General features: G+C 35.2%; 2 protein-coding genes across 11 annotated transcripts in view; one reads left to right on the forward strand and one right to left on the reverse strand.

Moving 5' to 3' along the window:
• The window catches only part of LOC129239635 (E3 ubiquitin-protein ligase ariadne-1), an 11,193-nt gene extending 8,230 nt beyond the window's left edge, over positions 1-2,963 (forward strand). For all 8 annotated transcript variants that reach the window (XM_054875291.1, XM_054875292.1, XM_054875297.1 and 5 more), the window contains 4 exons: positions 76-722; positions 786-909; positions 980-1,206; positions 1,825-2,963. In XM_054875291.1, the coding sequence (XP_054731266.1) occupies positions 76-722; positions 786-909; positions 980-1,206; positions 1,825-1,906 (1,080 nt within the window). In that variant the 3' untranslated portion in view covers positions 1,907-2,963. The remainder of the gene's footprint in view (positions 1-75; positions 723-785; positions 910-979; positions 1,207-1,824) is intronic.
• Positions 2,964-10,576: 7,613 nt separating this feature from the next.
• On the reverse strand, positions 10,577-52,021 carry LOC129237420 (synaptic vesicle glycoprotein 2B). Of its 3 annotated transcripts, none has more exons than XM_054872166.1 (4): positions 51,003-52,021; positions 15,062-15,345; positions 13,489-14,158; positions 10,577-12,157 (listed from the first exon to the last, which is right to left on the reverse strand). In XM_054872166.1, exons 2-4 carry the CDS (start codon positions 15,096-15,098, stop codon positions 11,011-11,013), a joined length of 1,854 nt encoding a protein of 617 aa, XP_054728141.1. In that variant the 5' UTR covers positions 15,099-15,345; positions 51,003-52,021; the 3' UTR covers positions 10,577-11,010. The 3 variants fall into 3 exon arrangements, with proteins under 3 accessions (XP_054728141.1, XP_054728139.1, XP_054728140.1); XM_054872164.1 differs by lacking the exon at positions 51,003-52,021 and adding an exon at positions 33,803-33,987; XM_054872165.1 differs by lacking the exon at positions 51,003-52,021 and adding an exon at positions 23,948-24,540.
• Positions 52,022-67,861: the final 15,840 nt, after the last annotated feature.

The raw sequence follows: 67,861 nt of genomic DNA on the forward strand, positions 1-67,861 counted from the left end.
ATTTTTTTTCTCACTCCTTTTCAGTTCGTCACTTTTTGCTTAATTCATTAATCACTTCTCCTATGTACGTTATAGAGTATGACCGGTCTGGAGTGTGGCCATCGCTTTTGTTTGGCCTGTTGGCGTGAGTATTTAACCACAAAGATCGTCACCGAAGGTCTCGGTCAATCCATCTCGTGCGCCGCGCATGGCTGTGATATTTTAGTTGACGACGTTACTGTCACCAAACTAGTGGATCCGCGTGTCAAAGTGAAATACCAACAATTAATCACAAACAGTTTTGTCGAATGCAATCAACTATTGCGCTGGTGTCCGTCCGTTGACTGTACGTACGCAATCAAAGTATCGTATGGCGATTCGCGTCCGGTAGGTTGCAAATGTGGGCATGTCTTTTGTTTTGCATGCGGCGAGAATTGGCACGATCCAGTCAAGTGTTGTTGGCTGAAAAAGTGGATTAAGAAATGCGACGATGACTCGGAGACATCTAATTGGATTGCGGCTAACACCAAAGAATGTCCCAAGTGCAATGTGACGATCGAAAAGGATGGCGGCTGCAATCACATGGTGTGCAAGAATCAAAACTGCAAACACGATTTCTGTTGGGTATGCTTGGGGTCATGGGAGCCACACGGTTCGTCGTGGTACAATTGCAATCGCTACGATGAGGACGAAGCAAAGGCGGCGCGTGATGCACAGGAGAAGCTGCGCTCCTCCTTGGCAAGGTAAGTGGAGAGATTTAAAATAGGAAGTTTTAAAGAAATTTGTAAATGTTTTTATTTTTCCAGGTACTTGCATTACTACAATCGTTATATGAATCACATGCAATCGTTGAAATTTGAAAATAAACTATATGCGGCAGTCAAGCATAAAATGGAAGAGATGCAACAACACAACATGTCTTGGATCGAAGTGAGCGGGAAAATATTCCAAAAAAAACTTTGGTTGCTAAATTTAAATTTTCTTTGAATTCGTTTGCTAGGTGCAATTCTTGAAAAAGGCTGTAGATATACTCTGTCAGTGCCGCCAAACACTCATGTACACATACGTGTTTGCCTACTATCTGAAGAAGAATAATCAGTCAATGATCTTTGAAGATAATCAAAAGGATTTGGAATCAGCAACAGAGAAACTATCTGAGTACTTGGAACGTGATATAACGTCAGAGAATTTGGCTGATATTAAACAAAAAGTACAGGATAAATATAGGTGAGTGGAGAGCAACAAGCCAATGTTTAAGGTACCTTAAATCCGTACATTTGAACTTAAAACCATAGTTGAAAAGTAAAAAAACGTCAAAAAAACTTCAAGTTTTCTACGTCTATCTGGCCTTTTCGGACTACATTGAATACGCAATTGAACGCTCGGTGCATTTTCTCGGAGCTTTTAGTTTTTTCTAAAAACAAAGGGCACAGGGCGCTTGTGATCAATTGGAATTTTAAGAAATTTCAAAGAGAAAATTAAGCAATTTAAAGTGGAATTATTATCATTAAATTTTTGATAATAGCGAAGTTAGAACTTATTTGAAAGATTTTTTCGATCACGAGAAGGTTTTGTTCTCAACTTATTCTCAAAAAAAAAAAATTATTTATTTATTTCAAGAATTTTATGCTTTCCCTGTGTTTATGCCTTCTCCGGGGCAGAAAAGTTTAAATAAATGCAATTTTGCTTCCACAAATTATGTTTCAAAATTTTAAACCGATGTACATAATATTTATATTGTATTAAAAATTTATCAAATTTTCTTTTTCTATGAAATCGTCGTATATACGATTTTTTGTATACTTCTTGATTATATCCATCTATTTTCCACTCTTTATCTCATAGGTATTGCGAGAAGCGTCGGAAGGTGCTTTTGGATCATGTACATGAAGGCTACGAGAAGGACTGGTGGGAGTATACAGAATGACGCGAATCCTGGATGGATGATTAAACAGCACCAACAACAAATTATTTTCATTAAATAAGCAACAGAAAACAGAGCAGGGAAGGAGAGAAAGCAGCAAGCGGAAAACGATCAGTTAAGAAATCAGTCTGTGTTTGTCAAATAAAAATACAAGCAAAATCAACAATAACAAACGAACCAAAAATATGTAAAAAAAAGCGCAATCAAATTAAGCAGAGTAAGGTCAGATGTGGAACTAAACGGGGAGGAGAAGTGGAGATGAAGCGCAGAGGGCGAAAGGTATCGAGGCGTGGCAAACACCAGTCAGAGAAAGAAGTGGGGCAAGCAACGAAGACTAAGTTGCAAATTTATTATAAAATTTCCTCAAATAAAGAAGAGAAAATAAACAAAATACAACAAATAGCAACATTACAAGAACACAACAAAAGCAATTGCATATACTATATATATGTAGATATATATAAATATCCATATGTGAATTACAAACAGGCAGCTGCAGCGCAAGGGGCGATTCGTTGGCCAAAGGTTTGAAACCCACTTAAATGAGTCTACATTCAGCTGGACACAAATGCGTCAGAGAGCGCGTTGCCTTTTCTGGCAGTTCTGGCAGTTTAGGCCTTTTTATAGTATGCGCAGCAAAGCTTTGTCAACTTTAGTAATCCTTTGAAATGCCTGCGCAGCCAATAAGTGGTTGTGCCGAGTTACTCTAGTCTCCAGCGCATACACCCAAACACATACTTACACGTTTGCGGGAACATGCCTGAACTCTACTCTGTTCTACTCCGCTCTGCTCCACTTCACCCTAATCTACTTGGCCGAATGACACACACACATACATAGGCGCGCGCCCGCCCTTGGTTTGTTTTTTTTGGTATTTCCAAGCATTTTTGATTGCCAATTAATTCGTCATTGCTTGCTGTTTTCATCGTATCTCTACTTGATTAGTTTTTATTAAGCAAATTAGCGTTAGAGTGGCGTTTTAAATGAAACAACACTTATGTAGTTATGTAAAGCAAAGGAAAACAAAAAGAGAAATAAATAAAAAGCGACAAAAACTCAATGCATAGGGCATGCATTAATTTGAGCGAGTAGGTAACGTATCAACGCAGAAGATATTTAATGCGCGAAACATGCTAATTTTATGCAAAAGCCTTGAATTTGCTCCCGCAAAGGTTTCGTATTACGTATCACTCGGTCGCGTTGCGTTCGTTGCATTGAATAGAAGATTTATGTTATATAAAGTGTTTAGAAAATGGAAGCAAATAAATTTGTAATAGGTTTGTGTTTTTTTTCAATGAAAATTAACGCAAACAAATGTTAAGTTTTTTCATAATTGTCATTATTTTTACGTTGATTTTTTTTCGTAGTGTATAAAATTGAAACCGAGCCCAAAATCGCTAACTCTCTGGAAAACGAACACAATAACAGCGACAACATCGTATCATAACAAAATTAAACAAATTTACTACGCAAATTTTAGGCGCTGATTGAGCCAGAAGGAATACAAAAACAAACACAAAAAAAAAAATTCGAAACATATTTGGAATCTTCTATAGAAAATTTGCATGTAACTAAATATTAGCTGTGTAAAATTGTGAAAAATTGGCACACAGGCAGGAGAAATTGAATTAAATGCAATTATAAAAATAAATTAAAAAAAACAAGTAAAACAGAGTAGAGTCCACAATTAGAAAGTAAAATTAGCAGCTATAAAAATTTGTTTAAATTATAAAAGAATAAAAAAACAATACTATGTATAACAAATTTAAGATGATAAAAATATTTTAGCAAGCAAAAAAAAAAATATTAAAATCAAAAAGTAAATAGTTTAAAAAAACAGCGAAACAAACTATAAAATATAAAGGCATACACACATACACACATGCATATATATAAACAGCTAACACCAACACAAACAAAAAGTAAATAAAATATAATTGAAAAAAAGCTATCAACAACACCAACAACTTAAAACAACAAGCGCTAGATTATAAAAAATAAATAAAATTAAAAGCAAAAAATTTAAAAATGCAAACTCATTAAAACATTTCATATTTTAAATTAACTGTGCAAATTAGTTGCCAGAAAGAGAGTGAAGATAATTTACATATTTTGGTTTGACTAAAACAATGTATAATACAATAAAAAATATAAGTAATATAGAATTTGCGAAGAAAAAACTTAAATTTTTCATTTCACTGAAATTGGCACTTTATGCAAATTTTTAATGAGAAAAATCAGTAGAATTTTCGAAGAAAAATCACTGATTTTTAATTTCACTGAAATTTTAAATTTATGCAAATTTTTAACGCGAAGCAAATTATAAATATAAAATTATTAAAAATTTTCATACTTTAACTTGATTGTGCAAATTAGTTGCCAGAAAGAGAGCGAAAATGTATTAATTTATAATAAAAAAATCTGTAGAATTTTCGAAAAAAAAACTCTCAAGCTTTTCATTTCACTGAAATTGGCAATTTATGCAAATTTTCAATGAAAAAAAAATCAGTAAAATTTTCGAAGCAAAAACCCTTTTAAATTTTTAATTTCACTGAAATTGGAAATTTTTAATGAAAAAAGTCAGTTCATTACCTTTTAATTTTGAAATAGTAACTACAAATGTTCGCGAATTTATGGCGACTAATAATCCTTAGAGTTTTGGCTGTTACAAAATGCTTTTTAATTTTGTTCAAATGAAAAATTTTGTTTAAACGAAAAATATACTACATAGAAATTTAAAGCACCTAATAAACCCGAGAAAGATTGCGTGACGGCACGTAATCAAATATGTTTTCCATTTTCGTTATTCTTATACCAAACAATACTCTTGCCTTGGAGTCTCTGAACTGAAAAAACTCGATTTGATCTTACTCAAAATTGTAATAAAAAATCAATATAAACAGCAGGAGTAACTTTATATTTTAGTCTTCTAACCGAATCGGCATACGAAACAAGGCTATTCTACTTGAAATTTAATTTAAAATATGCAAGTCTCGAAAATTTTGTGATATAAAATATTAAGAAGGATTTGAAAATGAAAGAAAAGTATAAAAACATTGTAAAAATTAGTTTTAAAGTTATATTTTTGCCTATTTGCTTTTGCGAAGAAAAATTTTTTTTGACTTAGTTTATATTTTTTATTTTTTTATTTATTTGCTAAATAAAAATATATAAAATTTCGTTTTCCTCGCGTTAGATGCTTTGGATTTCTTTATAAAAAACTCAATACGTCACAGAAAAAAATTCAAGTGGAAAAATTACCGAGTTTGTTTGCTTTTAAAACTAAACCACTTTTCGTTTCTTTTCATTAAAAACAAAAACTAAATTAGCCACACAAAAGTTATCGCTTTCAATTTCCAAATTTTTATTGTAAAATAAGTTCAGTTCTCCTTGTATGTATTTGTAGTGTGTGTTAGCTGACTGCTTGCTTGCTTTCATAAACTCACCTCCAACGCAAGGAATCAGCGCTGCTGCTTGGCTCTTTGAAAGACATAAAATTAGTGAAAATATTGTTTATAATATAATATTTAAAAAACTATGTTTATAAAAGCACAGCCCATCCAGTTGTGTCTACAAGGCATTGTCCATTGCCTCTTCCTCATACACGGCCCTGCAAAAATTACCCACAAAACATGCTAGTTAACCCCATTATTTTCACTGTATTGCATAACAAGTATCATAACAGCAAAAAATCGCAAATTTTATTATAAGTAACATAAAAAATAATATAAACGTTTAAATTTGAAATTTTTTGAAAAAAACAAATTAAATAATAATGGTCTTCGATGCTTTAAACATTGTGTAAATAGTTATTAAAAATTATTGATTAAAGCAGCAAAAACATCAAAGTGAGTAAAGTCGAACAAATGAACAGAGAAATAAAAATTGCAAAAAAAATAATAAAATGTAAAAAATAACATATCCCCTGTGTTTGTTGTTTGCTAGAATTGTGGTAGGGAAGGGTAAAAAGGGAGAAGTATTTTCTATGGAAAACTAATGGACGGACAAGTAGCGCACTCCCTCATAACGACATACCACCCTGATCAAAAAGTTCGCGGAACAAGCGCCAGGTGGCGCTGTTGTTGCTGTAGCAACATAGACATTCCCCATATGTGTATTCTCCGTTGCTGGAGTGATAGTCCTTGGCGGGTTAAATTCGGGTCGTTTCGGTAACGTAGAATCGACTGCCGTGAAACGCTCCCGGTGGCGCTCCTTTGGTTAGGTTGTCACATTTTATCGTCATTGCTTGACATTTGCAAAAGTTACGCTGTCCTGAGTAAATCTACTTCTGCTCGTGTTTTCAATATTTTAGTTTTAAAAATGGATTTGAATTTGGATTTGTAATAACGAGTTTGTATTAAGGGATTATATACAGTTAGAATTTTGAAAAATTGATTTTTTTTAATCTTTTTTCTTAATGTAAATGCATACATTTAAGAATACACACAGAAAATTTAATATCGTTCCGGTGAATATTTTCGAAGTTATACGCAAATTCGAAAAGGCGTTTCAGAGTGTTTCAAAGTACAAGGCAGACTTTAAATGGGTTTTTCTCAAAATGGTGTTTTCACAGTCGGTGACTAACATTACTCGAAAACGGCTGAACCAATAGTCTAAAAATTTTAACACGAGCTTCTTAATTATATTTTTTAGTAATTAATCTCACCGATAAATATTGTTTTTTTTTGTTATAAACAATTTAAAGCCAAAATTTTGGTAAAAAATCGATTTTTTTTACTTTAACGAAATCTGGTTTTGTTGTATTTTTTTAGAGGAGCTAACGGAGATCAGCTGTAGATCCTTTCCAAATAAATATTTTTACTAATACTAGGTCTTAAAATACAGCTAAAAGCAAACATAATATGTGTAAAAATTTTTAGATCAATAAATTTAACAGTTTTCTGGAAAATTCGCTTTATTTCGGTATTTCGGCCTTCTAACTGTATATAACCCCTTAAATATTGCGTCAAAAATGGACTGAATGGTGCGAAAACCTTAGAAATATTAGAAATAAGGAAAACAGATGACAGCCGTTTACGAGTGTCATGAACGCTTCAGAAGAGATCGTGGGTCCATCGAGGACGACGAATGTAGTGACAGGCCGTCGCCGTCGACATCGAAAACTGATGAAAACACCAATAAAGGGAAAGAAAAGTCGATAAATAACCGCAAATTAGCCATCAGAGAGCTGGAAAGGCAGAGGACTTGAACATTGCGTATGAATCCATTCAGGACTTTATAGGTAATGATTTGTGTGTGCGCCGTGTAGCTGCAAAGTTGATCCCAAATGGCCAGAATTTCATGCAAAAAAGGGACCACGTTGATATCACTAAAGGCATGATTTCCAAGGCTGAATCCGAACCAACATTCATCAAACGCATCATTACTGGAGACGAGACGTACGGTTATGAGTACGACACGCAAACCAGATATCAGGCGCGGGAGTGGAAAGCTCCGAATGAACTAAGACCAAGTCGTCAGTTAAGAAAGAACGCCATGCTCACGGTTTTTATGGATTACAACGGTATTGTACACGGCGAATTTTTGCCAGAAGGGTTATTGATTTCCTTGTCCTGCTGTTGTAGTCTTTCGCGCAGATGACTTCGCACTCTCTTTCTTTTAAGCATATTTGTTTCTGTTCGAGGGTCGTTTGAGAAATCCGTGCAAAAATATAAGCTACTTAATTGTTTGGTGTAAACCCTTTTTATTCTTCGACATAGTCTCCTTTTAAGCTTATACACTTCGTCCAATGCTGTTCTAGTTTGCTGATCCCTGCCGAATAATGGGATTAATCCAAGTCTGAAAAACATCCATCCGTTTTGAATAAAAAATTTTTTCGCCAGCTATTTCTTAAAATTGGGAGACAAATAGTAGTCCGAGGGAGTCAAGTCTGGGGGATGTGAAATTAGTTGGAACCCTATTTCCATTAATTTTGCGACCACAACTGTTGAGGCGTGTGTTGTAGTGGTGAGAAAGGAAAATCACTCGACTTTCTCTACTCAAACGAATACCAAACAGAGATGCTACTGGTATCTGCATGAGTTGGTAATTTAGCACCGTAGCATTTTAGGTTTGGTTCATCCCACAGCGCCAATTCTGCTTACCAAAAGTTGCCCACTGAGCACATTATATCATAAGATCAATCTTCATATCAAGAAAGGTGAGGCTCTTTCCCATTTAAAGTTAGAGAAAAGGTGAAAATCGCTTCGACCCTAAGGCCTTTATTCATTCGCTTTACTATTATAGATAAACCTACTAAGGTAGGTAGGTAGGTGAAATGGTTGAAGTACCAGTCTGGCACTCCTCAAGTAGCACTGAAGCGCCGTTTTGATACATTTATGAGACATCCAACAGGCAGATATCTACAGCCAACCAGAGCGGTTGATATAATGGAGAAGATTAATTGGATTTAGGTTGGCGCACTGCCCCAGACTGTTGAAGAAAAGAGCACCCAGTGACCGTAGTCGTCTAGCTGCCAAACCCGGACATTTACCGAGAAACTGCTCAACAGTCTCTTTCTCTGAAAGTTTCCCACAGCTTCTACAATGGGGGTTAAATGGTAACCCTAGCTTTTCCGCGTGTGTGCCGATCATCCAGTGACCGGTAAATACAGCTGCGAGTTAGGAAATTGAATGGCGAGGAATCAAAAGGACTTTCTGAGTCCTTCGTATATTGTACTGGGGCCAAAGGGTTTTCGAAATACCACATTAAGAAATGGAGCTTCATCTTTTCTGCGCTTCCCTGAGAAATAATTTGTGCAGTTCCCCCTTAACAACTGACAGGGGATGCTGATGACCGGGTAGGAGGCCTCTGAGGCCTTCCTGGCAAGCTTATCAGCAATTTCATTTCCCTCTATGTTCCTATGTCCTGGAACCCATATCAGAGAAATGTTACTTGCACACCCAAGAGATTTGATTTTCTCCTTACAGGAGCTTACTAATTTCGTTCTGCACCATGACGTCGTCAGAGCCTTGATCTCGGATTGACTATCGGAGAAAATGTTAATATCTCCCTCGCTCTAGGGTTCCCTAAGCATTTTGCATGGCTGCAGGATTGCAAAGACTTCTGCTTGAAAAACACTAGCAGTGTTCGGCAGTTTAAAGGAGATAGATAAAATGGCTGATTTAGAGAAAACCCCTGCTCCGACTCCCGATTCCATCTGGGAACCGTCAGTGAAGGCAGAGGTGCAAGCTTCTTTGCAGATTTTCCCCTCGGTCCAATCCTGCCTATTTGGAAAGATAACATTATTTTACATAATTTGTAAGTGCACCTGATACCCTTAAGGAAACTTCGGAGGGAACAAGCTACTAGATTCTTCGATTGGTCCTTCGCCCCTATGCTCAATTCCGACAATCTATTTGTACGTCAGAACTGTTTCGGTCTTCCAACAGGGTTTCCCCTGACTTCAGCCTGATCAAGTATAGTTAGAGATGCTGCTAACTAAACATAACCTCAAAAGGCGCCAGTAGTGTTATCTCTCTCACTTAAGAGTATTTGATGCCGTTGCACATCATTTTACGTGAACAATTCATTATTTCCGCAATTCTCGTTAGTTTTTGTACTTTTTCGTAAGGGTCTCAAATAATGTTTTTCTGTTTAAGTGAGCGGTGCTTAAACTTTCACCAATTGCTCCATTTTATTGATTACAAAAAACAAGTCAAAAATTAAATATAAAAATTTCGAAACATGGGTAGCAATTAGAAGTGTTTGAAAAACTATTACAAGTTTTTTTGAACAGGGTTGCCATATAATTTTTCAGCAAGCAATGCAAGTTGGGTCTGGTGGTGAATGAGGACAAAACGAAGTACCTCCTGTCTTTCAACAAACAGTCGGTGCACTCGCGTATCGGCACCCAAGTCAGTCAGTCACTGTTGACAGTTATAATTTCGAGGTTGTAAAGGACTTCGTTTATTTAGGAACCAGCATTAACACCGATAACAATGTCAGCCTTGAAATCCAACGTAGAATCTCTCTTGCCAACAAGTGCTATTTTGGACTAAGTAGGCAAATGAGTAGTAAAGTACTCTCCCTACGAACAAAACTAAGACTCTACAAGACTCTCATCATGCCCGTCCGCGCGTATGGCGCAGAAGCTTAGACGATGACAACATCCAATGAAGCGACACTTGGAGTGTTCGAGAGATAGATTCTGCGTAAGATTTTTGGACCTTTGCACGTTGGCAACGGCGAATATCGCAGACGATGGAACGTAAGCTGTATGAGCTTTACGACGACATAGACATAGCGCAGCGAATAAAGATCCAACGGCTACGTTGGCTGGGTCATGTCGTCCGAATGGATATAACCGCTCCGGCTTTGAAAGTATTCGCTGCGGCACTAGCTGGTGGTAGCAGAGGAGAGGAAGGTGTGTCCAATTGCCGCCGGTTAGCACGAGAAAGAAACGACTGGCGCGCTTTGTTAAACTCGTCCAAAATCGCGTAAGCGGTTATCGCGCCAATTAAGAAGAAGAAGAATGCATGTTCGATTGTAACACTTTCATAAATCTCTAAAATTCTGCGAACAGCATTGCCACATATTCAAGATTTTCATTTGGAGATCAATAAATTTTCAATAGAAAAGAAACACATTGGAATTTCGACTTCATTGACTGCGGACGCTCTTCTTCTGTGTCCTCTTTTATGCAATTTCTTGTAAGTAAACACGCAAACCCACTTCTCGTTTTTTCTTACTTTCAACTTTTATTTAAAATATGAAATTAAATTTGTATGATCGTTTTCTTGAAACTTTTAGTTTACTTTTGGTAATTACGTGTATATATGTATGTAAATTCTATTACTGTTTACTTTATATTAATCGGTAGTTACATATATTATATATATTACATGGCTAGAAAATTTACAACAAATTCCTAAGCGATATTACATTAGTACTTAGATCTGTGTGTATATGTTTTGCTTTGTTTTTGTGTTTGCGTTTGTATGTGTACATGCATTTATTCCCCACTCAATTAAATCCATTCTTGAAATTCGTTTGTTCCGAGTATTTTTCCCAAACTCGTTCATTTCTGCTCCACTCCGCCTTCTTCCTTCTTCCCTCTTCCCTCTTCCTTCATCCTCTTCGCTCCGCTCTCAATACCCACTCCCTTCTTAATTTAATTCCTTGCGTGTTGTGTTGGGCAACATCAAACACATGAGACCACCACCTATCAACAGGATGGCCACAATGAAAGTCGGTGCCGGGCAATACTGATCTAAAAGTGTGGCGATCACAATGTTACCAATGATGCCACCCATACGCGCCGCCACCATGGATATGGCCACACCGGTGGCGCGCAAATGGGTCGGGAAAACTTCGGTGATGAGACAGTCCAAAGCTGCATTTGCAGCCGAGATGGCACCGCTAAACACAGCCGTCACGATCAGGTTCTGTGTAGAGTTGAAAACGAAGTACATGGCTGCCGAGCAGACGCCGGCCGTCATGGTGCCAAATATGAGGAAGAATTTGCGACCCAACAAGTCCATACCCAAAATGGCGATCAAATTAGCTGGCAGCGCCGACGCCAATGAAATCAACGACTCTTGGAAGACGTTCTGCGGTATGTTCGACGAGCAGACAGCATTCTCCGCCTGACCCTTGCCCACTACATATGCGGTAACTGTACAGACGCCGGCACGCTCATTTGGAAAATCTTTGCTGTACTCATCAAAACGATTGAATAGCTCAGGGAACCACATCATCAGACCATAGTAACCAATGTGGAAGGTAAAGTTGATGGTGATGGAGACAAGTGTGAATTTGAGTATTGGCGAAGTGAACAACTGTTTGCTGTGGTCGGCCATACTCGACATCATTTTGCTGTATTTGCCCTTGACACCTGCCTGATTCTCCTTGATCTCAGCCAACAATTTCTCATCGATGTCCAATTCGACAACAGGATATTGCTCTGCTGGCTTCTTTGTGTTTGTGACGAAGATACCGCGGAAGATGGCCATGGCCCTTTCCTGTTTGCCCTTGGTCAGCAGGAATTTTGGCGACTCGGGTAGATAAAAGAGCAGGAAGGCGACCACGAATGATGGCAAAGCGCATACCATCAGGAAGACACGCCAGGTTTTGTATGTAATTAGATCCGTTTGGAAGCCAATGCCACTGGGAATGATGAGCCACGCCAGGCCGGCAACAAAGAGATTGCCGAAGGTCCAAAAGGCTGCCATGAAACTCAACATGGAGCCACGTTTCGCTTTCGGCTGGAATTCGGCGAAGTACGACCAAATTACCGGACCGCTACCACCGAGACTGGAAGAGAAAGATGACATGCCGATTAATAAGGGAAGAAAAATCGACAAAAATATAAACGAAGACGAACAGTAAAAAAATGTAAACAGTTAAAAAGTTAGGAAGTAAGTTATGACTGGCTGCACATTTTTTTCATTTAAAAAAAGAAATTTCAAGCTATGGCTGCTCAAGAAATTCCCAGTAAATGTCACAAAACTTAAGGCGGAAGAGTCACTTGAGTTTGCGGACTGCATTCATTTTCACTCCAAATGCAGACTTGTATCTAAATTATTACTATTTTTATAAAAATGCTGCTTCTAATTAGTATTTTACATAAAATAGCAAATTATTTTTACTGAAAATTACGTTTAATTACTGAAAGGCTGAAGAAAAATATTTTTTTAAAATTAAGTCTCTTAAAACATTTCATACGCAGACAACAGGGCGTATGAGTGACTTTTGATTTTACTCACTGCATATATGTAAATAAAATGCACTGCGCTTTTCCGCCATAAATTTGCATAAGCCCACGGATGGGTATTAATATTGTCTGTATGTGCGTATGTATGTTAATAAACACACTTTTTCAAGCACTGTAGCGGTTTTTGTTTTGTTGTTCGCGCACAACGTTCATAATTAAAACGTCGATTTGATGATGATTTCAAAATTTTGTTTACGATTTATTTCTCATTGAGCGCTTTTTGTGTAAATAAACAAAAGGCAGGCAGCCAGGCAGCCAGGCAGGCATTGCAAATGTTTGCAATTTTCGAATATTACAAATTTGTTGATGAACTTAAAAAATGTGAGAACGTATGTAGCTATATGGGCAGCGCAAATATATGCGCTGTTGTAGCAAATTAGCACCTCGCAAGCCCGGCGTGAACTCAAAATATTTCTCTTCTCTATATAATTTGTGGAAATGTATGTACAAATGTGTGTACAAGCGAATATACTTATACTATGCATATATGTGTGTGTGTGTGCGAGTGAGGCATGCAATACAAAAGAAAGTGTTGTGCCGGCACATTTTGCTCGGCAGCATACTTTCGGCTGGTCGCTGCTAGGGGAACCGCGCCCGCACACATTAACGCCCTCAGCTACACGCCGCTCTGAACAACAAAGCTACGAGTAATTTAATTAACACCAAGCCGTGTCTTATTTACAAGTCCGGCTCTTACAGCAGCGCTCTCGCTTCGTCAATGCCAGTGATTCATTTTAGTGTTAGCGTGTTGTGGCGTAACTAATGATGGTTGATTGATTTCTTTTTGCACTTGTTTTTCAACATTTTACTAATACTATAACATTTGCATGTACCTACATATACGTTTGTGTGTGTGTGTGTGAATACTTACGCCGCACCGTTGAGAAAGCGAAACAACATAAACCATTCGTAGGTTTGCGAAAATGACGATGCAACAATACAAAATCCATTCATGAAGGAGATCACAATGAGCACCTTCTTACGTCCCACCGCATCGGCGATGCTGCCCCAGAAATAGGCACCCACCATCATGCCAATGAAAATGATCGAGTTGAGCCAACCTTTGGAGCTTGTGTTCAAATCTAAATCACATTGTGCCGACGGTAGGATGAACGACATTGAAATGACATCCATTTCCTCGCTGGTGCTCACCAGACCACAAATGGCCAGTAGGATATAATGGAATTTGCCATAGCCGCATAATTCGATGGCCTGCTCAAAATTAGCACGTACACCAGTTGAGCGACGACCATCGGCGCCTGAGCCTCCGCCATTGCTGCCACTGCCGCCAGCAGAGCCTTGTAATGCGACTCCGTTGTTAGTGACTTCAATGACGGCCGCACTGCCCTTTTCTACGTCATGCTTATCACCGCCAGCGCTGCTAATGTCCGTCTCGTAACCCTTGTTGACTGCTGCGAATTGATATTCGGGATCCTTGCCACCACTGCCCAATGAATAGGGCTGTAGAATGGAGCGATTGTCGATAGAGTTGTTTCTGCTGCTATTGTAGTTTGGTTGGATGCCAGCCTCTACATTATAGGCTGTGAGAAAGAGAGCGAGAGGAAAATAGAGAAAGAAATAATTAATTGAGTTTATGGCAAATCAGTAAATTATTATTGCTTTTTAATTAATGAAAAATGTAGCATTCGAAATTCTTATGCTTATAAATTATTTTAATATTTATAAACAGTTGCTGATAATTATTCATAATAAATATTCGCTTTCCTTTATTTAATGAAAATTTTTGTGAAATTAAATTTTGCAAAAAATGCAATTTTATTAGTTTTATTACTATTCAAATATCCTTTCAAAGCGCTTAGTAAGCATTTATGAGCATTTGAATTGCCTTCAATGTGATTCATAAACTGCTTTTCACAACATTTACGTCAAGAAATGCTAATTGTTGCTAAAAAGTTTATGAATCATACAAATTCCCATTTTAAATACTTAGTTTTTAATACGGAGTGAATATTTACTACTACTTACTACGGACAGCTAACCTTGATGTCAATTCAATTACAATAGATGGCTTTGATTAACGTATGGAAATCATCGCACGCCAGAAATCGTTGGGCGCGAAACACATACATATGAAAATGCTTATGTAAATGGCCTAATATTGATAATTTTCATTAACTTTAAAAACCGTCATTAATCTCCTCAAATATGGAAAGTTTTAAATTATAAAAAATGTGATATTTTTAGAAAATAATAATAATAAGGCCGCCGGTATTACCAAATATTTTTAAAACAGACTTATCAGTATAAGCAATTCATAAAAATTTGTCGTACAAGTCAACCGAATTCGCAAGCAAGCGAAATTTCTTAAGTTTGTTGATTAATATTTGAAAAACCGCAGATAAGTACAAAATGGAAGTATTCACGTGCTTAATGAATTATGCACTATAAACATATACATTTTTCTATTGTATTTGCATACTTACAATCACTTTTATTCTTAACCGAATCACCTTCTACCATTCTATGAGTTCGATTTTTTGTTGGCTTTTCTCTCGCTTGAATCGAGACGAATAAAATTAAATGAAGGAAATTGAAGAAGTGAAATTAATCACTCAAAAAAGTTGTTGGGTTTTTGTTTGCGGTGTTTTGTAGTCTTGCCGGCTTGCGATGCTGCAAAACCACTATTTATTTACGAGGTGTAAAAAGTAGTTAGTAAAATTTCCGTATAAGAGAAATTTTAAACAGTTGATTGAATGATTTTAACGATCTGCAATGAAAATAAAAGAAATGTGTTAATAAATAATTTTATGAAAGAAAATTGAAAAATTAATTAAAATTAAATATGACGTTTTATTACTTTAATTAATTTGCGAAAATTCCAAGATTTTTCAAAATTAGTTTATGAATAATTGATGGCTATAATATAAAATAAAAACATTTTTTACATAAATAATAAATTTTTTGAATGAACAAATTATATAAAATTAAATTACATAAATAATTTTTTATAAACTTGTTTTGTTAACACTATCGAACAGCGAATATCTAATTTTCGGGTGACTGTACATTCCTGGGTACTGTGCGGGCCTGCAAGTGTAGCATATGCGGCATTTCTTTCTGGCATCGAAATAATTACGACAATGCCGCACTGAAATCAAAAATCTATGCTTTTGCGTAAAATTGAAATGAACAATGAGCTCAAAGTAAACGGAGTTTCGCGGCTTTTATGGCAAACGAAATCTGCAGTATCGTCACCAACGAATGGCGGACGAATAACCAGATGTAATAAAGTTCGCACTACATTTTCGATTATGATGCAATTAAATCAGAAATAGTTGAAAAAATCTGAGAACAAATAATAGGCGAAGAGCCACTGAGGGTGTGCGAGTTTACTAAGTTCTTGAGTCCACTCACAGGGTCCATGTATCTATTCGTAACTGTGAACTAAACTTTGACGCACCAAAGCTTAGAGAAGATTGAAGAATGGCTAAAAATGTAGGCTTCTTGAAAGAAATAAAGAGCGAGATAGCCCTAGATACGTTAGCGCTAACCTATCATGTTCTGCGAATTTGGCCTGCTGTGACTACTCTTTTTACTTAAACTTGATCTGCTGTAGTTACTTCAGTGAATTTTAAGAAGCTCGATAAATTGTATTGAATATGTGAAGAGCGTTACTAAATTGTAAGACCATTAGATTAAGGAGCACTTCCCTAGTGCAACTTTAACTGTAGGCATCTTAGAATTTACAATGAAAGAACCAACTTAAGTGCTTTAAATTACAAGGAATACTTTAAATTAAAAGGAATATTGTTGAAAGGGAATTATTGGGTGATAACTTAAATTCTACTTGAAAAAAATTAAGTTTTTTGTCTAGACCGATAACTCTTTAGCAAGTATTTACTTCGAAAATTGCTCAACTCCGACTCTACTGATAAATAAGTAGTTACCTCGCATACCTTCCTTTGGAAAATCGCACTAAAATGAGAATATCTCTCTTATTTAAAAATATATGCATTAGTATAGAGAGCAGAGAAATTGATTTATTTTAAATAATCGCTATTCAATCGCTTGAGCACCAGACGGACGCGTTATCAGCGAAGTTCAACCACACCTATCAGCGCGAAAGTATATATGAGTATTAATGTATGCATACTTATATTTTAATTGAGGCCTCTACAGATGCTAAGTGTTGTTCTTTATAAACAAACATACATACATAAAATATAAAAGAGGAGGATCGCACTTTGACCTTAAGATCTTTTGTGCCCATATAAGTATAAACAGGCGCGCTCGGCTACAGATTTTTATATGTAATTGTGCGACAACAATTGTCTCTGGATTAGTGAATTGACGACTATCAGTTATCAGTTCACGAATTTTAAAATAAATAAACAGTAATATTAACTGTAAGCTCGAAAATAGTTCTTGAACTAGTTACAGGTTTTCCTGCCGGTCACCGCAACTTAAGGAAGGAATGCATTCTACATTCTCACCTCTACAGACTAACGATAGGGCAGGAGAACAGATAAGATAAGGAGCTCTTACGAGGCTTATGCTTTGGCTCCCAGAGACCACGTGCTGGAGAGCAACTCATCAAAGGTCTTAAATAAATAGAATTAAAATAATATACTTTTGAAATAAGAAAATTCAATGCATAAAACTAAAGCACCATGTTTTAAGACAATCACAACCTTTTAAATTTAGTACCTACCATTTGAAGACAAAATAGGTATCAACTCTTAAGTCTTAGTAAATTCTCTAATCAATCCATGTTGTATTGCCTCGGAGACCAGTGAACCCCGCTAAACTGGATTTAATTATAAGAAAGTATAAGTTTCACTTTATACCACTGATTTACTAGATTTTCGCACGAAAGAAATGTTCAAAATGACACCGAGCAGCTCTCCCAATATGCAATTCAAGTGATGGAAAAAAATAAAAATCTGAAACTATAAGTACTTATCTCCCAATGAGCTAACGAGCTTTAAGGTTGTTGTTGTTTTCTTTTATTTTTTGTTTTGCTGAATAAAAATCTCCAATGAGCTACAGAAAAATAATGAATTGTAATGTGTGACAATTAAATTAAATGCCAGAACGAAACCAATTTCGCGCAGATGTTTGCTAATACATTACAGATGTACACGCATTATAGGTGTCCCAATTTATGTGGAAAATTTTGCAGATTTTACTGATTTTTTATTGCTGTGCATTGTTCAGCTCCCCAGGCACTTAGGTTAAATACAGTTGGAAGCCCCAAAAGCGAATTCTCCAGAATATTTTCTGAGAAAACTTTTAAATTTATTGATCAAAAAATTTGTACACATATTATGTTATCTTTTAATTGTATTTTAAGACTTATTGAAAATATTTATTCGGAAAGGATCTATAGCTGATTTCAGAAAAGACATTTTGCGGTGACCACTATATTTCTGAACTGGATTCTCCGACATTGAAAAACCAAACAGATTTCGTTAAAGTAATGTTAAATCTAGTAATTAATTGAAGGTATAAGCAAAATATTAAATTGTTTATACAAAAATTTTTTATCGGCGAGAAAAAATCATCTTCTATTAATTACTAAAAAATATATTTAAGAAGCTCGTGTTAAAATTTGAGACTAATCGGTTTAACCGTTTTCGAGTAATGTTAAGCACTTTGAAAACACCATTTTGAGAAAAACGCGTTTAAAGTTTGAAAAACACTTTCAAGCACTCTGAAAACACACCGTAACGATATTAAATTTTCTGTTTGTATTCTTAAATATATGTACATTAAGAAAAAAAAATCGATTTTTTGAAAATTCTAACTGTATATAACTCCTTAAGGTTTAGAATATAAAATTTGAGTATAGCTGGCATAATTTTGGTGGACCCGAGTCGCGGATCAAAATAAAAAAATGTGTCTTTCTTGGCGAAATATTCATTTATTTTTCACAACACAGTTTTTAATCACTCATCGGGCGAACGGACGCAAATTTTGTAATCTAAGCGTTGAATAGTAAGAAACCAAAAAGTGCACGAAATCGAAAACTTTTGAAAATTCGGACACCCTTAATATTAAATACGCATTTCACAATGTCAGCATTTTAAAATTTCGTTGAAGTTAAGTATATGTATTTTCATTACAAAATATGTTTACATTTTTTGCATTTTTATTTTTTATTTTGCTAAACTGTCCAACACCTCCATAACGACAACATACCAGCCCACTGCATGTATGCACATACAATTGAAAAACACTTAGCTTCACACTTGCTAATCTTTAAGAGCACACAGGGCTGCATCGAAAGCAACAAAAGCGTGAATTAGCACGCCGGTATTATATAAATAAGCGTTAAATTGGAAGAAACTATTTTTACACCTACATACAAACATAGATACTCGAAATCGAGCAAGAACACAAATAATAGATTAATAACTAATTCTTGATGACACTTGTAAAATGTATGATTAGAAATAATTAAGTGAATGCTGGAAATTCAAGTGCTCGTCGCGTAGATAGCAAATTTGTTTGTTAATTCAAGTGTAAACACTTTTCAGGCTCTTCTAGTGCGATAATTCGTAGAGAAACAGCTGATTAGCCTGATTTGATTGTCTGTTGTACATAAGACTTTTGAAAATTTGCTGCTCCAATGTGACGCATACTTATAAAGGATTTTCCAATAAGAGGTGTTATTTTGTTCGTTGTGCAGATCAATACCGTTCAATTCCGGCCACATAAAATCGTTAATCATCTCTCGATAGCGCAATCGCATTTTCGAAAAAGTAAGGTCCAATGACTCCGCCGGATCATAAGCCGAACCAAACAGTCACACGTTGAGGATAGAGAGGCTTTTCAGCAATAACTCTTGGATTTTCTGAGCCCCAGATCCGACAATTTTGTTTGGTGACGAAGCCACCGAGGTGGAAATGGTCCGATCGGCCGGCTTGAGTTCTGGCCTCAACAGACGTTATAAGCCTTAAGACCCAAACCTTTATGCAAAATACGCTGTAATGACGTTTGTGGAATGCCTTATTGCAAAGAACGACGAGAACTGGAACCACCACTTTCGGCTACAACAGCATTATTTTCGGCTGTTCTTGAGCGACGTGCACGGGTTTTATTCTGCGCATCACTAACTTGCCCCAACAGCTCGAATCTTTTCACCAATTTCTGTATTGCGGTCCGACAAGGTGCTTCACGATGACCCAAAAATGTTCCAGTTTTACGAACCGTTTCACCATTTGCATATTGAATTTTAATAATCTCAGTGCGTTGTTTAAGCGTGTATCGTTCTATTTGTGGCGTAGTTTCTACTTGTCAAATATCAAAACATGACAGATTCAAAAGTGACGTCTACTGAAATAGCGGGCTACTCAAAATAACACCTGTTACTGGAAAACCCTATAGTATGACTTAAGTATGTACGCTCTGTAAAAATAACATTGGCTGACTTTAATCGCTGGTTAAGAGCCATTTATTGCAATTTGTATAAATGAACTTACTTATATTATATTTTATAACAATTGCTTTGACATTTCACTGTTCATAAGTATGTTAACGTTTGTTAAATTGTGTCACGTGTTAAAAAAATATCCAGTTCTTTGAGTTACCAATTCAACACCATTTGAGATCCGGTTACATTAAATTTATGGCATATTGCATCAGGTTTTGGCTGTTGTGTAAAGGTATGCAGATAATTAGGGATTTTTCTGCTTTGCTTTGCTAATTATCGCATGAATGCAACTCGAGTACCCGTTTACATGAAATGTGCAACAGCGCGTTGTGTATAGCTGTGCTTCATATGTATGTATATGAACCGCTGGTGAACTTATAAATATTTTTAAGCACATTTTTATCTTCCGCATTAGGTAACTACTTTTAGCTTATTAATGTGTTAGCCATTAAATATTTTTCAATCAGATTAAAAAATGTAGAACTTTGCTGAATTATGAATCAATTGCTATGCGCTAACTGTGCTATATTAACTGTTTCCCGTTGCCTTTTCCTTTTCCGTTTAATGTTGCTTTCGCTGTCAAATTGAATGGTTGCATGGGGTTTGCGGAAATTCAAAGATACTGCCATGTGCCATGCTACGAATATTTGATTAGCGGCACAGGGTGTTGTTTGGAATAAATGTTTAAACAGTTGTATTTGTTTGCTTGCTCGTTTATTGAAGCACCATATTTGTTATGCTCGTATATGAGTTCGCAATAACACTTCTGGTTGATTTTGTAAAAAGGCTTAAGGAAGCGAAATTATAGGCAGCCTGGAGCCCACAAAGGCATGAATAAATTCAATGATAGACAATTACATTGTTTAATGAGGAAATCGATAATTTTTAATTTATGATTGCATGCTAACATGTCTATTTTGTCGTTTATTTACTTAAGCGCGCGCTTCTATTCTGATTAGTAGCGAGCAACTTGCCATAAAATGCTATTTGTAATAAAACTGCTGAGATGTGGACAAATGGAGTCCCCATCTCATTAGGCAGTTAGGCTAATTCACACTCACTTCATTTAACATACATATGTACCTACATACATATAATGCGCATTAAAGCTAAATAGTGTTGACGAGTGTGATAACTGCAATAAAAATAAAATAAACAAATAATTGCCGCACACACTTCTGTTAGGTGCTTGGCCGAGGTCCTCTTGCTATTTGATGTTTTTCCACAAAATGGGGGGGGCGTACAGTTTTAAGTGCGAACGGGTCCAATAGTTTTCTTGAACTAATCGCTTATAATTGCTTGTTTTTTGCTCTTTTGTTTTTATCGCATAGCGTAATACCACATTTTAAAATAAGTGTACGTCAATAAAAATAAGTCAATAATAAATATTGACGACTCGTATTTAAAATCGCTCAGACGATAAATAAAATACCACAAGTAGAAAATATACCAGCTTTTGGTGAAACAAATAGCGAAATCAACATTAAACAATAAAACGCTCGATAGCGGCTCAAAATGTGCCAGATGTGGCGTAAACAAAAACAATTGTAAACTTGCAGCATAAAAGTTTAAAGAACAAAGCAACAATTTCAGCAAAAAAAAAAAAAAGACACAGCCAACAAGTTCCTGTTCTCCTTCAATTGGACTACAATTTGCGCAGCGAGAATGCACATACCCGTGCGTATATATGGAAAAACATAAACAAATGCAGCATAGGTAAAAAAGAAAAAAGAATACAACAAAGCAGCATTCTAATGCAACAGTCGTTACAACTTGTTTTTATCCGTTGTCCCAATAAATGGCATTAGACCAGGTTCAATGGTGATTGCTTTTTGTGCGAAAAGGTGCTTCTATATTTTCAATAGGCGCATAAAATAACTTTCGCAGCGCCCAATTGGGGCAATTTCAGCTGCTTCATGGAATCAAGAGACCTCTTGCTACTTGACTTAATTTGAATTTGAAATATGTAAGCTAAAATCTTTATGCAAAATTCCACTCGATGTGAACTGACTTTACGACTCTTTTAAAAGCCTTAAAGTTGCGACCATCGCCCTAGAATTTCGGTATTAATTTTTAATAATTTCCAAAAACTAATCGTTCGTGAACTTCACCCTGCTATGTGGATGTATAAAAGTATAAGTAAAGGTTAAAAACGTTTTGGCACTGCCACATTTTGCAAAAATTTAAAGGTGCGTTTTTTTTAAATACAATTTTGTGTGTTCCTATTAAAAAACCCGTTTTACACATGTAAATTGTAGTTAGCTAAAAAAGTGTAATGCTCGTGCATTTCATTTGCCTGCTGAAAACTCGTTTTACCAAAAATTACGATTTGCTTTTGTTATAATTTTTTGCAAAGCTGTAGTGATAGGTCATTAGAAGTAAATTGATTTAATGAGTTTTTAATTTGTCAGCAAAATTAAAATTAATACTTTTGTTCAAAAATATTGTTTATAGCGCCTAGTTAAAATAAACTAATCATTTATGAAATATATACGAGTATATACGTATGTATGTACATATATGTAAGCAGAAGCAAAAACTCTTTCAATTATTTGCCTTATTTAAAAACTGTTTTTTTAGTAAAATAAAAAAAGTTCCGAGCAAGCAAGCAAGTAACATAACTCACATAACTGTAACCTAAATCAAAATCCCATGGAGCAGAACCCTTTTGCGGGCTCACTAAAGCTCGAACCTTTCAACGTTTGAAAAGACACGGAATTTAGTCAACACTTGATGGGAAATCTAGGACAGAGGCAAACAAATGTAAATACAAATGTCCCTCTAGATAGATAGATTGATGTCTGTCTAAATAGAGAGGAATTAAGAACGCTCCCTAGCTACTATACGGAACTTTGTACACTTCGTTATCTTTTCAAAGTTTGCATGTAGTCGTTCGAGAGACTATGCAGCCGCAGTTGAACAAGTTCGATTATAGTAATATATGGCATGTGGAACTATCATTTTGGATCATTTTAGTTGGAGAAGAACTTCTCGGAAGTTGGCTGTTGTCTGGCAGAAAATATTATACATTAATTTTATTCTGTTTGCTGGTCGTCTAACGGCTTACTTATAGAATTCAGCTTTATCTCGAACTCCATGAGAGCAAACAAAATAATAAATAAATTGCAACAGAGCACGAAAACAAATTTTGAGAATTTTTAATTTGTATTATACTCTTATTTATTATAATAGTTTTTGAACTAGAGTTCGTTATAAGGCTGATTTTGTGCTTTATATCCGAAGAAGTAAAATAATTAAGATGTTTATGGCGGGTACAATGAATCCTGCTTTTCTTTCCTACAATTGTGTGCACCTACAACTACTTGCCGCCTTTTGTAAGCATTTCAGAATTTTTTTCTCAGAGGGAATCTTCTTTTACGGGAAAAATATGAAGCTCGATTTTCAGGCTATTTGAAAGGCTTAAACTCTTCCTGTCCAAGCGGTAGCAAAGAATTAAGTTGCTTATGCCGGCTACATGAAGAGAACCTTTTGGCCTTTTCGCTATAACAGCAGGAAGCTATAACTTCTTGTCGTCTTCTGAAGAGTATTCCAGAACGTTTTTCATATAGGAAAACACAAGAGATGCATTACATATACGAGGCGAATTTAGTTTACCGACTACTTCAAAGAACTTAAGTGGTTCTTATCGACTGCTTAGCTGCCAATCTAAATTGCCTGCTATTTGTTTGTACATAATCACAATATTTGCCGAAGATGTTCTCAATAAATGATTAAGAATAGCATTGCACGCCAAATAGTTAAACATTTTCCATATTTTCTACAGCACTGCACAGTGGCGACTCGTAACAATTTACACACACAATACATTTTTTTAAATAGCCTACTCTGCAATTTAATTGTCACGTTTAGCTTGCAAATATTTGATACGAAAATTCACATTAATGCACGTTTGTAAAAATTGTTCATCAATTACCTTTCGACTCAAATTGTTTATAGAAATTATTATGGCTTTACTGCTGCGCTTGGCTGCCGCTACTCCACTGTGCGTATATGGCAAAGACGTTTTAAGTATTATTAAAATGATTGATTGACTTATTATTTGCTTCAATAAAATATAGTGCGAACTATTTTTTATTAATTTTTGATTTTACCCAGATCACCGTTGTTGCTTTTCAACAATATAGGCTATCGTTATGTCAACGAATTTTCGTACTTTTTAGTCCTACGTGTAGTTTTTGTAAAATCACAATATACTTGCACTTTGTTGTTGTTGTTATTATTATTGCTACTGTGGTATTTGCTTGACGAAAACATGAAGTTTTCCAACACTTTACACACCAAACACTAAACTAGCAAATGCAACACGCACGCGCATTCGAGCCGTAATATATTTTCCCAAAACTTTTGATAAGAAGCTTTATATGTCTATATGGAATTGTGAAAATATTTATTTTTGCGCTTTTGAAAGTCGCGTTCGAGCACAGAAACTGTGTGCGCGAAGAAACTTAATAGCAATTGATAATAATTGCTAATGTAAAGATTGTCGGGGAGAAACTGAGTATGGTTAACGTACCGAGTGACGATGACCGATCGACCGCTGCTATGAACGTTTTGATGTTGCGTTGATACGCGTCGAATGCGCTATAGCATCTGAGATCAGCAACAGTTGCTTAAATATTAATGGAGGAACAAGTGCGGTGCGTTTTTGGCAGTGGTTAACTGCGCCTCTGTGTGAGTGTGTGTGTGGAGCGTTTGGCACATGAAAACGGAACGTGAGCTGCGGCACAGTCACAGTCAAGCACATTTACTTTTAACGCACACAGTAAACGGTGTGACACATGAAACGGATCGAAAAACCGGAACGAAATGGAAAAACGACAATTCATAAGCAAAAGCATGAGTTGAGCGTGCGACAAAAAGGATGAAGGGAAGTATGTAAGTGAGCGATGGTGTTGAGCGTTTATTAATTAATTGCGGATCGGGTAATGTAGATAGCACAAAAGTACGATCCCAAGCAAAGTAACGAAGCGCCAAACTGTACCGTAGTTTGGTTGCAAGCGAAGTCGTTAAACTGCGATTGCTGCGAGCAAGTAGCGGCGGTGCTAAGTAATTCGTATGGGCAGCTTGGTATTTGGAGCAGCGCTGGCTGCAATTGTGATTGCAATTTTCTTCAACACTTCAAGGCAAGGCATGTAGGATGTGGAGAGGCAGCCGTAGCAGATAGATTAAGTAAGAAATAGAGAGCCTGATTCGCGCAGTGGCGAGAAAGCGATAAATACCTATGACACCAAGGCACGTGCTGCTGATGGGCGTGAATCAACATGCCGAATCTAGTGCGATTGAAGAATGCTGACAAAGAAGTAAATTTATAGTACATTATAAATATTTTTATTTTGAATTTATCATGGTACTTCAGTGATTGAAAGCACTAACAAATGTTATTGGCATTGAAAATGTAGCGATAAGAGTACAGAGTGTTAAATATGATCGAAATTGACTTGGGCAAGAATAGCGGCTAACAGCAGGCGCATGAGTTTCGGGCAAACTATGCTGTTGTGCATTTTGAATAGGTATTTTTTACAACATTTATATGCATGCACGTACATACATATGTAAAATCATTTATTGATGTTGTTTAAGCTTATTTAATATTTCTAATTAAAATCAGTACAGCTTAAGTGGCTGGACGACGGTTTCACACGCATTGTGTGCAAATAATTTTCGATGCAAAGAGTGGCGCAGCCGGGCTTGGCGCTACTAGCAAAAAGTAAAAAGCAAAAAAAAGATCAAAAATGAAAAACAAAACAGCATGCAATAAATAAATTATTAATTCATATGTAAATAAACTGTTAAAGAGTAAAGTGCAAAAAATAAAAATAATACTGCTTTTACTAAAGGCATTTACAATTGAAACTTTTATTTTTTATGTAACTGCGCATTTATGCTTGCGAGTCAGCGCGAAAAAAGCAGAACATGTGTATGTTTACTCGCAATGAGTTTCAGAGCGTGAGGAAAAATTAAAAAATAATAAAATAAAGTGTAAATAAAGCAACGTTGCATGTACATACATACTCAAAAAAATATTAATAAAATAGTACAAAATAAAAAAAAGCACGAAAAATGTTTAGTAACAAAATAATTTTCGTATGGGTGGCATAATTCGATAAATTGGTGGATAGAAGATTTAAATTTTTTTAACTCCCTACAGTAAATTTATTCGCTTTATAGAAATATGCGATCTAAAATTAGCTTCGCTTATTATTATAACTTTTGTTTTTTAGGTATACCACTACTGTTATTGTTCATATTGTTTGTTTGTTATCTTATTCGGTTATTTTGCCTTTTGCTCTGCTCCAGTGCGGTTAGTAGATGAGTCTACAAAATTTATATGTATGGATGTATGCAGTAGTTGTTACACAATGCCAGTATAAACCTACCGGCAATGGCCGGCCACTCGCCAACTGCCATTATCGCTTGTCTAATTTGTTTACAAATATTAGGAGTTTGATATGTAGCTGTCAAAGTTAGACAGTAATTGGTAATTGTTTCTATGATTTTACGGTTAAATAATTTAAAATCAACTTTTTTTACTTAGTTATTAATTGCCGAATTATGCAAAATAATAAAGGGCTAAGCTTTGTAAATATAATTTAACGAGCTGAAGGTGCTTGGGCAAAGCACAATGGCTGTGCGTGTAATTAAATATCAAAGAGAAAAAAGCAAAGCATCACAGAAAAAGCAAAAACAAAAATATTTAATTATGTTGGTATTTCGGGCCGCTCAACACACAACTAAAGGCTTGAGCACTTCAACTGTGCCAAAAATTAAAGAGGCTGTCACAAATTGACGGGAAGAGCGGCCTAGATCTGTCACCTTTATTTTTATTATCAATAAAAATTTAAATAACTGAAACCGGATTATTAAAAACAGAGATACACATTTATTCAACAAGTGATTCTCTGATCGCTGACATTAAGCGCACTTTCATTTTTTGTTGTATTTTTTATTGCATTTCAAATTTACTTCATTTGCTTTATTTAAAGTGCACGGAAATGTTATTAATTAACTGATTTGTCAAATAAATTTTGTTGCATTGACAAAATTAGTCACATAGGGGAATATTTTGTGTATATTTTTATGTACATATGTATGAATATACACATACATATACAATACATATAATGTGAAATTCACTTTTTCTTTTACTCCATCCAATTGAAAGTAAATATTGAGAAAACAAGTAAACCTGAGTTATGTTTAGAAAGGGCATCTGGGTAGCAAGAGCTCTTTTTACACAGAGAAATAAAATATCGCACACTATCGCGAGCTGATGATGCACTCCTGCATATAAGTACACCGACTAGTCCCAGATGGACTACGCATTAGAAGTAGACGAAACTTTGCGACATAAATTTTAAGGGGGAAAATACCTATAAAATTTCGAAAAAAAATGTTTTTTTCATAAAATGTTAATATAATCCTTTAAGAATATGCCAAAAAATGTTTAGAACGTAAATTTAAGTATTTCTTATATTATAGATCGTCAGCCGTGATGACTCTATTCTTTGCGTTCGAGCGCTGGGAGAAGTATAGTTACGTTGCCGACTGTAGACGCATTCTTCTCAAAACTATATTTTTCGAATTGGCGTACATGATAACTCGAAAAGTTATTTGACCGATCTCCCTGAAATTTCGCACACATCTTTTTTATGATATTACTTTCTATGTGAATTTACAAGTTTTCGAAAATTTTTCGAAGCAAAAATGGTAGGAAAATTCACCCCAAAATTCATTGTTTTTTATTTTATTCCGCGAATTTTTGTATTCAGGTCACTGAGGCCGATGCTACAATGCCCGCCGGTTGAGAAGCACCGCTGCGACCTTCCTGGAAGAATTGAGTGTACATCGGTCATTTTAAATGATTAAAATAAAAAAAATGTATATTATTTTAATATATAAATAAACTGTATGCCAATTTTGAAAAAAAAATATATCTATTAGAGGTGGTGTTGGTAAATCAGCTGATTTATAATATATTTTTTCTTTCGCTGTGCCCATGTGACTGTCAGCACAGAATAAAACAAGGCGAACTAATTTTTTGTTTTCTACTTTTGCAATGCTCTGCCGTGACAATCAAACGTACAAAACATTGTTGTTGGTCTAGTGCCACTACCTTTAATCGCCTCGCCTTGATAGCTAATATGTTAATAGGTTCACATATAACTAGATTATCTACTTCTTCGGCCTTAAATTTCAATCCGTAATTAAGTAGCTAGATTACTCATACAGAATTTCTAATAAACTGTTTATTAAAAATTATGAATTATGGATTTATGTTACAGAAAAAAGCGATCGCAATGGCACAAGAAGCAGTCGAACTTCTTCTGGACTTGTGGTAGGAGAAGCTAGCTGCCCCAACTACAGGGCGGCACAAGCAACTCGCATACTCGTATATATGCAGACATACATAGCAGTGAAAATGACTACGAGCGGCTTTAATTTTCATAAATTGACAAGCTGATTGTGAATTGTGCAGTTAATCTGCCACATGTAGATGCCGGATAGATTAATTTTTGTGGATTCATCAGTGATAAAACTTATTGTAGCGCTGCTATTCGACTGAACTAAAATGATGAAGATACAGGGTGGGCCATATAGCGTTTGCTTTTTGAACCACCTATTTTTTTGAGAATGGTAACACAAATGATATGTCAAATGTGTTCATAATTTACTTAAACGTTTGACATTTACGAAATGGGACGATATACGCTTGAACAAAATTGGGAAATATTGAAAACCTATTTCCAAAGTGGTGAGTCTTCTTCTTCTTCCGCGGTTACAGTAAATGGCGAGCATTACCGTGACATGCTCAACGAGTTTTTGTTTCCAAAAATTGAAGAGGATGACATGGACGAAATTTGGTTTCAACAGGACGGTGCAACTTGTCCCCTACCAAAGTTACACTCGAACTTTTTGCTACCGTTTTTGAAAACCGAATAGTCAGCCGAAATTCCGATATCAATTGGCCGCCTCGGAGCTGTGATTTAAGCCAGTTGGACTATTTTTTGTGGGAAGCCGTTAAGGACAAATGCTATGCGAACCATCCAGAGACGATTGATGCTTTAAAACACGAAATCGAAGTTGCCATTCATGAAATTGGAGCCCAAACAATCGTAAATGTGCTTAAAAATTGGGTTCATCGAATGGCCTACTGTAAAGCCAGTCATGGCAGTCATTTGAACGATACGATTTTTCATACAAAAATGACAATGTTCAATCTTTAAAATAAAAAAAAGTTTGAAAAAATATTGATTGGTTTTTTTTATAGCCGATTCAAAAAGCAAATTTTACATGGCCCACCCTATATATTCAAATTTTTGCTTATTAACCATAGTTTAATTATTAAAATCATGAATTAGCTAAGTGATATGACTACTTTGGTCTTCAAAATATTGCTGAAATTATAAATGAGATTATTTCTAAGTAACAAAATTTTGATTGCTAAAATTAAGGCGCTTTTATTATACCAATTTATATTTAAATAGTTTTTGTTCAATTAAAAAGCCAAAATTTTCTTTGAAACTTCCCGCACACAACTCATTCCTTTTTTCTGTAATTCATTAATTAGTTTCCATTCCCCGAATCTTCACCCAGCAATCCAGTTATGCATTAAGCAGCCAATTAAATGCGTAACACACATGGCAATTTACATACTTATTTGCATTCTTGATTAATAACTTTTATTTTTTGTGAATTTCCATGACTTGCAAAAACAAAAAACTCCGCAACTGTCCCTGTACGAGTGTAAAAATAGCAACAGGTGTTGCACTGCATTTCATTGCTTTGCATTTCATTTACAAATAAACTGCATCACAAGGTTTTTGCTTTTGCATGGAATTTGTGTGTAATGAAATACTTTTTTTAATAATATCATCATTTTTTCGTTTGCGCCCACTTCCAGGCTCGCCGATGGCAAAATATTTACATTTTACAATAAATTTTTTTTTATTCAGGCTGCTTTTTAACAAGCTGGTGTGGAGAATTGTTAACATACGCACACACATACATATATGTATAAGTAATTTATTGTAATTCTCACAAAAGTGTGACTGCATTTACGAATTATTGCGCTTCTGTGAGTTAACGGCAGTTGAGTGCTGTATTATGAGTGTGTGAAAGCGTACGGGGAGCCCTTTTGCAGGCTCATGGTGAGATAATCTTTGACTTTCGTGTAACACATTGAGAGAGGAAAAAAAGTGACGGTTTTTGCGAATACGAACCCATGGCGACTCTATTAATGTAACATTTGACAGTCTAGTTGAAATTTAAAACCGAATAAAAATATAATAAAATTAAAAAGGTTAAACATTTTATAAAAAAAGGAATAAAAAACAACAAGAAATTAAATAACAAAAGGAGAGTAGGATAGGCCAACAAATTTGATAGAAATACGAGTTTTTGGTTTAGTAAAAGAAAATTAAGTAACTTTTTACTACTTAAAAAAATTAATTACTTAATAAAAATTAAGAATATTTCAAAGCATATAATATAAGTACATAAATATAAGTTAAAATTAAAATGATAATAAAAATCAAGCGGATTAAGAAAATAGTCCCCCCTTATACAAGTTTGAACTCTTGGCTCATAGAAGTTAATTGCCATGTTTCCGGTGGTGTTACGAAAAAATTCAATTCCACACCTCTCACCACTTTCGGAAATTGATAACCACTTTCCGTTGGCAATAGGAATTGAAGGGTTAAAATGCTGCGAGGGCAGTGCACATTTAGCTTATCAAAATATATAATAAGTTGTACAGTTTATTACATAATTAATGTGTCTTTCTATTTTTATACGGAGATCATTCGCTTCTGACCTTAAAAAATGTGCAACCAAAAACTTTACCCACAATCTTGAGTTGAATTAAATATTTTTTTATTATAGTCTTCTGTGCAGATACAGAATTCACATACATACATAAATACATATATATGTATATGCATGTTTGTTTTTCCCAGTTTTTCAAGAATAAATTGTTCTACGCCCTCTCAACAAACACGCCTTTTAACTTTTGTAATAAGATTAACAAAAAAGTGCTCTTAACGGTCGTGTGGAATTTTGTTTACCAAATTAGCATACAAATAATCCAAGTACTTAAAAAATGCGAATTGCAGTGCAGAGGAATACATTAAATGCGTGCGGAAGATAATTAGAGAGAAAGGTAAGCAACGTAAACACTTGTGTGTGTGCATGTCTGTATGGATGTGTGCACAAAGAATATCAGAATGCGGTTAAGAGCAAAAACAAACACAAAATAAATAACAAGTGTGAAACAATTAAAACGTATTTATGTTTGAATAATAAAAAAGGTGTGTTTCACTCATTTGAAATTCAATATTAGCATATTTATATAGCACAGGTGCATGGATTTTTTGTTTTTCGGCTCACGTGACACTTCAAGTGCTGCTGCGTACGTATTCCCTTCTTTGCTGGGCTTGTATAGTTTGTTGCTGTCGAGCTGATGCGTTCGGGAGCGTCAATGTCATCAGCAAAACTTGCCAAAATTGATTAACAAGGCAAATGTCAGGGGTGGTCAGTTTGGTTTATTTTTGTATGTGTATGGAAAAGCGAGTGCTTTGTATGTATGTATGTATGCACATATGTATGTGTGACTTCATACCGGAGAATAAATTTTTTCTGCCGTTTGTGTTCAGAATAGAAAGTTGATTTCCATTTTTTCTTCGTGACGGAAGCAGGAAGTGATGTATGAAAAAATGTTTAAAAAATTTCGTTTCAAATATAGGGTCCTTCAAGTGTATGGTTTTTGTTTGATTTAATTAATTTGGTTTTTAATTTTAATTAATTTTCTTCAAAAATATAGTTCATTCTACTACAAAAACCATTAAATGTAAAGCTTCAAACTTTGCACAAAATTTATAAAAATTCGGCGAATTTTCAATAATCAGAATTTCAGAAAAAATTTATGTATGCAAAATTTCGGGTATACAATTTTATAGTTCATTAAATTTTGGCACAATAAAGTGCAAGTTTCAAGTAAGTCAAAAATCACACTGATTTTTAGAATTTTTTTTCGGTCGCGGTAACGTGCATTTTCTACATTTAACGCCTACTCCATGGAAGAAAACGCCAGCAGAAAAATTGTAAAAATCTACGCGATTTTTGAACCACTTGACATTTGCACTTTATTATACCAAATTTCAATGGTTTATAAAATTGCGTACCCGAAAGTATTCTAAAAATTCTGAGTAAAAAGTGTTGATGCAAATTTCCCGAATTTTTACAAATTTTATACAAAATTAAAAACTATCCCTTATATGGGTCTTGTTTGTAGTATGAACTATATTTTTGTAAACAAATAATTGAAGTTATAAAGTAAATAAATAGTCAAAAATATGTGGCGCAAAATTTCTTTTTTCTTGTATTTAAAAAAAAACAACTCGATCTTGAAGGGCCCTGCATTTCGTTTAATCCTTCAAAGACTGACATTGAATATGTTTAAAATATATTTAAAGAATAGTCTTACGAGAGCAAAGAGTAGATAAAATATTAAAACGAGCCATTGGGCCAAAATTCTGCAAAATCGACAATTGAGCTGACTTGAATAATTTTCATAAAATATGTAAATAAATATTCTGGCCTTCTTAGTCACTAGAGTCCTTTTGCAAAGCACTTGTAATATAATTATTTATAACTGCATTTCTACAAAAAAAAGCAAAAACTTGGTTTTACAGCAATTAAAATATCCACCAAACCTAATAGGGGTACAAGAAAAGACATCGCTATTTCGTGGATATTCAGGAATACTAACTGGGGATAGCTCCTTTAATTGAAGGACTCATGACAAAAAAAATATTATATTTGCGTACAAGACAACAACTCTGCGCTCTTAGTAATGGTTGTGAGAAAGATCATCTGCTAAATGTCTACGAAATATTTTGTCAAAATGTCAAGCCGATCGGAGCAAAATTGACGAAGTTATGAGTACTTGAATTCATTGCTCCAGGCCATACCTGCTCGATTTTAAAACGTTTTTCTAGAAACTTTTTACTTTTGAAGCCCGTCTACACTTTCATTCAATCGTTTTGAAATTTTCCACAGTACTTAACATAATGCCAGTAGTATCCTGGGAACTTCTAACATCCTTATTAGTAATCTTACAATAACAAATGCCGTTTCTTGTAGAAAAAATTAATTTTTTGACTCCTAAGTGCTTCAAAAAATTTAAAAATGGTATATAGCAGATATTACTCCTCGTCGGTTCCCTTTTTCATACTCAGTTAATGGAGTCTTGTTAATTTAGAAAATTTTAGATTTCATTGTATATTTTGAATATTTCTCCACATATACATATGAAAAGAAACCCTCATAAAATGCCAAATGCTTACAATAAAACAAAGAGTTTTGAAGAACCAAAGAAAAGTAAAAATGGAAGGAAATACACTTTTTCTTATATCAAAACTATTGGTATTCTACACTAAAAATTTGTAAAATATTTCACTTGACTTTGATGAAAAAATTCTGCATTTCACTAAAGTGTCACAAATCGGTGTATCAAATTTGTTTTCTCAAATATTGGCATGCGTTTTTCTGCTTCAATCTGAGGATCTTTTGTGCCCTACATAGTCCTTATGGAGCACTTTTTATATATTTTATCTGTAAGTATAAATGTATGCAACATCACTTAGCAGCCCTGCCTTTCTGTCCTTGTTGCCTAATTTGTATCACTACTAAACTTTATAAAAAATATTTGCATCCTTTAACGTCCTGATAAAAATTTTCTTTAATACATTTGCAGGATTCGCTTACTAACCGTTAATTGTTTTTGTATTGTTGCTGCTGCTGATCGTCACTTTCGCAAACCCACGAATTAGTATATGCTGAAATGCTATCGCAAAACTCCAAGCTGAGTCAAAATACGCCAACTATGCAGTTGTAGATAAAATCAAACTTTTTTGGAATAAAGGTTAATGAGCACTTGACGGCTCTAAAAACCGTTTGACAATGAGTCTAGAACTATGGCAACACCGCCTTATATCAGGGAAATTTTCTTCGCCTAGACTATATGTTTGGTTGTGCATGAGCGTCGGATAACTACGCGCATATTATTTGTATTGTTCTTATTGTTTTTGTCGCGCTACTGATAAGTGATTTTACATACAGAAGCTGCAAGTGATCCCTATCGCTGGGTGAAAACGCAAGAAGAAGAAGGATAAGCAATAAAAAAGTACAAACAACAGTATGGTAAAGCATAGTGAGGGGAGTGGAGGCGAATATATGTATAGGGTGGAGTAGAGGAAAAAATTATTAAACACCGAGAGGCTGGTGAATGTTAAGTGGTGTATGTGCCCTAAGCACACCCTATGTACGTACACACATACACACACTTGTGCTCATGTTTGTTTGTGTGGCTCATGTGCTCGATTGCATATCACTTGCAGATAGCACCGATACTAAGATACTAACTACCTACGTAATTTAACATTATAAATTTTATTGCAAAATCAAAACACATACGCACACACACATTATTTAACGTTTTTATGGCAACCCAGCGGGATCGTGCAGTTTATTTGAATATTTTGTTTAATATCTACATATATTTTTTACGCTGTTTAGTCAATTGTTGTTGTTGTATGCTTGTATGTGGATCACATTTTAAACATGTTTGCCATGCATTTGATATATACGTACAAACATATTTACTAGTGATTTAGGGCGCCCTGTTGTATTTTCCACTTTCCACATTTGTTCGTTGTTGTTGCGCATGCGATAAGCCTGCCAGCTTCCTGGAATTTCTAAGCATTGTGCTTTTAGTTCATCTCGGCTATTTTGCCATTATCAACATCAAGATTTATTTGTTTCTGATTGTTTTTTGCACATATTGTATAACCAAAAATGTTTACAAACTCTCACGCTGAATAATTACGTTAAGTTATCTCAATTATTTTATCGTTAGCGCGAAAAAATGAATTTTTCGTAAAAAATGCGCACGCGCAATTGTATTATTCAATAGCACTTAGCCGCTGCCAACAAAATAGAATGTTTGCACTTATAAGTGGCCCAAAATTTTAGTTATTGCTTTTATCCCACTGAGGGACGGGAGAAATGGCTTTTAATTTTTTCAATTTGTTTATAATTGCCAAGGAATGCAAAAATTAAAAAAAAACTATGCAGTTAAAAATGAAATGAGATTTTGCTAAATTCCTTATTGTGGCTGGTTGTGATGGCGCCGCAATCCGGAAATTTATAAAAGTGAAGAATTATAATTGTAAAGAAGAAGCAGTCTATAAATAGAAAGTACTCATTGGGAAATCAATTGCATGCCAAAAGTGAAATAAGGAAATCAATCATTAATAAAAAATGAGGTATCACATGAAAATTTCAAACTGCTTGAACTAGAAGCAAACCAACCTGTTTTTGACCACTATCATCAGGTGGATGACATTCGAGGAGACGCAGATGGAGAAAGTCTTACCGATGGAACCATCCCTAATTAAGTAATTTTTGTTTCAGAGTCAACTCTGATTTATTGGCTTTCTTTAAACCCGAATTTCAGCGCGTACTCAAAAATGTTGAAAATAAGTTTGAAACATAAATGAAAAGGTCTACAAAATATATCCCACATTTTAATGTTTTAATTTTGATAAAAAATTTAGTTACGCTTAAAGTGCTGCATTAAGAGGTTAACTTCAAGGAAAATTTTTCCAATCTCTTAGCTACAAAGTAGTTTTGCATAGATAAAAATCCGGTTTTAAAAAGACTTTCCTTCGAAAGTTTATATCTAAGTAGTTGTAAAAAAATAGTTATATACAAAATTCTAAAGATTCGTGAATTTAAAAATAATTAATTAATAAAAATTTATATTGCACCTTTCAAAAGGAAGTTTGTGTGAATTAAAGATTCTTTGCGCAAATTGTTTGACAGAAAATATTTAAGTTAATCTGGACTTTTAAGAGTTGCATAACTTTTGTTGTTCTTTGTTGGAAATATATATTTTTAAAAATATTCATAGCTTAGAAAAATGTCTTATACCTTTTTTTCTTTAAATATATTCTCCAATGTCAATTGTAGTCGTAGCTGGCTTCCGCTTTTTAAATACAAATAAATATTTACAATTTTTCATTTTCATAAGCTGATTCTCGTGCAAGTCCATGCAAATATTTTTTAGCTTTAGACAAATGTGTATGTAGTTGTAGACGAAAAAAAGTTATTAAGTCTTTACATTAATTCATTGTCAACGCACACATGCAAATGCAACTACGAATACAAATGAAATGAAATTTCTTTTAATACAAAGTTACCTTGCCAGCGGAAAATAACAACAAAGCACACGTGTATGTATGTGTATTGTATATACAATACATCAAAACTGCTTGCACACCACTACCGAGGGGCTGACGTTTTTTTGCTTTAATTAAAATGTACTTGAAATTTATGGGTTCATAAAAAAGTTTTTCTTGCGAGTAGATGAAATGCAATTGAAGTTCATTGGCGAAGTGGATTTTTCGGTTAAACACGCGAATAAGTAAAATTATTACAAGTATTCTGAGATGCAAACAAACATTTTATGTATACATACTTACATATATTTATATATATATATGCATACATATGTACAAAAAAGTAGAGGCTGAGGAATAATGGCTGCTGAAAGCGGAAGTTGTGGGGTGCAACTCGAGAAGTGACACGAACATTTTTTTGAAGGAAAAGAAAACAACGCAAGGCGAAAACCCAAGCCAAATAAATGGCAATGAAGGGCACCTGAGTGATAATCCAGGTATCTGCAGTTGGATGAGGTTAAGGATTTAAAGTTGTCAGTGATGATTTAATGAATAAAACGTTCGCTCGTCTACCCCCCAAAGAGTTGAGGCTATGCCGCAGGAACGACACTTATTTGTATCTGGCTCAATGACTCATTGCACGCCGGCAGCATTTCGCAAAAGCTTATGAGAAACATTTTAAAATTAAGAAAAATACCACAACAAACAGAGGCATTTGTAGATGCCATAGCTAAGTTTTTGTTTGAATTTCGAAGAAACAGCCACAAGAACGCAGACCCGTTTGACCAACGCCGCTCCTAGCCCTTTTAAAGCCCTTGTTGTCACTTGAGTCAAATAATTAGCTTGAGTCATCACTGAAGAAGCAATAGATCAGTTTGCTCAGATAGAATGACGGAAAGCTTTAATTTTATGTGGCGTTCGGGTTTTGAAGATGTTAGAGTGGCTATGAAATTAAATTTGATTTAACTATTATTATTAGAAAAGGGTAGACGATTGAAAAGTAAACGATATTTCAGTAACTTTTGTGGAAAAATTACTTACATAAGCACGACCTACTTATTAAGAAAAGGTTTATTCAGCAATTTGGGAAATAGGCTTGGCGGTCGCATGCATTGGTTATATAAATTCTTTACTTGTTCTTACTTTAGTTGTAAATTATGAACGAAATTTTTCCCAAGCACTGCAATAAAAGTTATTTACTGTTGCTCTTTTGACGCAAAACAGTCACCGAAATTATGAACCTACCATAAAATGCAAAACGTGTAGCTCAGGCAGTCAAGCACATGACAAAAACTGCTTCGAACGTGAGTTGCTGCAGCAATAACAGCAAACAAAAACTCGAAATAATAATGAGAAAAAACTTTGAAGCTTGTTTTTGTATGAAACGATAATCAAATGTCAAAAAGCTGCCTCTTTTTTCACTTTCGCTGCTACTGTGCCTACTGCTGCTGACGTCTTTTGCTTTAAGTCCAATAATAAACATAAAAAGATTAACGTCACAGCAGCAGCAGCAGCAGAGCAGCAGCAGCAGCAGCAGCAATGGTCTCTCAAGTGTAGTTCAAGCTACTTCTTGATAAGTGTAGTTTTAACATAAAATGGGGAAATTTTTTGCTCGAATTCAGATAAACTTTTAAATAACAACAATCGTACACACACACGCACATCAATCTGCGTATGCATGTACGTTTGCATGCACGCAGGCATTAAGCGTATAAAAAAAATTATAAAATACGTAAACATAAATAAATATAATTAATGCACATGATTATAAACGCACACACGTACACGCACATAAATACACAAATATTTGCTGAGACAGATGGACAAGAGCTGACGTCAGTCAGAATTTAAGATAAAAACTCTTTGACTAATTTTAATTGCCTGTTGTTGTGTTGTCAATTGTTGTTTTTGTTGTTCTTATTGTTGCTATTTATAACTGTTATTATTGCAATTGAAGTCCCGTGAGTGCTGCAGCTGGTTTTTGTTACGAATCTGAACAGTTTTTTACTTTGGGGGCGGATGTTTGATTATTGATTATGGATCGAAAATTGGGTGAGGTTGAGCTGCTGGCAAAGACCAAAAAATGGCAGAACTCGAAAAAGCCTGAGCAAAGACATCCTTATTAGCCTCACAACCACACACAGCTGTTGACAGCTTCCAAGTGAGCTACCAATGGTTTTTTATGCCTCCATTTAATTGAAAAAGTTTGCCACTATACTCAGGATTCTTCTTCTATACTCATACAATATCGTATAGTGATAATGGAAGTGAAAGATAACTTTTTTCTCTTCCGCTTATAGATTTTGCAGTATTATCGGGAAGTTATGGGTGTTAACACGTCAATACAAGTGGCTTGCACTTAAAATAAAAAAATAAATAATTGGTGCGCACACTTCTGTTAGGAGTTTGTCCGAGCTGCTCCTCCTATTTGTGGCATGCGGATTGATGTTGTTACACAATTGGAGGGAGATACAGTTTTAAACCCACTCCGAATAGCAGATGGTTTATTTATGAGGCAGAAATGGCAGAAATACACTCGGAGGTTTGCCATTGCCTACCGAAGAGCGACCGCTAGTTCACTTTAAAGAACTTTACACCAAATTTTAAACTTTAAACACAACTCAGAATTACTCATTTATTTTCAAAATTTTATTTTGAATTCAAAAACTAAAAAAAAATTCTTATTATGCCGAAGCCTACAAAAGAATAAATTTTCCGAAAAATTGAGGACGATGCCCAAAACCCTCGCTAAATTAGTAATCCTGTCAGTCTCTAAATGATTAAGCCACCCAAGAGCCTTCTGTGTCCAATTCCCTCACACTGTCCCTTACTTTGTCGAAATGCTTTCTTGGTACATAAAACACTAACTAAATAGACTGAGTAGCATCAAAGTAGCTTTTCTCACTTTCTTATTGTGCCTTAGTTAAAACAGCGCCTTTCATCGTCATATTGGCATACGAACTGTAACTGAAGTAACGAAACAATTTGCCTTAGCTCACAAGCAGCGACTAAAAAATCAATTCAACGATGCAGCATCCAGCTTACTTTGGCTGCATTCTTCTCGAAGACGATTAAAACGCGAAATGGTAGCAGACCTTATGCAGAGCGTATAGCGGTTTTATTGTAAAATGCTTCTAAAACAAGTTAAATTATGAAATGAAAATTGCTTATGAGCATCCTTTATAAAAAATTAAAAAAATATATATATATAATAAAAATTCGAATGGAAATGTCTACGGGTGTTTTGATAAATTCAGCTAGGAAAATATAGATTTAACAATTTATGTCCTCACTAAAGAATTCCTCATTCCGGGTTTTTCGGTACCCAAACAAAATGTGGATATCCGCATACCGGGGTTAGTGGGACTCAAACCTTGTACTGCAAATAAACATATGTTGACCAAAGTAGACGACTTTTCGCGAGTTAAAGCTTTATGAAATTGTGAGATAAATCTAACGTGGCCTTCCTGTTTTCAATTTATTCTAATACAGCAAAGAGTCCCTAGTAGAGAGCTCCTATCGACGGGCATTTGTTGCGACCGGGAAAATAACAAAAAAAAAAGTTGTACTTTTGGTACAAATATTAGTTTGGGGTAAAAGAAATCCATTATTTTTGCGTAAAATTTTTGCGCAAATTGTTAAAATTGTTTTATTGTCGATCTTTAGCTCCTGGGTGATGCTACGGCTGGCTTTCATTTTCGCCTCTTTCTCTTTGTTGACTTCCATTACTAGCACCCTGTAACTCACAATTGGATAGAACAAACAAAAACCAGTAAAGGAAACTTTTTAGTGTGAAATGACACCTTGACAACGAGCATAAACATCAAATTGTTTGATTGTTACTTTACGAGATATCGATCACTACAGCCATCTACTGAAAAATAATGGATTTCTTTTAATACCACCTGCCGGACAAGCGTACGGGAACCATGAGTGACCACCTATGGCAGCCCGATTTCTCTTTTTTTGCCTTATATGATAAAAAAAACATGCAAATAAGAATGAGCTGAAATCAATGATAAGAATTCAAATGTTTATTTTTTTTTTTGAACCATATTAAGAAGTTAGCGAAAAATATACCAATAAATTATTTACAAAATTTTCTTTTTAAATTTTCTAGAACAATTGAAAAAATTTTTTTTAAATTTAAATTTTAAATAATAAAATGGAATAAACATTTTGACATTTTTCACAGTTTTAAAGAGTTAGCGAAATTTTTTTTTTAATTTTAAAAATAAAAATAAAAAATATTTATATTATTAAATAATACAACTTATTAAAGCTTTTGTCGTTCTTCACAGTGTTTACAAAGTTGTTTCTTATTCAAATACTGGGCATTTATTTATTTTTAGCGCGTATCTCATACGCCACGGGCTATATTCTGGGAATAATAGGGTGACTGCTGGCACGCCAAAAGGAAGTGTTCGCAAAAAGAAAACAAACTTACGAATATTGAAAAACAAATTAGAGCGAATGGACTAACTTATACAAATGACTAACAAGAAAAAAGACAAAACACTTTAATTCGTTTGTTATTGCGAATTAAGTTGATTTAGCTGTATTGTATTGTATTCATTTTTCTTTTTTCAAATGACTCAGGCTTGTTTTTGCGCACATTTCAACTTTTCAATTGATCAAGAATTTAATAGTAAGCTGAGCGCGCATTTAAGAGCACACACACATACATATGTGGATATAAGAATATGTCATCAATGTCCTTAAAAATGCCTGCAAGCAATTACAGAGTCAGGCAATTTTTGGGCAACAAAAAAATTAGAAATAAAAAAATTGCAAAACAAAAACCACACTTGTTTATGAAAATTAATTAAATATCGCGTTGGGTTTTTTTTCTGTTTTATTTATTTTTTCTTTTTTTTCATTTTTTCTTTTCAAAAAATACATGGTCTCGACGGCTTTTGTATAATTTAAAAATATCCACATGTGCGCGCAAATATTAGAAGTCTATACAATAAATTTTGTAGCGAAAAGAAAAACAAAGAAATGGCAAAGAAAAAATAGTGTAAAAAAATAACATACATATGAATGTACACAGATAAAAAATGTAAAAAAACTAAAAACACATCCAAATAAAAAAACGCATACACATCACGAGTGACCGTCGCGTTCCTGCCATACGCGTATAGTCTGATGCTTAGTTTTGGTTATGGTCTGCCGCGACCAGCTGCCACTGTCGCTGATCTTGCTTCGACACTCTTCCCCTCGATCTGCCACTCTTTCCCTCTCTCCTCTCATGCAATCCACTGTCGCCCAGTGTCGCTGGGCGCCGACGTGCTCATATGCAACAACGAAAATACTACAAAAATATGACATTTTGGCGCATTTGGCCTTGTCCATTGTCTGTGACGGTAATGGTGTCTTTAAAAAATATGAACATATAAATTTTTTTTCTTTTGGATTTCTTCCACATAGCAGTTTTACACATTTTCAGCAATGATTTTTCGCCACAAAACGGCGCAGGAAAGCAGAGGGCGAAAACACGTAAAAAATGAATGTTTAAAATGTTTTTTACATCTATGAATGTGTGCGAGTGTGTGTACGATTGAGTTGTGTTTAGTATACATGTAGCTATGCAGCTATTGGCAAATACATACATACATACACACATCATATATGTGCGAATTCACATTCGTATAAAAATAACGCCACCCAACTGGCTGTTACGGGGTGCTGCGAGTCCAGCGAATTGTCGCCTTAAGTCGAAGTAGCGTCTGGGCGCTGTGGTCCAACGACTCTTTTGCTTTGACTAAAAATAACTTTTAGCAGAGTTAAATTCATAAATAAATTAAAAGAAAATTAAAGATTATTGACGTCAAAGAATAAGCGGGAAATTAAATAAATAAGTGAACCCAAATAAAAAAGATGAATAACTTGATTGCGGATAGCTGAAGGCGGGATGGGCGCATAGCAGAAAGTACTAAGTAAGCCATTATTTATAAGAACATATGTATGTATGTATGTGTACGAGAATATAGCGGTAATAAAATGGACTTGAAAGGCTACGGAAGCGAAAGGAATTACTAAATAATATTAAAATGTAATTAAAAATGAAATTAAAGTACTAAAATGCCTATATGTGTATGTAAGTATGCAAGCATGTACGTATGTAGACACATGTGGGCTGCTGGAGCTACGCACAACGGAATACGAGATTGAAAGTAAGATTTATGACAGAATCACCAAATGTAAAATGTACCTGCCTTTTTCAAAAGCTGCAAATTGTATGCAATTCGCAAGAAAAATCATTTGGAAAATTTAATTTTCGAAATAAATGTGTAAATGAAAATTAAGAACAAAATTTTCAGTGGTAAGTAGGAAAATTTGATTTCGTGCGAAATAGAGCTAAATTTACGTGCTGACTGCAAATAAATCGTTTTTTTTTTATTAATTTTTTGTCAATAGTCAAGCTTCGATCAAGGCTCTGACGACGCCACCATGACCATCCAAATTGGTCAACTCCTGTAAGGAAGAGATCAAATCTCTTGGGTGTGCAGGTATCATTTCTCTGATCTGCGTACCAGGACATGGGAACATAGAAGGAAATGAAATTGCTGAGGAGCTTGCCAGGATGGGGTCAATTGAATTGGTTTCAGAGGTCACCCACCTGGCCATCGGCATCCCCCTGACTGTTGTTAAAAGTGAATAGCACAATTTATTTCTCAGAAAAGTACACATCAGATGGAGCTCCATTTCTTCATGTGCTATTTCGAAAACTCTTTGACCCCATTACAATAATTCAGTCCGACAATATTTCTGTTTTGTATTATCAATTTATGTTTTCAAGCTTTTAAAAAAACACCCTTTATATAGTTTCATAGGTACGTATAGGTGTGTATACCACTCGCATTTCACAAAGCAGGTCGTGGTAAGTGCCCGATATTGCTCATTTTCAATAACAACCTGCCTTCGGCTAAGGACAACATACCAAAAAGTCTAAATTTTTTCCTGAGTGTAACACTTTGAGAACCAGTGTAAAATTCTATTATGGTAGGTACATATGTATTTCTCAAGCATGAGGAAACAGTGCTTGGGCAGAGATTTCGTTCTAGAGGCTACAACTTGGAAACTATCTTCCAATAAAATTCCGTCTAAATACTTCACATCTTTCCTATTTTGAGATGATTAGTCAGTGATGATGGCCACTTTTTTCTTTACCGGCACCAAATACAACTTGTTAAAATGAATTTCCTCACTAAAAAGCCAGCTTTCCAAGTGCTTACTCTCAAATCGTACACTTTGAAAAGTTTGTTGTGGTCGCATAAAAAAATAATGGTCGCACATAACATTAAGCATCAACTATAAAAAACAATGTTCCTGAAGAAAAACACCAGAAATCACTGGTCATTTGACTGCCTGCGTAACCGGCTTTCGTTAAAGAGTACGAAGTTCAAGAGAAACTGAAGTAAAATTTAAGTGGCCAGAGATCGGGAGGCTGCTGGCTTATGACAGTTTTTAAACAAAAATTATATAATTTAAGTACAAATTGCTTGTTGGAAATGTGTATCGAACAAACGACCTTGCAATTACTAGTCGATGTGCCCCTAGATATGTATCTAAAAAATAATTTCTAGCTAAAATTGCTGGTATTTAAGTAATTTCGCAATAGTTTTTGCCATTTGCTTACCCACATATATATTCAGCTGTCTGACAGACAGTCACATATACATAGCTATACAAAGATATTTAAAATCAGCACATAAAAAATAATTTTGCGAGAACTTTAGCCTTTGAAAAGTAGATTTTTCTTGTCTACAGCAGCTAAACCACGCAACGCTTTCCGATTGGCTGGCGACTACGGCACTTTCGGCGAAAGTAGTGACGCACAAACGTCCATCACCCCAAAGATTGGCATTTCTTGCTCTTATATTTGGCTATCGTTGTTTAATGAACGGTATTTTTTTGTGCTTTCTGGAAGTGTACTTAATGAAATATTAAATAAAAACGCTTTTTTCTTCACCCACCACAGCCACTCATCAGCCAGCCATCAGTGCGGATACGCCCATGCGCCGCCACTCATGCAGACATTAATGAGTTAAAAATTTGTTTATATAATTTCCAAAATGAATTATAGTCCTCCGTATACTTTGTATGTATTTTTATTTAGGTAAATATGTAGCTAAATATGTAGTGAGCAAATATATACCCACAAGGATTTATAACCATTGACTAGTCTGTTAAAAGTGATGACATAAATACAAACAGAAGGAAGCATAACAATAAAAAAATGGCAAAGATTTGAAGCTCTATTAAGTATTAAAAAGTAATAGGTCTATGAATAAGTTCGTGCGGTTTTTTTTCGAAATTTGAATTTCGGATCATTCTCATGGCTTTTAAACGTTTGGAAATGGTTGATTGATCAACTCCCAAAGTTTTTGCAACCTATATTAGTAAAAGAGTTGCGTGAAAACTAATTTGTTGTTTGTTTGTTTTTTAACTATTTTATCAGTTAACTGTTAATAAATTATTAAGTAATATCAAAGAGACAAGCGCTTTCAGATTAGATTCCAAGTAAACAATGTTGATTTTATACTTGAGTTGACGGATGGCCCATCCAAGTACCCATGCCCTCAAGCTATGAGTATTTGTGTGCTTTGTTTCTGCTTTTGAGCCTACGTGAGTACAAGCTTCGCCAACAAATAATCGCATGTGTATAGATAATCCATTTTGAGTAGGGGTTTAGGAAATTTTCAGTCAAAATGGCTATCACACTTAATGCACGACCAAAGGAAGTGAGCACACGTGAAATGAAGCATCTACCACACCCTGTGTAGGGCCGAGCTGGTCGTTTGTGTTTTCTGTCGATTAGCCGGCGCTTGAGCCGATGTTTCTCCTTCTTGTGTGGAGGCGACCTTAAGAGGTGCTCGTATTTGAATTTTTGTTGGAAAGTACATGGCTGCGTATTGCACGAATTCGTTTTGTAAAAATTTGGTTTATTTAAATTTAGCAGCAAGCAAATCATTATTAACAAAGCAAATCCATTTAAATTAGCAGCCATGATGGGTTTATTTGTAAACAAATGCAACTAATTGATTTTAATACCCGGCGAAAACAAGTGTAAATGGGCAATAAAAAACGAAAGTAAACATGGTGTATATACATAGCGAAATTAAGTGAAGAACAACAGAAGACGCGCGCAAAAACAATAATAATGGAAGCGTAAAACAAAGGAAGCCAACGTTAAAGAGGTAAATTATAGAAATAACAGAAGGAGGTATAAACAAAAATGAAATAAGAAGTGTGTAAGCTGGCCGCCATCACCGTTTACATATGTATATGCATTCACACAAACATATATATTATGATACATAGGTTTGCATATAGTGCGGGCAAATTGTCGCACATTTGTGGTGTCGCCGCAAATTGATCACTCGCACTTCGATTGCCAGTTGACCGGCGAGCGAAACATCATCAACAACTACAACAAATACGCCTATGATTCTTATGAAAATCCACCGTCCCCAGCCAGCGTTCAGTCAGTTTATACTGGCGCGCGTTTCATTTAAATGAGTTTAAATTGACACGCCGCGCGAATATGTAGCAAACGTAGCAGTGCGCAACAACAAATGTCTGTCAAAGTAACAATAACGATAGCAATAGCAATAGCAACTATTGCAGCGCCAACAACATTATTGATACACATAACGCGGCGACCCGACAACCAATTCCAACTCGTTACAGCCAGTTTATGACCAGTTTAATCCAAGTAAACGATTTCCCATTTATTAAGTTTTTAAATGTATGCAAGGCGCGCAATTGTCCAGTTTTGGTTGTTTTGTAGAGAAGAGAAAATGCAAGGGCATTGCGTTCAAGAAGGGCAACCAGCGTACAGGGTGGTACAAATAAGAGTTTATTTTCGTATAGATGACGATGATGATACTGGCTCTCAATAGCTTTTGCCACTCGACATTTTTACTGTCTATCAATAGAAGAAAAATTGAGGACTTTTCGCATGGACCACGCCGGAATAATGTTGGCAAACTATTTTGGAACTCAGAGCTGTATTGCTCAGTGTGTACAGCAGATATGGTTCATAGAAACTGTACCTAATCTTCGTTGGAAAGGAGATTTTTTTAAATTCCTTATATCGTTAGTTTGATAAAGCGTAATTATACCACCGCTAATCCAACAACGCTTCCCTTCTTCCACTGTCACGTGCTTCTACACGCGTGCCGTTTTCTTTTACACAACCTCAATGGACTGACATTTTTCCCCATTTAAAGCAGATTTTACATTTCAGCATTTTTACAGATAGAAGTCGCATGGCAAGATTTGGCGGGTAAGCAAAATGACCCAACCCTGGGTAAGAGTACTGGGCTAAGCCCCTCTTGGCAGACAAAGCGGAATATGGTAAGTCGGCGCATTCATTTAGGATATCCAGTGACTTTTTTCCCGAATTCGGGTAATTTTTTCCTTGCTATTGTTTTGCGGTTCAGCAAAAACGTAAGGGTAGTAATATTGGTTAATAGTTTTCTTTCAATAAACTATAATTTTCAGTAGCGGTGAAATTTCACAAGGAGTGACTTTTTTCCCGAATTCGGGTAATTTTTTCCTTGCTATTGTTTTGCGGTTCAGCAAAAACGTAAGGGTAGTAATATTGGTTAATAGTTTTCTTTCAATAAACTATAATTTTCAGTGGCGGTGAAATTTCACAAGGAGTTCTTAGCTCTTTTGCCACATTTAATATTTCAAATTTTAATTTATTTATTTACATTTTACATTTTTACAATTTCACACCACAACTAGATGAGGCAATAAGATCTCGGCTTATTCCGCCACTAGGACCAATTAACTGAACTTAGTGGAAGGCGTACAACTATCAGCTTCATTATCGTTCGTCAATTTGTGCCTTAAATCAGATCGAATTGCACAAAGAATGCCACACAGAATACTAAAAAAAATTAGTATAATTCATTTTGAGCGCTGAGTTTGGTAACTGTGTTATTAGCCGTCGTGACATCTGGTTAGTCAGTGCTGCGTTTTGAAGCCGCAAAACTTTTTTGGCTGGTGCGCTCAAAAGTAAATATTTTTTTTCGAAAATCTAGAGGCGTTTAAGGCGCGCAATGGTAGATAGTTGTGATATGGAGTCAGTAACCATAAATACCATTGATAGAATGGGGCAGCAATACAAAAAAGGCACATTTCATAACTATTAGGCTTGTTTGCTTATTCCCATAAAGCTATGGTATTCCGAAAATAGTATTGTAATTATGCTGCATTTTCTGTAATTCAAAAAAAAAATAAAATAAAATAATAATAAAAAATGTATTTGTGAAACACCCTTTTACGTGGACAGCTTCAAAACCACATCGCTGAACGTCGACGTCATGAACGAGCGTCACCACCAACCAATCTCATCAACCAATTCGCACTAAAACAATGTTGCGATATTTATAACACTGCACTTTTACAACAGCGAACACAAGCACAGACACAAAACCTCAAATCATTTACTAAGTCCGCATTTTCAACAAATCATAAACACTTTCACACTTTCGTACGCTTTGATCGTTGGACACTTGCTGGCTATAATATATGCAATGACTCAACTGTCTGGCTACCTTTAAATGCTGCATGGTATAATATTTAAAATTACCATCTACTAATTTTGTTGCTATTCAAAGTACACTTTTCTCATTACACTTTCGGTACATACCCTGTTCTCCGGTGTTTTCCGGTGTTTGCTGATGCAGTGTTGCCCAGCAAATGACCCTATATTGTTCCGATTAGCTTATATTGTCTAGAATTTTGGTACTGATTCCTTGTGGAACCGTTCGAAATCTTTTAAAAAACATACTACGCACGCTCGCACATTTCTGCGCTATGTATTGAAAGCGTTCCACATACGATACACTTTTTGCGTATTCTGCTTTTGTTCATGTGGCATTTCTTTCGCGGTTTCTGATCATTCACACTACATTGTTTCTATTTCGCCATTGCACATGGAAGAGTGTACGGTTCTGTGCTGTTGCTTCACAAAATATTCATGCCAATTTTGAATGTGTTCCAAAACTGTGAACGATTATTGCAGGCGCGCAGATAGAAATTTGCAAATCTTGTGAATGCGTGCTAGTAGTGGTTGTGCAAAAAAAATTTAATTTTTGGTTAATCGAAAATTTATTTGAAAAATAGTTTTATTGAAAAAAAGGATATTAATATCTTTCTTTAAGTGACTTATTTGCTTTCATAACTTTAAAGAGTTCAACCAAATTGTAGATGAGTTTGAATATGCAAGTTTGGCTTCGTAAGTTGAATATCGTTGCGATAAATGAATACACCCAAGATGCAGTTAGGTAAAATAGACGTATATGGCTTAATAAAGCTACGAAATATAATTCTTTATGAGCACACAGTATTAGGAGATCTTCCAGAAGATGCCATAACACATGGAGAAAGTTTTGCGATCCTGATTTAGCTTAACATGAGTTAATCCAAATATCGACGTACTATTTTTCTTAGAGAACTGGTTGCTAAGTGGTTCCACAGGCCACCCAATATTAAAGTATTGTAGTTTTCACTGAATACCAGCAAAGATTTATAGATTAAGTGAAACTTTGTTTATGCGTTAATACTCATCACAAAGGATTCCGGTCTACGTTCAAAGAGGTAGAGAGAAGTGGTTACATAAAATTACTCTATTATGAGTAGAATGAAATCTTGGGTGGTCACGTTGTATGTTAGTAATAAACGCAGTAGGAAAGAAAAGTAAGTGTAAGCACAAAAAAATAGGTACACGCGTGGCAATGATGACGAAAAAGATTCCTTCTAAGTCAATGCCAAAATTAAATATGTTATAATGAGTGGAAATGTTCTATTGTGGTGACCCGTGAATGTTGAGCATTCATGACTAGAATCTCTACGGGGGTTGCTTTCGAATTGAGCAAAAATACCTTTTCTTACTTATTACGACTTTCTGAAGGTAGTTTCTACCTTCACTAAAACATCCAAAACCGGAAATAGAATGATTGCGGTTTGTTGAAGGGAACTCCTATTATAGTCTTCAATCTTCGTGTCTCTAGGTATACAAAGCAGAAGCGACACATGCAGCAGAGGGTACCAGTAGGGGTAGGAGAAGGATACTTAGTCAAAAATTTTGTAATAAATATCCAATTTTCAACTAATTCAAAGTAGCAGATTCTGTTATCACTTTTGAGATTAAGAGCGCACTGGTTCAAAACCCCGGGTACGAAACACCAGGTGATAGAAAAAAAAATCGAATAGCGGTCTCCACTAAAAATTTTGTAAGTGTGGGCTCAAATGATTGTAAAAAAATTTCCAGAATTTTTTGGTTTTATCAAATTTATCAGTTGTAGTCATTTCTGTAAACAACAAAAAAATATATCAAAAACTTAGCACGCAAACATGTCCACCCTCGTTGACAGTCGCGTTTCACTTAGTTTGTTTATAATTGTCGCTCGGGCATACACTCACACATACATATGTGTACATCTTTTAATTTATTATATTAGAATAAAAATTAAACAGGCAAACAGTGAACACATAAAAAATCATATGCATATACATACACACCAACCTATACTGCACGCTTAGTGGGTACAATGTCTAATTAGACGTGCAACGCAGTTAGAAATTAAATATAATCAGATTTATTTATCACAAATACAAGAAAAATATTTACATTTCAGTGAAATGTGATAAGCAAAGTTGTGTGAGGGCGCGAGAGCAACAGGTTGTTTACGTATAGTCTATGTCGGCCGGCTGATGATTGTGGTTGACAGCTGAGAAACTGCAGCCAAAGCAAAAACATAGGGCATAGTGCGACGGTACAGCATGGCGTATGAGTAACAATGGCGCATAGCGTTGACTGAGTGGAGAGTTTTTGTTATTTCTTTTTCCTCTTTATATTTACATTAGTGATTTGATAATTTTCAGTGTGAGTTGAGGAAGTGTGATAGCGTAAATAGGTTTGTAGGTGTGTGTGTATGGTGTGTTTACCTGTGCGTATATGCATTTTCCGACAAGTAATTGTATACAAACTTGTCTGTCAATCTGCGGGAGCAACATTGACATGCCCTTCACATTTACAAAATAACTTAAGATAAACAATGTCTAACACCGGTACTCGGACAGTGATTGTTAGTTATTAGTGACTATTAAGCGCTATAGCAATTAATGAGGGTTGAGTACAAAATTCGTATATTCAGTATTCGAAATTCTGGCGATTAAGATTCTGTACTGCAAAATTCCACTTGATAAAATTCTTTATAGCGAAATTATGTATTTCTAAATTCTGTATTAAAAAAATAAAGATTCGGAAAGTTATACTAAAGCGATATTAACAAAATATCTACTGCTCATTTAAGAAACGGTATATTAATATTTTTTTTAAACAAATCCATTAAAATCCATTAAAAATTTCAGTAAATCAAATTTTTTTATTAAATATATTAGAAGTATTCATGCCCAGTTTCAAACAGCAGTCAGCAGGAACTTTAATGGCGAAGATATTGTAATTTACCGTTATATAACATTTTAATGATAGCACTAATCATTGCTAGAGTGCATTTATTTCCTCATTGCACCATATTTTCATTATCTTTCATTTTCATATTTCTTTCATTCTCGGAAATCTTCTTTCTTTATTTTTTTACTTTTTTGGCTACCTTTGTTATTTTCTTTCTTTATCTCGCATATTAAATGAATTATTTTTATTCATCTTCCCGATTTCCCTGCCTTATGCTATTGTTTACCTACCTTTTGGATAATTCAATTTGACAATCCACAACGTATAGTAGCCGCCAGCGAGCAGGTAGCAGCCGCAGCAGCGTGCGCAGTGACGTTGTTGTACGCAAATAGCGTTCGTATCGATGATGTAAACTTTGACGTTAACGATAACGTTGCCGTTGTCTTTGTCGTGGTTATGACTGACAGCGTTGAGTTGCAGGAGTCGCAGGCGGCGGCAGTTATGCGTCTCATAAATGCCACTGTCCAGTGTTTCCATTCAAAAGGAAATTAACGGCGCCGCTGTTGGGTCAATTGATTGCTTTGCTGGTGATGGTGGTGGTTGTGGAGGCGATGAAATAGTGATAGTGGTCGTGTTGGTTTGGACGTTGATATTGGAGGGGAAACAAGCAGTAAAGGTGACGATTTAGCGTGTCTCCAAGTGATTGTGTGTGTTTCTTAAGTGAAATAACAACAAGAATTAGTGCGAGATTGCGTGCGCTCACGTTACTAAAGAGAGCAGAAACCGACCGATCAGCCGAATGCGCATTTGACCACCGACGTTAAATCGTTTTATGCTGCTTGTTGATTGAGTTTGCGTTCTTTTCTGTAGCAATTTAAGTTTGTTGATTGTAATCTTAAAAAATTATTACGATTTTATTTTATTTTATTTTTTGTAACTTTTGTTGTGTGTCATTAACTATTAGTATGATTGTGGCATGTATTGTTTGTGATTTGATTACTTCTGTGTTGGTCTCGTCTATTTTGTGGCTTCTAATTTAAATGTTTTTACGCGTACTTCCGTTTCGCTTGTTTTGGATGTGTTAGTTGAACGGATTCGTATTTCGCTTTATGCCTTTGTAAAAATCTAAGCGATTCGAAGTATTCTTGGTAGCTTGTGGATTTTTTACAATGTTGTACATATAGATTACAAAAACAAAATTGTATTTGGTAGTTTCAATTTAGGTAGTTTTTCAGTGAGTATGTATTTCTCTATGATTTGAATATGCGGAGCACACATACTTATGTTGTGTTTTTTTTTTGCTTTTTTCTGGTAATATTTTTATATAATTTCTGCTGGTTTTTCTTGTAGTTGTAATTTAAATAGTTTCATGTAATTTGTTTGTGTACTTTTAGGTTATATTAATATGTAGTAGATAAAATTTTAATGATTTTCTATTTTATTCACTTTTTTGGTTTTTTAATAAAATTTGTTACATATTGTTATAATTTTGCTTTTTTTAAATAATAAAATAGGTTCATATGACCTTTTGTGTATTTTGTTATACTTTTAATACGCAAAAATATTTTTGAAGTATTTTATACTTTTATGCACTTTTATTTACTAATTTTTCATTTAATACTTCAACTAGTTCTATATGACTTCTAGCGTATTTCTATGAAGTTTTAAAGTAAGTTGCTATTATTTGCTAATTTTATTATAACTTTCTAGTCATTCACTTTTTCACAGTTGTGAGGTATTGAAGAACTTCAGTAAAACATTTATATATCTCAGATTTAACTCCTTAAACTCCTATTTAAAGAATTAAAATTTTATTAATATATCGGCCGTTTGCTGGAAGGGAATTATGAACCAATAAGCTAAAGTCACCTTGCAAAAAATATACATCAGTAACTGATTAGAAAAAAATTTGTTTTTAATTTTACTTATGTTAGTGAGGAGTGGTTAATTGAAATTTTTAAAGCCAATTTTCTCGAGTTTTCTTTTTTTTGGATAATGACTTTTTGTCCAGCAAATTCGCGATATGTGCTTTTTATAATATTGTATTTCCATGCAAATTCACGATTTGTTGTTTTAAATTTAATTTAATAATAATAAAAATAATTGGCGCTTGGGTTTTTGGCCGAACTCCTCCTCCTACTCGTGGTGTGCATCTTGATGTTTTTTCATGATGGAGTTTTTTTTGTTGTATTTGAGCTTTTAGATACATTTTTATTAAAGGTATATTTATGTTCATGCTACACATTTCCTCTTCAATTTGTTGCAATAAATTCAGTTTTATTTTCATATGGCTTTTTTATTCATAAATCATTTTAAATCTTTTTCAATTTTAAGATTTTTTTCGTTACGTTTCATTCATTTTTTGTTTAATTGTCCATTATTAGAAGTATAGGTACATTAACTTGTTTGTTTGCTTGTTTTTGTTTTCAAACTTCAAGCTTTTTATATAATTTTCATAATTTGATTAGCTTTAACCAACTAACAGTACAAAATTTATTTCACTTCATTCACCTACCAGATTTTCTTCAACTTATGACCTCACAAAAACCAAACGAAAATATCAGACAGAGAAAAAATTAAATAAAAGTAAAACAACAAGACTAATGAAATTCAAATAGACCAATAACAACAATGGACTGTGTTGTTGGGGGTAAGGCAAAGCTTCTCTACAACTTGTGTGGGCCACTCATATAATGAGAGAGTTTATTCCGATATATCAATGGTGTTGGGAGAGTGAGAGTTAATGAGAGAGGATAATACCGTTCTAGAAAAGCTTCCCCTATATATCAAAGGTGCTGCAGTGAGAGTTAAAATCTTTGCATAAACATCGAAATGATAAATTAAGCTTATAACTTTAATTCGTAATTACAATTGTTTTTGAATATATTATATTCAACGATATGGCGATTTCCAGGCCACCGAACCGAACGTTAGGAATATTTGGTTCACTAAACGAATTTGACTCCCTTCTTCGATTAACAAAGTCTCAGCAGTGCAATGGGCAGTTTATAGCCAGAGTGACGTTCTGCTCGTATTGTTTATGTGTATGTGAAATATGAATTCTGCCTTTCAGCTTCTGCCAAGTAAAAAGTGCCAAAAAAGCTTTGCTCAAAGTCAAAATTTTAATTTGCGAGCGTATTTCAGTTTTTTTTACTAAGAATATTTACTTTTAATACTCTATATAAAAGAGGAGTTCAAGGACATTTAATATATGTACATGAGTATGTTTGCATGCAGTTATGGTAAAATGAGTTCAATGTGCAAATTGTAGTTCACACATTTTTTTTATATTTTTTTCGCAAGTATTAGTATAATTTGCACATTGAACCCATCGCACAAACATATTTTTGTGGCACAATGCATTTTCATGCTTCGAAGTCAGTCGCCTACGCTGAACGTGAATGAGTCTCAATTAAGAAGTCAGGCGATCGCAAGAAAAACAGAAATGTATTATTTCGAGTAATAAATAAAGGCAATCCAATAAAAAGTTTGACACGCAAAGAATTTTAAGAAATTCGTCTATAATTGTCTGCGTTCTTTTTCTACATTTTTTTATTTATTTTAAATTTCATTTGGGTTTAATTAAAAAAATCGCTTGCAACCTACATTCAATTGAACGGAATTTTTTAATTTGCCAAAAGTAAATTTACTACTTTTTATTTTTATGTTATACCTATATTTTTTTCGAAATTCCAGCATCAATTACTCGATTATTTTGCTTATTTTTTCGGCTCCTTTATCATTGCTTTATTTATAGTAATTTTCTAACATTCATTAAGGCTTTCATTATCATTGATTGTTAATCGCTTTTTAATTGTTTGTTTGCTATTTATGGACTCTTATTTTGCGCTGGCACTGTCGCGGGCTTATTCTCTGTTTTCTGTTTTCAGTGAATTTCTGCTATACTCCTATATGATAAATATGTGCATGCACTTGTTTTTGCAAAGTATTGCTGGGTAAATTTTATCATTTCTTTGTTAATAAATACGGCACCCAATCGACCGTTTAACCATTCATCCATTTATCGTTTTGTTTTTTTCTTTTCAAGTTTCTGTGAAGTAAACAAAATCACAACTTCATGAAAACTCATTCTCAATCTCGATCCGCTCAGTTGTATGACGCAGCGTAGGCCTGGAACAGCCACAAAAGCATAAAGCCACGAAGCCGGCGGCAAGTGAAATTCCATACTGGAAAAATTCAGTTTCATTAGCGACTAGCAATGTTTTGGTGACACACAAACACCCAACGAAATAAAAACAATAATAAACTGCTCATATATTTATGAAGCCAAGGTGCCCCTCATAAGCGAATAAGTGTATGTATGTATGTGGCGGTCGCTGATTTTATGTTTTCATCAATTACATTAATTATGAATGAGTCGGCTTGCCAGTGACAGTTGGAAGACAGAAAGGAACAAAACGAAAAAAAAACAAATACATACTAATAAAAAAACAACAGCTAAGAGAAGATGGCGATCAGGCACGAATGTGTTTATGTGTATGTACTCTGCTGTCCCGTGTTTTGAGCAAAAATTATGTAATGCGTAAAAGTTCCCCTTGCGCTGGCAAAGGAACGTAGTGGCAAGTGAAACAAAGGAAATACATTTTGAGAAGAAGGAAATGTAAAAATGGCCCACGCGAAGTACCATGACAAAAATATAATTTTTCTTAAATTTTTTTTTTGCAATATGAGGTTAAATAACGCTTTCTCCATAGGTAAAATAACAAAAATGAAAATAAACTATATGCTTTAAGAATTGTTATTTTAAATTGTTGGCACTTGATTTTTTATTAATCAATTAGCTTAGCGGCAAGTTCAAACCGGATTGCTTTCGTGACAGGAAAACGCAATCAGGTACATATTTCAAATTCTATTCGAGCTAAATTTCACTAGTTTTATGTAAAAGTACGGAGACTGGCGAGTAGGAGGTACATGTAGTATATCATATGAGAATGGGTCTTTAAGTTTCTGAAGATTAGAGCGAATGGCGTTGGTACGACAAACGCGACAGTCAAAAAGCAAATTTCTTAATGATATGTTGTTGTTGTTGTTGTAGCAGCTTACAAAACCTTGTTTAGAGCTATTTGACCACCAGGTTTGGATTGACTATGACTCTCGTCGTCTATCTATCAAATAGATTTGATGCAACAGCAATTTTAAAGAGAAGCCTTCGAATATTTTCCTAAAAATTGATGCAAGTGAATTTCCTGTGCTCATTAAACATATTTTTTTCTCAAAAGGCCCATTACATACACAAAAATAGGGTGAAAAGTGTTCTGAGGCTTTCGAACCGACGCCGACCATTCTAGTTGGCAATTGAGATCAATAAAATCCACGATTTGTTATTGGGAGATCGGCAAGTGAAATTATGTGAACTTGAAGAGGTTATAGGTTTATCATACTAAGCAATACATAGTTTTAGTTTTGCTAAAACATTTACAGGGTGGGCCATATAGCGTTTGCTTTTTGAAGCACCTATTTTTTTGAGAATGGTAACACAAATGACATGTCAAATGTGTTCATAATTTACTTAATAATTTACTTTGACGTTTACGAAATGGGACGCTATACACATGAACAAAATTGGGAAATATTGAAAACCGATTTCCAAAGTGGTGAGTCTTCTTCTTCTTTTATGATTTTCGCATCAGAAAATCCACACGTTGCTGTAGAGAAGGAAATGCATCCACAACGAGTCACTGTTTCGTGCGGTTTTTGGTCTGGCGGCATAATCGGGCCATTTCTTTTCGAAAATGAGCGAGGAGCAGCGGTTACAGTAAATGGCGAGCGTTACCGTGACATGCTCAACGAGTTGTTTCCAAAAATTGAAGAGGTTGACATAGACGACATTTGGTTTCAACAGGACAGTGCAACTTGTTACACTGCCAAAATTCCGATATCAATTGGCCGCCTCGGAGCTGTGATTTAAGTCCGTTGGACTATTTTTTGTGGGGAACCGTTAAGGACAAATGCTATGCGAACCATCCAGAGACGATTGATGCCTTAAAATATGAAATCGAAGTTGCCATTCATGAAATAGGAGCCCAAACAATCGAAAATGTGCTTAAAAATTGGGTTTATCGAATGGCCTACTGTAACAGTAACAGTCGTAACAGTCATTTGAACGATATTATTTTTCATTCATAAATGACAATATTCAATCTTCAAAATAAAAAAAAAGTTTGAAAAAATATTGATTTGTTTATTTTTTTTATAGCCGATTCAAAAAGCAAATTTTACATGGCCCACCCTATAGTTATCATAAAGATACCCGCAGATGGATACTGCATTCGCTGACAAATGACAACTAACGCAATCGTTTGACAACTTCAAAGAAAAATTTTCAATTATTCTCAACCCGAACGAGTTTTCGTGCCGTTTCGTAACCGTGGACGAAATATGTATGAATTCATCACAACATCACAGGAATTAAAGAGCAGTCAAGCCATTAGATTTCACTTTGTGAATGATAAATCTAACACCGGTTCATATTATGCAAATCTGTTGATTTGAGTCGTCGCTATTTTCTACAAAACTTGGGAGCACAAGTATCTAGTCCATCCTGGATTGCTCCCTCATCCAGCATACTTTCTAGTCTAATAGCCAACTGCTACCATTTCCCAGTTCCAAGTATGAAGAAATGACTTGGCGATATAAAATATGTGTCCAATGAAGATGCCATATCAGCACCTTCTCCTCAGCGACCCTGCTCTCGTTGAGCTAAGATTCAAATATCTGGGCTCTCATTTTTTAGCTACAGCTGCCGATATAGCAGGTTTAAGATTTACACGCCGGGTGAGTTTCATCAGCGCTTACATTGTTTTGTAATTCGTCTTCGTTTGGTTATCATCTTCGAATCCAAAGCCCCTTCTTCCCCGCTGTTCAGTTTTTGCTTTCCCCCTCTGTTTTTCCCCTGTATGACATCATAATGGACGAATTTGATTGTTTGTGGGCCCTCGCTTGGGCAGGCATTTATCCTACCCTAACCTAAGATGCCATCCATGAGGCAAACACCTATTTTGAGGGCTTCGAGAATTGCATTATTTGAAGGGCAGCAAAATTAAAAAAAAACGTTGAATGAAATGTGGCCAAGCAGATATTATTTTCAAAAATAAAATGTTTAAGTTCTGAGGAACTTATTGAGACACCCTCGCCTAGGATTTAATTTAAAAACTAAAAAATTTAGTTAGTGAAAATTTAATTAGCTCTAAAGTGCAGTCTTGGCACTATTGCTGCCGCCTATTATGTATTAATATTTTCATAGGTTTAATAAGTACTGTAGATGAGGCTAAATGATAGCATTCACACATGGCGCGAATAGCTTACAAGGTATTTATTTGAGCTTTGAAGCTCTCGTGGTGTCACAAAGAAAAACCAGTTGTTACTAGTTAAGCTGTTTAACTGCGGTATGGTAAAACTGAACTAAAACGAGGATGTGACCTCTGTACCAAAATATATTCAAGAACTCCCAAAGGCACTTGTTATTGTTAGGAGGTGTCCACTTCAACCTAAAGAACCACTTTGCTCTCTTTTCTGCACAATAATTCTTTCAGACCCAGTGATCTAATAGTTCATTGTGATATGTGATCTCTTTTTTTGGCTATATTGAGTCAGCGTGTTTCGCCATTCTTCTCGAGGTGCGATGCGGCCCGTGAAGATGTCTCTAATAGATCTCAGTTTACGCTTTGTGCGGTTTAATGACGTTTAAACCTCTCAGTACGGACTTCATCACTCAACACTGCGGCGCCAGTATAACTTTCTTAGCCTTTTTTCCTCGCTCTTGCGCTCCTCCTGAATGGTGTATTGCCTCACGCTTAGGAGGACCTTAAGTCCTCTGGGTGTAATTGTCCCGACCTCTTTAGCCGATCTACAGCTTCCTTGTTACCTTTGATGCCTTTGTCGCGCGTGATCTAGAGGAGGTGCATATGATTATGCGCCGCTGGTCGGTTTGGCCTGTCTACGCATTATAGAACTCATGCAGATTAGCTAAAAATATGATAAAGCCCTAAGTGCCGCTTGAATGTCACTTGGATTAGCGATGTGTTTATTGCAGTTCTTTCTCTACAGTTCTTTATATGATATCTCTGACTTATATCTTGACTGAATGAGACTACAAACGATATCGCCATTTAAACCGAAACATAACCTTACCAGACTGAAACGGATGTTACACTGAATAAGTAAGAATGGTACTTCCCTACTTTATTTGTCTAATAGATCATTTGATCGTGTAGAGAAAAAGTAATAGCACATTTCGTTGATTATCGTTGATGATTCGAATTTATTAAATTTTCACTTAAGCAATTCACACATGGCACACCGTTTAGTTGTTACTTTCATGTTTTATTTTTATTATTTTGTTTTTACAATTTTCATTGTAGGTGTTTAAAATTGTTAAACTAAGAAAAATTATTGTTTTGATTAATTAATTAATGCCCGCACAAAAAATTGCCGCCACTTAATAAACAAAATAAACACCGACAATGAGTGAAAAAACTGGAAAAAACGCTATGTTGAAGCGCGATCAGTCACACGCGTTCATTGTCAATGGCGATGTCGTCGCTAGAGAGTGGGACTATTGTTTTTGTCCGCTTTAATTTTCCTTTTATTTTGTATGATTTTAATTTGTTTTAATGTAACTCAAATTCAAATTTAATTGCAATTGTGTGAATTGTTTTTCCGCGTTACAGTATAGATTTTTTTGATTCATTCTCGTTCATGTTTCCACTCATTTGAAATGCTGATTAACACTTTTTATAAGGTTTCATATTTTTCACCTGATTTAAGATGCAAGCATACGGTTAAGCCCTCTAACAGCTTGACGATATATTTTTTAATTGAACTTCTCTCTTTTGCATCGCCTGGGAACCAACATTTAGCTCGTTGCAGGCAAAAAATTTAAATATTCTAATTCCTCTTTGAGAACTTGGAATCAGCTTTTAACTAGTATTTTTCTATTTTTTATCCGTAGAAGCTTGTGCTCGTCGTAGGAACGTTATGTGGCGCGGTTAATGCTAAACTGTTTAGCTGATTTACAAGCAAATTCGTCAGTCGCTCCAAAAACACAGACACAATCGCCGCAAATTCAATTTGGTGTGAGTTGCCCCGGTGGCCCTCTGCTCGACGACAAAATCTTCAACCAAACGGTGTTTGGCAGTGCCGGACAAATGCACTTTACAAATGTCTATGTGCGCACTACAATTACTATCGTATCCACTACATTGTATGTATGTATGCATGTACATGTTTGTATAGCTGATTTTTGTAGCGCCTCGGTGCCAGAGCTCGGCTCCAATGCGCTAAATCTGATTATAATGCGATCGCGTAAATTAAATCTGTTTATCAGGCATTGTCAGCGGGCTTGATCTGTTGATCTGTTGATGTCGTCGTTTGTCGTCGAGTGAAAGACATGAACAATTGGAAGCATGAGCGTGCAACGGGGGTGCACGCATAGTTGGCGGCGAGCAAGTACATAAAATAATATGAATAAAACTGAAAGAGGAACATCCTGGAGGTCTGTAAGCTCCATTTAGAAATATTTATTTGGAGAAAATATCAGATCCGATTGGAAGCATAAGCAAGCAGAGGTTGTACGTTATCGGATCAACGCGGATTTATATGCAGCCAAAGACTATCACTCCAGCAGCATTCCCCAGACATTTATAGGGAATATTTATGGTATTACAACATTAACAGCAGTGGTGCGCCCATAATGGGAGAATACGTCAGCTCCTGTTCCAATACCAATTGTTGGCTGGCGAGTTATGGCTTATTATATATTTATGCAATTACTGCCTCTTCTGACAAAGAGATATTAAATCCAATTTTGAAGATCTAATAGTCTCTTAGGACGCTCATTTTACGCTATTAAAATAATAAAACTCCAAGAAGCTGGGAAAGTAAGCGCTGTCTATCAGCTTAGCTTACGTGAAGTAGTTAAGTAGCTTAGCATAGAAATGAGTATAGGTTGAATAAATGTCTGGTATTGTGTGCAGTTTGATTGTTCATCGAAGCTAAAATAAAAAAAATAATTGGCGCATGCACCTCTGTTAGGTATTTGGCCGAGCTCTTATTCTTACTTGTGGCGTGCGTCTTGATGTTGTTTCACAAATGAAGAGACCTACAGTTTAAGCTGACTCCGAACGGCAGATATTTTTTATGAGCAGCTTTTTCATGGCAGAAATACACCCGGAGGTTTCCTATTGCCTGTTGAAGGGCAACCGCTATTAGAAAAACTTTTTCTATAATTTTGCCGTTTCAAGCACGAAGATTCGAACCTATGCACTCCCGAACGGTAGTCGGGCACCAACCCATTCGGCTACGGCGGAGTTCATCAAAGTTGTACTAGTCAAATAGTAGTTGAAATAGCGGCAACATCCTAAACAAAGCTGAGCGAGCGCGGTTGATTGTTATTTTCTGCGGCAGCTTCGATTTATTGATGGGCAGCCTCAGGGAAGAATTTTATAAAACTGTGTTATTAGATATACAGTGTAACCTATCATAACGAACAGCTCTATTAACCGGACACCTCCCTTGAGCCAACATTTTTTTATACCAAATTTTATGTATCGAGAGAAGTTACGCTCTTTTAAGGGGACATCTTTCTTGGTTGGACAAAAGCTGACTGACGGCGAGTGCCCGCCCAAGAGAGATTTCACTGTATACAGCCTGTTGTGAGATTCACTAACCGTTGACATCATAAAAGCAACTGTTTCACTAGTTGGTAGGCTTTCAATGCCATCATTTGGCTTTCTGCGCAGGGATGCTGCTCCAAAATGCTACTGTGAGATGACAATCGTACTCTGGCGAACTACCACGTCATGCAGATAGTCATCTGGCGAGCCAGAAAACAACGATTTGTGGAGTGCGTCTTGATATTGTCATACAAACAAATGGAGGTAGACACATACATATGTGCATATACATATTTACATAGTTTTATATCGGCTTCTAACGGCCTATGGTTTGATTTATTTATTTATTTTGCATATTTAGTCTATGAAAAAATATTAATTTCTTACAAACTAGTTAACAATTATACTTAAACTAGGGCATCGAATTAAAAATATTAATAAAAATTATTTTAGACGAAGAAAAATCAAGATCGTTACAGGTTGAGTTTTGGTTAAATTTGCAAATAGCCCATTATGGGCATAATTCGTTCTAGCATTATGTGCATAGAAAGGCAAAGAAGTACGAAGATACCTCCACGGAGCAGTAAATTTTTATGAAAAGCCTTTTCATGGCAGATATATGGGTAGATATGTATATTTGCAGTGGTTCTTGAAACTGCACCAACCCCAACAAATCCACTCGATTGCGGCAATCCCTATAAACTTGCTTGTATTTAGTTTAAAATGGGTTTAGGAACTTTGGGGAGTTTGGTCATCGATTTTCGCTTTGAGTGTCAGCTCATGCTCCTTGATCTCACGTTTACTTACAAAAAACATAATTGGCGCATACTCTTCTGTTAGGTGATTGGCCGAGCTCCTCTTCCTATTTCTGGCGTGCTTAAGGAACGAAAAACAAAAAACCAAAGAATATGAAGTTTTATTAAACTATTTCTATGAGCAGCAGTTTCTGTGTATCAGAGCATAAGAGTTTTGCATCCAAATTTAAATTCAACTGTCAACTTTGTGGAGTTCTCATGATTGCAGGGTGATTAAGGTTCAGTAAAATGCAAGATATTAAGAAATTCGCCTCAATATTTATTTATTGCATTTTTATGACCTTATTGAGCATAAATAAAAATAATTAGCCCACGTGAATGTTTAGCGATAAGTATTTTTTTCTTTCATTATTCCCATTGAGTGCCAGCTCATGCTTCTTGATCTCTTTTGCTAAGAGGGTATTAGAGGCAGTGAAAATTTTTTTCGCTAAACCAAGGACTAAACATTTTCTAAAAGAGGTGATATTTCATTTTTTTTAATTTTGTTGTCCTCGCAGCCTTGCGCGGATATGCATTTGTATGCAAATAAATCAACGCATAACCGACTGTTGTGTGAACGGCATATGCAAGTCCAAATGCTTCACTGTGCTGCCGGGGGATATGCAAAGTTTATATTGTCGACGAGAAACGCTGCCTTAGTAACCTTTTCTTTGCTCAATTTTTTACTGTGCGCCCATGAGTGGCATGCCTCCACAGCTAACTAACGATTAAGTTATATATGAAGTACATGATTTGAGGTGTGCATCTGTGTGAGTATGTAGTTCTTTATGTATTTATGCACATATGTATGTATGTATGTATGTATGTATGTACAAATGGCTGCGTGGGCGGGAGTGAAATTCGTTAACTGCGCGTGTGTTGATTATTCAGAATAAGCAGCATTACAATATTGATGGCTAAGTACATAATGTTATCCTTCTTTCATGTGTATTTTCATCTTTCAATTCATTTTTTGGGTAATAAACAAAGATGATAAGGATTAAATTAAGGCTTTTTGTAGAATCAATTTGTTAATTCCTTCGTTGGAGCTACATATTTGATCGTAGTAATATTTTTTATAAATAGTTGATACATATTAACCCTAATCCCATGTCGGTGGGTCGTTCGTGTTCGGCCAATTCGTTGAGAAATCATGAATTTTTTATGAAACTACTGCACGTTGCATGTTTCATACCATTTGCTTAGGATAAAATTTTATTAAAATAAAAAATGTTGGACGAGTCTCTGCGGATATATTTGGTTAAAGCTTAGAAGATACCTTATCAATTATTTCTAATTTTCTGTTGGTGTTTTATAGTAGAAATAAGCGCCGGACGCGCGCGACCCATCGAAATGGAACAACATGGGATTAGTGTTAAATTAGGAACTTTTCACGCTTGCTTATGAAAATATATAAAACATATAATAATAATATTTATAACTTGCCTTCTATTAAATATTTGCAGTAGACGACTGCAATATTTGGCCATTGCTTTGTTTTTTTTTTTTTTTTTTAATTTTTGTATACGAGGTTGACGAACTTGCCAAGTCACTCTAATGCACACCATTAAACACATAAACCCAGACATGCTGCGATCGGCACAATATGACGCCCATACTTTGGCATTCATGCAGTATAAGCAAGCAGATGTCAAGCGAAAATATCACACCACAAACACATAGTCAAGTTACCATTTTCACCGCCATGCACCTGCATTACCGACACCACCCACTGCTTTGCTCTGCAGCTTACATATTCCTATATAAGACGAGCTGAATAAATGATTGCTGTGTACAAATTGAATTAATTCAATGAATTTGCATTGTAAAGCGGGAATGAGTGATAAGAAGCACAAGAGTTGCAAAGCGGTCAGAGTGTATGTAAATATGTGCGATATTATGTGCATACGTGTGCAACTACATATGTATGTATAGTAGATGCGACCGAAGAAAAAGTGTAGCGAGTATGATTGATGTATAATACATACATATATTTATGTATAGACGAAAAAAATATGTATAAAGACAAGGTTTATAAGTTAAATATACATATGTATGCAAATTAGAACCTCATACATATGTATGTGCACATAAGGAGTACTACGTATGTATGTATGTATGTGCACGTATGTCCGCTATTAATTTTTTTAATATATTTACCTTCTTGTATTAATAATAAGTTCGGGCTTTTATATATATAATCAACTAGCAAACCCGGCCCCCTTCGCTGGGCACACTAAAATAGAATAGATATGGTTTAGAACAGAAAATATATGGTTTTCATATTATTTATTTCTTTATTCTTTATTCAAGCGCTTTGGCATAAACAATATTTTTTGTTTTTCTATTTGTTTTTGAGTAAATACAATATAAAATATAAATTGAAAATCAGGAAAAAAGAAGATTGTTTTTAAATTTCAAATCAACGCATATGAATAACTAAGAAACAATCGTCTTTTTTCCTGATCATCCATGAATTTTTCGTTTCAATTTATATGTTTTATTAAGCATTGGAGCTTTTTTAACCATTATCCATTTATATTTTTCAAAAAAAAAACGAAAAAAATTTTTTTTTTCACGAACACATAATTTCATTCGGATTTCACATTAAATTCTCAAATTTCGTAAGAAATTATTCACTGTTCCAAAACCCACTCCAAAAAAATTCACAAACAATTTTTACATGTTGCACTTACGTTTTTTCCTTATGGCATCCAAATCAGAAAGAAATATTGACACATTGTAACTCACACTGTCAATTTGACAGTTCAGTTCCGCCCCAAGCGTTAAAAAAGTAAGCGACATTATGGCTGGCTCAAAAGAACGCTGTACCCATTTTCAATACTTACTTAACATTGTGCATAAGTTTGGTTTAATTCGGTGCAAAGACACGGCGGGTCCACGTTTTGGCATATATTTCGAGACCCTAGTCATCAATAGGTATGAAAATTACCCCGTATTAAAGCACTTATCAACAGCTTTCATTTGATACCCATATTGTACATACACGTCCGAAGGTTACCCGGGTCCACGTTTTGACCTATATCGCGAGACCCTATCTACCAATAGGTATTCAAACTATACGGAAATCATCTTCAATACCTACTTAACAATGTGTGTAAGTTTGGTTTAATTCGGTTCAAAGACACGGCGGGTCCACGTTTTGGTATATATTTCGAGACCCTAGTCATCAATAGGTATGAAAATTACCCCGTATTAAAGCACTTATCAACAGCTTTCATTTGATATCCATATTGTACAAACACATTCTAGGGTCCACGTTTTGGTCTCTATCTCGAGACCCTAGTCACGGAGCGGATGGAAATACTCTGAACTAAAGCATTCACCAACAGCTTCCATTTGATACCCATATTGTACATACACGTCCGAAGGTTACCCGGGTCCACGTTTTGACCTATATCTCGAGACCCTATCTATCAATAGGTATCCAAACTATACGGAAACCATCTTCAACACCTCCTTAACAATGTGTGTACGTTTGGTTTAATTCGGTGCAAAGACACGGCGGGTCCACGTTTTGGCATATATTTCGAGAACCTAGTCATCAATAGGTATGAAAATTACCCCGTATTAAAACACTTATCAACAGCTTTCATTTGATACCCATATTGTACATACACAACCAAAGGTTACCCGGGTCCACGTTTTGACCTATATCTCGAGACCCCAGTCACGGAGCGGCATGAAAAGTACTCTGTACTAAAGCGTTCACCAACAGCTTCAATTTGATACCCATATTGTACATACACATCCGAAGGTTATCCGGGTCCACGTTTTGACCTATATCTCGAGCCCTATCCACCAATAGGTATCCAAACTATACGGAAACCATCTTCAATACCTTCTTAACAATGTGTGTAAGTTTGGTTTAATTCGGTGCAGACACGGCCGGTTAGCGAACACACACAAAAAGTTGACTTTATTTTATATATAAGATTTTTTTCAGTTTGTGTCCGAAAAATCCAAATATCTTACGGAACCCTATTTTTTTCCAAAATAAAATGTAATCCATGTTACTCGTGGATAATGTAGTTTTCGAATGGTGAAAGAATTTTTAAAATCGGTCCAGTAGTTTTTGAGCCTATTCGTTACAAACAAACAAACAAACCAACAAACAAACTAACAAACAAACAAAGTTTTCCTCTTTATAATATTAGTATAGATAAATGCATACATACATACATAAATTCACAGGCCCAAATCCAGCTTGGAGTTCGCGCACACTTTGTTATACTTCAATTAATATAAACTGACAAATTGTGTCTTTCTATTGTTGTAGTCATTTTGAAGTGCTGTATGTACGCCTAAACCACACATGAGAATTATAGAGACGTGGAATTGTTTATCATCGCACCGACTACAGAGAGTGTTATACAAGCCACATACACACATACGAGTAAGGGTAATGCAATGTATGTATGGGTGCACATAGGTACATATGTATGCCAGAGCCAGCGATCTAAGGCAATGCGGACGAAAAATTCTCAATAGGTATCTACACAAATGCGCTTAAATATGTACAAAAGTTTTTATATATGCATACACACATACATATCTGGGTATGTATGCATGCACGTGCATGCTATATGAATGGGGCTGGTGAAAGCTCACAAATCCACACACCAAATTGTAATTGAATTCAAGTTGCGCTCGAATAAATTGGAGTGTTCTCAGCACTACGGTGAGTGATGCGAGTGAATTAAAATGTTGAAACTTGAATTGAATATTTCTTAAATTAAGTTTCTACAAAAATGTAGTAGTTCCGGCGCTTGAATGATAATGAATATTCCAAAGCATATTCGTCCTTTGATTTAAGCCGTAACGATTCAAGCCAAGTCATCAACCGTACGCAGCACTTGCCCAGTCGTGGAATTTACTTCACAAACATCTACGTAACTCATTCAGTGACTATTTAACAGTTTGTTTGGAGAACGAAAAATGACAAACCAAAGAATATGAAGTTTTATAAAATTATTTCAATGTTCTATCAGGTTCTTTGTATCCGAGCATACGAGTTTTGCAGCCATATTTAAATTCAACTTTTTTTTGTGTTTTACTAAAATCTTGATGAGTTCTGCTTCAGGGCCTCTAGGTCAGTCACGATGACTTTTCCCACTTCTCTTCTTTCTCTTCACATACAACATGTCAGCGATTCGCTTTATTAGCGCTATGCGAAGTAAAATTGCACAAAAGACAAAAACAATTAAAACGCGCCCCTTAAAATACAACAAAATATTGGCATTGAGATACAAGCTAGGTACAATTGATACTCAACGCAGCCTGCTACGCTTCGCCAAGCATAACTATGAACGGAAGTGTGAAATAAAACGTTAAATTTAATTGAGAGGTGATGTTAAAGCGTCTAAAAGTATGCAACATTTATGTGAAACGAAAAAACCGTCATATGAACAATCCCACGACTAACCACAAATCATGTCGTCCCCTTTCTGTGCTAACCTCGTAACTTCATTTTTTTCGAAATTGAGATTTTTAATGAAAAACACTCCTTAGCACCCCTGTTACGTAAAACAAAACATACAATGTTCATAATGATTATAGAATTTTTTTCAGAGCGTTTTGATTTTTCCCGTGTGTACATCTTCGAATTCAAAAACCTCGTATCTACTGTAAGTATCGTATCAAATAAGTTTTCATAGAAGTTAAGTAACTCTAAACATTTTTATCGATTTACTAAAAATT

This window comes from Anastrepha obliqua, chromosome 2 (genome assembly GCF_027943255.1).
Source record: "Anastrepha obliqua isolate idAnaObli1 chromosome 2, idAnaObli1_1.0, whole genome shotgun sequence".
Taxonomy (NCBI): domain Eukaryota; kingdom Metazoa; phylum Arthropoda; class Insecta; order Diptera; family Tephritidae; genus Anastrepha; species Anastrepha obliqua.

Excerpts from the sequence above, each read along its gene's own strand:
- LOC129237420 (XM_054872166.1), bottom strand. The coding sequence starts at position 15,098 with ATGGTAGAAGGTGATTCGGTTAAGAATAAAAGTGATT. Across the intron at positions 14,159-15,061 it reads GGTTAAGAATAAAAGTGATT|CCTATAATGTAGAGGCTGGC; the intron begins GTAAGTATGCAA and ends TCTTTCTCACAG. Across the intron at positions 12,158-13,488 it reads CGCTTTCTCAACGGTGCGGC|TCTCGGTGGTAGCGGTCCGG; the intron begins GTAAGTATTCAC and ends TTTCTCTTCCAG.